Here is a 71,882-nt window from a genome sequence, read left to right as displayed (position 1 = left end):
GCAAAGAACAAAAAAATCCAATTATCCATTCTCACTGGGTGTCTTGGCATTGATCACTTGCATCCTTTACACAAGATTGGTGGAAGATATTTCCTAATAAGCGACGCAGAGTGAAGTGGATAGTATTTTAACTAGGGTCAAGCGAAATATGATCAACCAAGGTAAAATACTTGCACACACATCCAAAAAAAACTTAGTGTTAAACACATGAATACAGCCTCTGAATATAGAGGAAATCATCCAAAAAATTAAGTCAGCATGCGTAGCTTGTTAAGTGTCTTTAATCATCAACCACTCAACCCTAAGCTACCTGAGATCGTGAAATTGGCAACCTTAATACCTTATGCGCTCTATTGCCTCTACACAAATCATTAGAAAAAAATATATCCTATTCCCTGCAGTTTGGAAATGGGAAGTCGTCACTCTTATCTCTTAACATGATGGTAACTCATCACCAAACCATGGTAAGAAATTTTGCAACAAAAGTGATAGATAACAAGTGAATCACCTTGACAAACACCCTAGCTGGATAGAAAAGCAGATGAGAACCCATTTCTACATCCTAAGACAAACTTCCTTCTCTCACAAAAAAAAAAAAACGAAAAAAAAAGACAAACTTCCTTCTTGACTAAAAAATGTAGTAGAAAAACTAAGCACGTCCTTCTTCACCAATTACTCTTTCCCTTTACAATTACTTTTTCATTGGGAATTGAATAAAGGCTCCATAGCATCAGGATATAGAATGAGCAAGAATATCTCTGTGCCATATAAGGCCTCAGTAATAATCTTACTAACGGGCCTATAAACCCTAGACCATAAGGACTCCTTTCTTTGAGATCATGGAAATAGAATACAATTTTAGAAATCTAAAAATGACAAGCTATAAACCCTCCAGCACCCTCAAACCAAGCAAATGTAGAATTAAGAATCAAGTAGTTCAAACTCATCTTCAAGCACTCCAAGCCTTCAAAGATCCTAAGGTACCACTCTTTCCATATACAAGTAACATGTCAAAATAGGTACAACAAAGCCATCTGGCACACCTTCATTTTGCCCTTACCAAAAGCTGCCATGCCAACTAAACATAACATCCTTTCAAAAGTTTCGATTTATGCATAAACCTACAATCTACCCAACCTACTATATTACAACTTCCCAATTCTGAATAAATGAATCCATACAGACTCATGTATCAAATGAGTCCTGATTTTGACTGATCAGCATATGAACCTGACATTGACACCAATAATTGATGTCATGGCAGCAGCATGGTAATAGCACGGAGAGATTGCATCTTGTGATTGATGGCCTGCAGGCACACCAAAAACTAAGCTAACCCAAGATAGGATGCCATCCTACTTGATGAGAGACAAGACAGAATAAATAAAATAAATCATGCCAGAGAGAACAAAGAGAGACACCCAATCACTAGTAAAATCAGAGTAAGAGGACAAAGATGGTTCCAGAGTCATGTCCAAAGAAGATCCTATAACGATATATGGGAAGCTCAAGGTATCTAAAAGGATTAGCCCCTAAAACCTAGAAGCAAATCCTATAATTATGTAAAGTTTTCAATCCAAGAAGCTGTCAGTACCAGAAAGCAGACAAAGAATCTGCAATGGTTTAAAAAGATATTCTCTTAAATATGTTGCATCTGAACCCTAAGTAACATAAAGATCAGAGAGGAGAGTCTCCTACTTATGGACTTGGAGCTTTGCACTTTAAAAGATTCTCCTACCACACTACTCCGAATTCGCTGAAATCATCAATGTTCTCCAAGCTAGAATTTGCTGCCCACTAATGACACCATACTGACTGCTATAAATATCAACCAAACAGGAATGGACAACAGCACAGCTCAAAGCAGTAAGGAGTTTACATGGGTGTGCCCCCTTTTATTGACGCTCTTTCAATAGAGAATCTGTTTGCTTATTAAAAATAAAAAAATGCAGTAAGGAGCTTGCATGGTTCACACAGGGTTCAAAACCTCTTATTACATCGGATGCTGCTCCAACCCTGAAACCTATTTTGTGGTCAAGGAGTTGATCCTTTTTTAAACTATGTTTTTCTTATCAATGTCCAATACAGTTACAAAATTTTTATGGCTAGAATTGTACTAGGTATGACAATAGTAACTTGTGCCTTGCTGGCAAGACAGTCTTGCAGGATGGAGGAGGTGGAAAGAGTGGAGAACCACCCCCCTTCAACTTATTTTGGTGCATTGGAAAGAGTGGAATTGTAGACGGGCAAAATTTAACCTTATACAATTTAACACATACTTAGATTAAGTTAATTATGGACCTAAAAAAGGTCAAATATTCATAATTTACTTAAATTGTGATCAATTAAAAGTCCTCATATGACATAATTTTTCTACTAATAAAATAATTTCATGTGTTGCGTGGCCCAACACAAGAAGAATACAAATTGTCTTCCATTTAAATAAAAGAAATATGTATCCTAACAATTAAAATATAATTATTAGAATAAATAAAATATTATGAATTTTGATAATCGAAATAAATTAATTATTGATTTTCATTAAAAAATAAATCAAACACTACCAAATATAGTCTTCTAAATCTCCTTAAATGTTATTTTCAATTAAAGAATAATATTTCAAAGGGTCAAAACTAGCCAAATGTAACATTCCAAATCTCCCTAAATATTAACTTTAATAAGGAATAATATTCCTAAAGAATCATAAACTACCCCCAAATATGATGTCCCATAAATAAGGCTCATTCCAAATTTCAAGGCACAATTCAAAAGACAATTTACATCATACTTTAAAAGACAATCCAAATACATACGTGCAAAAGAGCTTTTCAAGGGGAATTCAAAGCTCTTCAAATCATCTTTGAATCTTCAAAGCCTCTTCAAAGAAATTTCAATTTTTTTCAAAATGTCTTTGAATTGTCAAGTCAAGGTCTTTAAAACTTCTAAGTTTCAAACTTTCATATCCAAGTCTACAAAAAAACCTTTCCAATCTAAAATCAAATTGTTCAAGCCCTCAGTCAACGTTATTCAAGTCAAGAATCAAGCCACAACAACCCTCAAATCATAACAAGGCCCCAGACCTAACTCAAGTCAAGGCTTAAATAAAGCTTAAGGTTACATCATCAAATCTTTAGCAAACTCTTCATTTGGGATCAAGCTTCTTCAAGCCTCAACTACCAACTAGGAAATGAAGAACCAAACGATAGAATAACGATTGTACTCGCATCATGCTTTAAGTCAATAAATTTCAATTTAACCATAAAATTTTTCTTAAAGAGAAATTTGTGTTATTGGAGAAATCATTGAAGGGTTGGACATGTTTAATTTGAAACACATGCTCAATCTACCTATTAGTGAACTTAGTTAGTTTAAGTTGACAATTTTGTTCCTTACATTCTTGGTTTTGACTCTACATGTTTCCCTACAACGTACTTTCAGGTAAGTTTTATTGAGTTGTTTGAAGTATAATGACTTAGCAAGGAATAAAATAAATGTAGAGTTTTAATTAGGCGAGAAAATTAAACTTATAAAGGGAATTTCAATAAGACTGCTCAAGCGACGTCATCATCGTTCAAGTGCTCATTGCCAAAATTGCTAAATGTCAAAGGTCTTCCAAATTTCTTCAAGTTTCCTAAATCGATTTTCAATTTTAGTAACTGGTGATTTCTAAAATCCACCAAGTCCATTAGGGTTTTCCCTTACAAATCCTATTAGTTGTGCAATTTGTTCTTCTTGCACCCCAGAATATAATGCCATTATTTTTGTGCTAATCAACACTCTCAAAGATATGTATGTTATTCGTTGAGAACATGATAACTGATCACATCCCCTCAAGGTGACAAGAAGCCTACTAAGGATTATGAAAGTGCTCCGTTGCAAACCTGAAGACAAATCAAAAGTGTAGGTATAGGTAGTATAAGTCTTAGGGAAAGTAGTGTCTAATCAAGTAAATCTGTGTACTTGATCTTTCATATTTAGTATATTAGCTCTATGGTCAATTGACCATGTGGTTTTTATTTTCGTAAGTCTCTAGAAGGTTTTATGAGTGATTTTTCATGTAAATCTCATATCCATTGTACGATCAAATGTTCTTTGTTTTTATTTATTAATTACATCCTAATCAAATTTTGGCAAAAATTAAAAGGGCTACCTATTCAACCCTCCCTCCCTCCCTCTCCCTCCCTCTCTCTCTCTCTCTCTCGCTCTCTCTCGCTCTCTCTCTCTCTCTCTAAGTAGTTCTATGATACAAGATCATAAACTTTCATTATCTTTTTTGAGATTTCACCAATATAGCAAGGATGGTCTAAGGCCCTTATGTCCTAGCCTTTGCTTTGCTTTTTCTTTTGCTTATTTGCATGTTCCTTGTATATTATACTAGGGTGAGCCTCCCTTTTTTCACATCTTTTAATGCATTATAACATTTGCCTATCAAAAAATATATGTGCGAAGTAGATTTAGAGAGAGATAATAAAACATGGAATAACATAAGATTAGAGACCACCTATCAAAAAATCATTAGATTGGAAACCATGCAAACCCTTGCTTGTATTGAGTTTGATGATTTGACTACAAATATTGAGAAACTTGTGCCAATTGACAATGATCACCATCACTGACCTGGATGCATGAATTCTATAATCATGCAACAAATGTAATATCAATGAGGTTGAATCAAATGCAAGACATTTTTTGTTCTAAAACATTCTTATTACATTATTATACTGGTAACTCTACTAACTACTGGCAATATCTCCAAAGTAGTTGCATTCTAAGATCAAGAACCAAGGGAAGATGGTGTTGGTTCTATGGTTCTGGAAGAGGATGAAGTTTAAAACTACCCAACCTTAAACCTAGCTTTATATTATTGACCTAGAAGACCCAATCTAAACATAACCTATTCATAAGAGCTCATGCCTGCTCAACTCATCAATCTAATCACAATAAAGACGGGGGACAACTATTATCACTGAACTAATGTGTGTCATTATCATCCAACATGTGGGACAAGATGGCAATGAAGCATGGAAAAAATTGTGGATGCAGCAGAGCTTTTAGCAGAAACAGGGCTAGATTAAAAACTGTATAAATGCTCAATGTGCATGTGTTTGTGTTTTAAATAAAATAAAACAGTAATTGGAATCCCCTCATTGGATTGGTCTCAGATGTTGGGTTCAACAACTAATCCAACCCAATCTGTTAAAATTGGATACAACAAGTCCAAAAAGAAGCAGTTTAATAGATTAGGACAGCAGGTTCAGCTACTAAGTTGTGCCAAGCACATTACTACTTCCAATGGCATTGGAGCAAACTATGAGGGATTATAATAAAAATTAAGGGTTGATGTAATTAACCTTTCCTTGACTCAAAGTAAGAGAGATATTTGATGAAATTTCAAATTAATGGTCGCTAAGTTTATTTAGCCCAAACCTCAAGGGAGGTGAGTGAGATTATCCCTAAAAATTAATTCAAAGATCAACAAAATATAATAAATATAAAGATATTAACTATGAAATTATAGCTTGGATATTTGATGTTCAATTGATAGAAGTAGAAAATAGTCATATCAAGCTAAGTGGGATGATTTTCAGCAAACCGACTTAAATAAGCACCCACTAAGTAGGTGATTCAGATCATAAGGATGGCCTCTCTGTATCAGATCTTTCATCAACAAAGTATCATTTTTTATTTGAGAATGCTAAATCCATCAAAGGTCAGTTACTCACATGCAGGAAGGTTGGATATGTCAGCAGAAACTGCACATGGGATTCCCAAGTTCGAAAGTGCTCCCCTTATGATTCCACACGGAAAGTAGAGATGCATGCTTGTTGCTTGTGCTGCCTTGTTTTCATCCGTAGAAGGATCTTGGGCTGAACCTGTGTTTTCAGGTGATGGATCCACTGACATGCGTGAAAGCCAACGGAACTTATTATCTTGTAATACAAAGGTACCCTACAAGACAAGCATAAGCCACTTCTTCAGACAACAAAACCAAGTTTCAATTCATTTCAAATTCTTGAACTCACTCTGTGGTTTGTCTTTAAGTTGTCTATTTGCTTCTTGAAGAGCTCAGACCAGAAGTCCTTGCAGATAAACTTGATTGCCTCTAGATGATCACTAAACCGGGGCCTCTCCATAGTATATCTAAAAAAAAATACCTTTTTATTATTATGACTACACAAAAAAGAAAAAAGATTAAGAAAAAAGGAAGTCTAAAGATTATGGGGTTATATATATGATCACTCCCTGGATCAAACAAAGTTCTTGCATTGCACCCCTCTTTTAATGTCAAGAAAAATATTTGACAACCAAAAAGAAAGAGCTGGGAATCCACAACCATAGTTTAAAACCAAAACTGGATTGTGGATGCTGATTAATACCCTGGTTTAATGTTAGCTTCATACACTGGTTTTGGCTCACTTTGAGTTCTGCCCCAGGCAGTCATAGCAAGATTGGTCTCATACTAGCCGATTCTCACCTTACAAGAACGAGTTTCATATCTCGTTGTTTCGTTTCAAACCAAAAAAATTTAGGGAACTTTGAGCCTCAGCAGATATTTTCTTCATAAGTGGTCATCAGACAATGAAATTTCAGCGTTGAATTTCTGGACCTACTGCCAATTAAGAAGGTGACATTTTCCCATAACCTACTTTACTGGTTTCTCAATTAAGCAAGAGAAAACTGAAGGCTATTCAGTGGCTAAAACGAAAGTGATTTTCCAATAATTCTAATTTTCAAAAATGGAAACAAGCAACATATTAGAAACTTCTCATTTTTTTTAAATCACTTTCAATTGTTAAAGTTCCTCCTCTTTTCTGTATCTTTTCTTGTTTGTTTTTTTGTTTTTTTCTGTTTCTTCTTATTTCCACAGAAACACCCCAAATTTCCAACTACCAGTAAAAGCAACACTGCTCGGGTGGCACCTAAGATCAGATTCAACACAAATTGCAAAAATTGAGGTGGCCTGGCACAAAATATCCAGATCCAGTGCTTGAAAACCCATAAGTAGAAAATCAGAAATGATAAGAAAAGAATGAAACAGAAGGTGAAGGTATAGGGTTTAGAGAGAGAAAGAGAGAGAGACAGCATACCGTTCGGAGAGCTGGTGGCCGACCTGGTAGCCAATGGCTTCGATTCTACGGGCGGCGAGATCCGGCTTGTCGGCGTAGAAACGGGTGCAATACGAGGACACCATCTCCGTCAATAGACTCTCCACACAGCTCTCTGATACTTCTCTCCCCATCTTCTCCCTACAACTCTCTCCAGAATCAGATGAAATGAGAGGAAATGCTGTTTACTTTTCAGTGGAGGTCGTTATGGTGGGCTGGGCCTGTTGGGCCAACCGAAGGCCCAGGGACTATCGGCCCTTCTGCTAAATAAACCTAGATTTGTGGAAAAGTAAATATTTTTGGGGAAAAAAATTGCAACTTTCTATTCATTTCAACCCATTTGTCAAAGGATTATTTGATTAAAAGGGTTATTGAAAACCAATTTCAGAAATCTAATTCCTTTTTTTTTACATCATTTTGATAAAAATGTCATTATTTTTTTTTCTTGTAAAAATAACTTTCTTTCAAAACATATATATAAATACTTGAAATATTCAATGGTATTTTTGTAAAAAAAAAAAATGAATTATTTTTCAAACAAAAACATGAAAGAGGTTAATTTTTACAAACATAGAGATTATTTCACATCTTTTAACCAATTAATTCTTTGTCTATCAAACTAATACTTTTGTGAACACCAATAACCACGTTATTGTTAATTTTTTTCATTTTGCATCGGAAAACTACTAGTATGAATGTTAATTTCAGGAAATTGATAACTTGGTTTAAAATTGCAAAAACTAATATTGGTTCTAAGTGATTTTGAAAAGTTTAGTTTAAAAGTCCTAGTTGTCAATGTTGGTTTTATTGCATTTCAAATTTTTGGCTTAAAACCATAATTATTAATGTTGATTCTAGTGCATCAAAGAAATTTGGCTAAAAATTATATTTACAAATGTTGATTGTGATGCATTTTGGATAAAATCGATAAATATTAATTCTTATTTCTTTCAAAAAAAAAATGATAAATATTGATTCTTATTTTCTTTCAATTTTACTAGTTTAATTACAAGTGTTTATCAGAGTGTTTTTACGTAAAGTGACTTATAAGGAAGTGTTTTTAGGAGAATTACTTGTCAATTGCTTCTCTAAAAATCACTACAAATGATTTTTAAAATTTTTAAAAGTATTTCTTAAATTTTATCATACATCTAATATTTTTTCAAAAATATTTTTTAGACTTAAAAATGTTTCCTAGAATTACTGTCAAATAGTCTTTTCATGTCATAATCTCATTCCAAGAAAAGATTAGTGTTCTTTTCCTAAAAGCTATGTTTGGTTCCTCGAAATTTTGAACGAAAATGTGAGGGAAAGAAAATAGAGAGGAAAAGTGGAAGGAAAAAAAAAAAGATTTAAAATCAATAAATTATTTTTATATATATTTTTTTACACTCATTTCACTTAATTTCCTCTATTATATAAAGATTAAATAATTTTAAAATGTGTACATTTTTAATTATATTTAATTTTCTTTAAAAAAATTTATGATAAAACCAAATATAAAAAAAAATCATTTTCCTTATCATTTTTTTCTTCCTTTCTTAGTACTTTCTGATAGCCAAACATAGTCGAAATGATTTTAGGTTAAACTCATGATAGTTTCGAACAATTAGGCTAAGGTTTAGATGACTCCAACGATTTAATGTTTTTATGATATTTATATAATATATTATCTTATACAATATATATGTATTTTAAAAAGAAAATTAAATTATATTATATGTATACTTTTTTTCCATTCTTAATTATTATTTAAATTTTGATATATATATTTAATATCGTTGATGCAAGGTCAATTGGAGTCAAATCCTCCCTTCATTGTGCTACTGAGAGTCTCTATCCAGCGTGGCTGAGCAAGCTTCTTCCTTGCACAAAGGATGTCCAGAGAGGTTGTCGAGCACACCCCTCCGAAGCTTAAATCGGGCACAAGGAGGTTAGAACCTTTTTTAGAAGAGAGTGAAAGCTTCTATCTATGTATCTGGATTATGCTTCAGGATAGCTTTTTATAGTGCTCGGGGGAGCACTGTAGTGTCGAGTTGACACTTTGACTTTTACTACAATGATGACTGTCCTGTAGATGACAAGACAATCATTGCAATTTAGGGCGGTTAGAAGGTGTCGCCAGATGGTACGTCATGATGTAGTTGCCCATTGTTTCAACTTACTGAAAGTATGGGACAGTGTGTGACAATCCACTGATGTAGATGTGTGGATGGGAAAAGGTCTCATCAGTCATTCTTATGTTAGATGGAAATCGTAGCAAGGAGGACTTGAAGGTTAGCCGGAAGACGTCGCCCGCCTAAGGAGTCCGGTGCCACTTGCAGCATGTTTGAATGGTCTGAATAGAAAGCTTCGGACACTCTGGCAATTATTCGGGCAGCTCTATGGATATGCCACGTGGACTGCTATGTGGACTGACACGTGAGAAGGCTCCAACAAATATTATAAATGAATTTTAAATTAAAAAACTAAATTGATCTGAAAAATCCAAATTTATCCCAATTAATTCAAACCCAACCGGAGCTTAAAGAAATCAAGTTAAATTGGATTTCACTTATTATTTCTTAATTTGGATTAAAATCGAATTAACCAATCCACGCAAGCATTAAAATTTTGCCTTTTTATATCCACTAATCTACATGAACCTGGTCAGAGATTTTTTCTCTCTTTCTTTTTTCTTTTTGAGGGTAAAAGACAACCTTTTCTTTTATATAAATGCTAACCACACCATGCAGAGAGATCACACTCAGATCCATTAAACTTGGGAAAAAATATTTTTCCTCAACAACTTAATTTATTTCCAAAATGCATTCCAAACACGAGGCTAATTTTGAGGAAAAAAATTATTTGAACAATATTTAGTAAAATTTTGTTTTTGTAAAAATAAAACTTACGAAGTGTTTGGTAAAATTTAATAATTACGGGTTAGTTATTTAAATTGATTTTAAGTTAAAATATACTTAATTTGTTAATTTAAAACTTATTACATAATTCTTATTTTTAAGTATTAAAGTTGTTTAATAAAATTAACTTAAAATTTATTTTAAATAATTAAATTAAAACATTTATCATCATAAATTATAATTAGGGTAAAAAATACTGATATTTATTACTTAAAGTTATTTTTTTATTTTTAAGTCGTACCATTAAATTATTTTACTAAATACACTTAATTTATTTAATGACTTAACATTAAGTTATTAAGTCAATTTAAGTTATTAAGTTGTTTAAAAAATTAAAATTTTAATTTACTTAATTATAAAAATGAATTATAAACGAAGACTTTTTTTTTTCCTCAAAAGTCTTTATCATCTCGTGTATATGCATGATTGTGTCTCATCATTGTCTTTATTTTATTTAATTATTAATTCAAACAATAGTTTTTTTAAAGGACAATTTGAAAAAAATGATATTAAAAATAGATTTATTAGTTATTTTATTTCTAAAAATGCAAACTTATAAACAATCTAAATTGATTTAGATAATTTTTTCTTTAAAAAATAATTATAATTTAATTAAAAATAATAATATTTTAGGATGATACAATTTTTCCTCTTTAAAAAAGTGATAACAGTTTATGTTTCATTCTCATTAATTTACTCAATAAAAAAAAAACTATGCAAATAAAAAAAAAATATCCATTGTTTTAAATTAATTTATTTTTAAATCTTATGGTTTAAGACTTATTCACTTTGTATATCCAATATATATTTATGATTTAATGTGTTTAAGACTTATTTTTACTTCAAATAAATTTATTAATTTTAAGTATGTAGAATTATAAGAATTTAAATATCATATAATTAAAAATTAATAACTATCTAAAGATTACAAAGATTAAAATATATTATAATTAAAACATTAAATAATATTATAAACAAGTATAAAATAAAATAAATTAAATTATTTGTTTTTCATGCTATAAATATATTATAGTTAAAAATAAATAATTAAATTAAATAAGATTTTAACTAGGAAGTGTTTTAAAAACAATATTTGTATAAATTAAAAATCTTTAAATGTTAAATAAGTTATAATTGTATGAACAATTAAATATCTTAGAGTAGGGCCATCGAATTTAATTTAGCTATTTTAATTTATAGAGAATCAGTCCAACTTTATTTGTTAAAGGGTTTATATCATGTTATTTGTGTAATAAATAAGTTGTGTTCATATAAGATATGATTATCGAACGAATTATATTCAGATTGATTAATCCTTTTTGTTTTTTTTATGTTACCATAACACATTCCCTCACAACTCAACTTATTACTAACACTATGATAATAAACCACATATGCCACTAAAATGAGTGTTGAAGAAATTATCTCAAGGTAGGTGTGTAAAGTCATGGATGGTTAGACCTTATTATATAAGCTTTGGGATAGATGTATTCGGAGATGGTCAAGCCCCATTGTGATAGTTAAGCCCCACTATATATAAGTCGCGGTATAAAGAGCCTAAAATTTTAGGTGGTTGAGTCCCAAGATAAATGTAAATGAATATGAAATTAAATCACATAAAACTGATTAACTTGACTTAATAATAAGATGGGATTAATTCCATTTCACTCCTAAGGTTTTGGTGATGTTCACATACCCTTTATTAGTTTGAAATTTCATTAAATAATAAGATGGTCGATGCATACTTTCAAATGAATGAATGTCAAAGGAGCTTTGGGTTAAAAAAACTAATTCAACTTATTATTTTATGAATCTTAGTCGCGTTTGTTTTTTAAACTTTTTGTTAAAAGTAATTTATTTTTAAATTGTAGATGGTTTGTTTTTCATTTTTTGTTAATTTATTATTTATTTTTTAAAATTTTCATTAAATAGAAAAAGTTAAAATATTTTTTTTAAAATGCTATTAAATAACACTTGTATTTTTCTTTATTTTTTTTATACTTAATAAAAATAAAATATTAAAAAATAACTTAATAATTAATACTATTAAACAAGGTTTAGTATTAAGTTTAGTAAAAAAAAAACAAATACCACACATTTCTTACTTAAGTACTATTAATGATAAGACCACTAAAAAAGAGTTTCCATGAAATTTTTTAGTGAGTTTCGAAGGGATGGCAATGGAGCGAGTTTGGGATGAGACACCCTCATCTCAATCACATCTCATTTATTCAAAATAATTCTTATTTCAGTTATATTAATAAAAAAAATTAAATTTCTCATATTTATCTCGTCCACCCATTTAACTTTTTTTTGAAAGATTTTTAAAGAATTATTTTAAAATTTTTTAATTACATTAAAATAAATATATTTTATAAATAATTTAAATATTGTTGTAAAATTATAAAGTGAAAGGAGAAGAAAACAAGAAAAAGAAATTAGAATGTAGGAAGAGAATAGAATTGATTTTCATTAGAAGTATCTCCATTTTAGAGAGAGTCACAAAGAGATATACATCAATATGGATGATCATCCATAAGTTCCCATAATCCGATAAATTCTTATATTTTATAACACTCCCCCTTGGATGATCATAAGAATATGCCTCATTAAAACCTTACTAGGAAAAACCCTATAGGAAAAAACCCTAGTGAAGGAAAAAGAGTACAATATTATTTTGAATTACTATAATTGCCTCGTTAAAAACCTTGCCAGTAAAACCCAATGGGACAAAACCTGGACGAAGGAAAAAAATAGTGCAGTATATCCATATTATCATTCTCCCCCTCATATAAACATGATTATGATTTCTTCAACATTTCAAATGGTAAATCTCTTAATCTTCGTATTCCAAAGTCATAACTTAACTTTTTCAATGTGGTCAAAGGTAACGCCTCTGTGAATAGATCCGCTAGATTATTGCATGATCGAATATGTTGAACATCAATCTCACCTTTCTTTTGGAGCTCATGAGTATAGAAAAATTTATGGAGATATGCGTAGTTTTGTCACCTTTTATGAATCCTCCTTTAATTTGTGCAATACGAGCATCATTATCTTCATGTAACACGGTTGCATTGCCTCTGATGGAAGGTAGTCCACATGTTTCTTGTATATGTTGGATCATTGACCTTAGCCATACACAATCACGACTTGCTTCATGAATTACAAGAATTTCTGAATGATTTGATGATGTGGCCACCATTGTTTGTTTGATAGATCTCCATGAGATAGTAGTACCATTGTAATTAAACACATACCATGTTTGTGACTTACCTTTATATGGATCTAAAAGATATTCTGCATTTTCATATCCAAGCAATTGTTGCTTTGATTCCCTTGCGTAAAATAAACTCATATCAGTAGTTCCACGAAGATAACGCAATATATGTTTGATGTCATTCCAATGTCTTCGAGTTGGAGCAGAACTATATCTTGCTAATAAATCGATATAAAAAGCAATGTTTGGACGTATACAATTGGTAAGATACATAAGTACACCAATAGCACTAAAATATGGTACTTCAGAACCAAGTAATTCTTCATCTTTTTTTGCAAGGATGAAAAGGGTCATTTTTTCACATCAAGTGATCGGACAACCATTGGAGAACTTATAGGATACACTTTATCCATATAAAAACGCTTCAAAACTTTCTTCACATATGTTGATTAATGTACTAAAACTCAATTTGGAAAATGCTCGATCTATAGGTCGAGACAAAATTTTGTTTTTCCAAGATCTTTCATCTCAAATTTTCTTTTTCAAGTAATTTGTTGTTCTTATGAGCTCTTCAGGAGTTCCAACAAGATTTAAGTCATCAACATACACTGCAATAATTGCAAATCCAATTTCTGATTTCTTAATGAAGATGCATGGGCATATAGGATTATTTATATACTCTTTTTTTAGCAAGTATTCGCTAAGGGGATTATACCACATGCGTCCAGATTGCTTGTAACTTGACTGAGTACATGCTTCGAGGCTTTGTATAATTTGCTTCAGACAATTTAAATTCTTCAAGAATTTTCATGTATATATCATTATCCATGGATCTATATAAATATGTTGTAATAACATTCATGAGACGCATATCTAGTCCTTCTAGAACTGCCAAACTAATTAAGAAATGATATGTGATTGCGTCCATGATGGGAGAGAATGTTTCCTCATAGTCAATACCAGGTTCTGCGAGAAACCTTGTGCTACTAATCGCACTTTATATCTTATGATATCATTATTCTCATTGTGTTTTCGTACAAATACCCATTTGTACTCAACAGGCTTTACATCTTCAGGTGTTTGGACTACAGGTCCAAAAACTTATCATTTTATTAATGAGTTTAACTTTGCCTGTATAACTTCTTTCCATTTTGGCCAATCATTTTTATGTTGGCATTCTTCCACATGTCGTGGTTCAAGATCTTTATCATTTCTTATGGAAGCCACTTGGAAAGTGAAAATAATATTATTTTGATCATATTTTTCTCCCGTATATACATAACTTATTGAGATCTCACAATTTTCAAGTACCTGTGCCTCTTCGGGAGCTTCTCGTTCAATATGTGCCTCTTCAGGGGCTTTCTACACTATTTGTGCCTCTTTTAGGGCTATAGATTTATCAATTTTAAACTGATCAATTATTTTTTATGGCCTCTTTTAGAGTGCCAAGTTTTTATTGGGTTCTTCTCTTTCGGGGAGTTACATCCTTTGAGCCGACAAATCTATCACGCTTCAAACGTATCTTAGATTAATTTGTTAATTATCCTACAAGGACATCAATCTGTGCTGAAGTATTTACAGTCAGGATATATGAATTTGTCACTTTCTTTGTATCAATGAATGCATTTGGTAATTGATTTGCAAGATTTTGCAAATGAATGATCCTTTGAACTTTTAGTTCACATTGATTTGTGCGAGGATCAAGATGAGTCAAAGTCAATGCATTCCAAATAATTTCACGTCGTTCTTCTGGAATTGGCTCTTCTCCCCCTAACGGAGAGAAAATTGTTTCATTAAAATGATAATTTACACAACATGTCATTTTATCTTCAAAGTGTATAGGTAGACTAGTCACTAAATAAAAACTTTTGGTCTTATAATGTACATCCATATGACCTTTTACCCTAGGGGACCAAGTTGGTCTTACAAGATTCTTCTGGATCTAGTATCGTATAAAATGTCATTCACATGGAATCAAATACTACTAGTGACATGGTATAAGCTCTTCCGGAGCCTTTAATCAGGTTTTTATCACCTGATATAATATTAACATTGTTTTTCATCAATGTTGTGCAATTAATGAGACAAGAGTTTCATCAAAGTAACAAGTCATAAAACATTGTCATAAAGACCACGTCTTCATAGAGTTGAATAAATATTATCATAGAGAAAGAGTTAAAATCAATGAAAAAATATTAGTCATTGATGATGACTTAATAAGTTGTATAAAAGCAATGAGAGCATATATAACACAATAAAATAAACATGAAAAGATAATTTAAAGTTATATATTTCTTAATTAATAATCTCACACATTTGATTTTGTAAGTGTGGAACATTTATACATGAAATAATGAGGAAGTATTTCAATAATCAAACTAATTGTAGTGATAGATCAATAATTTTATTCAAAATATTATTATGATTTGAATCAATGTGCAAAAATTAATTCATAAATCAAAATTTCAAGAGAACATATCATGATTTAAAGCATCTTGTTCTCCCAAAACTTTAATTGAAATACTACAAATCCATCTGAACATATATGTAAAGATATAACATAATATATTGAGAACAATAGTTGAACCTATTGTAATTTCAAAATTATTTTTGGATAATGAAATTATTGCATTAATAAAAATACCATATGTGGTAACATGCAATAACATATATTATTTTATATAACTCAAAATTTTTGAATCATAAAAACATATCTTAAAGAAAATTGACATACAAAATCAATTTATTAATCATATGACCAAGTCGTATATTTCACATGTATCCAAAGAATCTCAATTTTCTAAATCAAAAGATTATTGTGTATTAAACAACTAGAATAAAAAAAATATTCCAAACTATCACCTCTAATATAAAAATATCATGCAATTCAAAATTCCACATCTATATGTAAAATTTTATACTAATAACAATATAACTTCTAATAATAGAAATTTATAAAAACTATCAAACACTTACCTGTATGACTTGATATACAAAATATTAATCTTTTGATAATATGTAAATATTATCTATATGCTTGTTATCATAGCTTCAGGCTATAACATATTTCATTATAACTTTTGGTTATATAGATTTCATAAAGTTGTAAAAAATTGTTAGTTAACAATATTGTTCTCTATAGCTTCTAGTTATAAGAAAGTACATAGTAACAACTTTGGCATAACCTTTTATTAGCACAAAGAATATTAATTTTCTCATTTTTCATAACTTCGGGTTATGAATAATAATATTTATATAACTTTTGGTTGTATAACAAAATTATGTATCTTCTAGGTACATAGTTGTTCATTAACAATTTTGTTTTGTATAACTTCTGGTTATACAAAAGAATTAGAAATTGTATGCATAGTTTCAGGCTATGAAACAATTGTTCATAAAATTGTTTTCCATAATTCCTATTGTAAAAAATAAGTGAGTACGAAATAAAAATAAAAAACCAATATTTTTCATAACTTTGAGTTATGATTATTTTGTCAAAACAATAAAATATTCAAATTTGTACATAGTTTCATGCTATGAACTATTTATGTATAACTTCTAGTTATACAATATAATTAAAAAAAATTAAAAGTTAATATCTTTCATAATTTCAAGCCAAGATTATTTTGTTAGAACAAAAAAATATTTAAATTTGTACAGAACTTCAGACTATGAACTGTTTTTTTATATAAATTTGTGCATAACTTTAAGCTATGAACTATTCATTATGTAGATTTGTGCATAACTTCAAGCTATAAACTTTCGTTATATAGATTTATACATAGCTTCAAGCTATGAACATTTATTTATTTATTTTATAGCTTCTAGCTATATAATATTGTTTGGCATAACATTCAGCTATATCGTATAATTAAAAATAAATAATTAAGGATCATATACATAACTTCTAGTCATGTATCTGTAATTCTGTAATTTTTTCCATAACTTCTGGTTATAGGAATTACACATATTTTTCATAACTTCTGATTATTAATTTACCCCATAATTTATAATTTACTTCATAATTTCTGGTTATAGGGATTATACATATTTATGTATTCAAATAAAATAAATGAAAATAGAGATCAAAGGATAATAAAATAGAAAATAATGATATAAGTTTATCATATACCTTTTATTGAGAAAGAAAGAGAAAATCTTTCTATTTTATTAACATGTTGTAAAATTATAAAGTGAAAGGAGAAGAAAACAAGAAAGAGAAATTAGAATGTAGAAAGAGAATAAAATTGATTTTCATTAGAGGTATCTCCTTTTTATAGGGAGTCACAAAGAGATATACATCAATATGGATGATCATCCACAAGTTCTTATAATCCGATAAATTCTCATATTTTGTAACAAATATTATATTTTATATAACTTATTTTATTAGAAAGTATTTATTATTATTATTATTATTATTATTATATATTAAAATTTAAAAATAAAAATTAAATTAAATTAATTTTCAAATTTAATTTTATATACAATCGAGGCAGAACGGTTACAACAAGGTAATACCCAAACCTATCCCAGGTTTTAAAAAAAATTTCAAACTCATTTATTTAAATTTCAAATCCATTCTATGAGGGGATGGGTGGGATGGCAGGGTTGGCACCGGAAACACAACCATTTTCCATGGTTCATCACTAAATTATTGCACCTTATAAGAAAAAACTCACAATATTTAAATTTAAAAATTTCTTTTCCATAATAAGACTCCTTGTACATCAATCAGTCTTACATCCCAAACCCATATTTGTAATTTTGTACTACCAATTATTATAATAATAATAATAATAATAATAATATAAAGCCTAGCTAAATGAAGAAAACGACTCCAGTTTCAATTATTGTCTCTTACAAGTTACAACATCAAAGCATCCATTCCTTTAAATAGATTGGGATGATGATGACAATGTCCATCATAAATTTCCAAATTAATAATAATAATCTATAAGTAAAAAAAATAGTGATTATGATACCCATCATCAATTTCTTTATTTCCTTTTGGGAAAAACACCTAAAAGACAATATTTTATGTGTTAGTTGTTCCTGTTGGGATTGAGCCTTATGGACCCTCCATGATTGGGGCTTAGTACATCCAAAGAGATAGCCAAAAGCCCAAAACCGTAACCCCTCGATCACACAAATTATTTATTTGTTTCACTAAAAGAGGCGTTCCAAGAATTGAACCTAGGACCAAAACCCTTAAAGTCCATCAGGATTGACATTTAGGTGGACCTTAAGGGTTTTGGTCCTAGGTTCAATTCCTATGAACGCCTTCTTTATTGGAATAAATAAACAATTGGTGTGATTGAGAGGTTACGGTTCTGGACCTCTGACTTTCCCATCAGATGTGCTAAGCGCCAACCATGAAGGGTCCATAAGGCTCAATCCCAATAGTTTCATGTCCTCCAAATGAAGGAGTAGTTTAGTAAAGGGTGTGGGTCCTATGAGATGAACACCCATCACATAAATAATAAATCAACCAAAGAAAATTCTGCCATAAGGGTTGGAGTTGGACCCCTTGGAAACAGCTCTGACCAGAGGACATTATTCCTCTGCATATATGTTAAGAACAGGTCAAATCAATGAGCAAAATGCATCCAAGTATTTTGAAGAACATATTGTTTTTTTTTCCATAAAATAATGCACTGCACTCAAAGCAACCACCAAAACCATGTGCCACAGCCAAACCGGCTCCAAATCTTTTCCATCTTTTAATCATGTTTTCATGTTTCAGATCTGTGATAGAAGATATTCAATTTTAAAAATAAAATTTAGAATAATTATAAACCTAAAATAAATTTTAAAAATTAGGATAAAATATATAAGAGTAAATTCATAATAATTATAAGAAGTGTTTAATCGGGACAATTATAATTTAAAGCTAGCTAAAATAAATAATGAATTTAAGATCTACATATTTAGTATAATTGATGCTAAAAATATGAAATTTGAAAAGCAAAACTACCCTTAAAGGAAATTATGAAAAGTGAATGTTCTCGTGAGTCCATTTTTTGAATTTTTCGACTTTTATATATTCTTTTTCTTTTTCTTTACTCTTGCTTTTTTTTTTTTAATCTCAAAATGTCACATTTATTTCACCTTTTTAATTTCTTTTTTAAAAATATTTTAATATTTTTTTATTTCTCTTTTTATTAAAAATATTTATAAAAAAAAAAGCACAATAGATGTATTAATAGACTTTTAGTCATATCTTTTTAATTTTTAATTTTTCTAATTTAATTTAATTTTTATATTTTATAATTGAATAAGTTAAATTTGATGTAAAAACAAATATTTTCTATCATTTAAATTTATTTATAATTTTATTTTTATTTTTCTATTTTATTTTATTATTAATAATATAATCTTTTACTAATGTTGTTGAAAGTAATTAATAAAATTTCATTAAAATTTAATATTAATAATAGAATTTTTTAAATATAATTTTTATATATTTGAAAGAGAGCAATAACTATTTTTTTTAATATTTTTTTGCATATATTTTAGAATTTTCATATAATATATATTGTTATTATATGAAATAAAAAATCATGTTGAAATCATTTTAAAAATAATTTTTATATTTTCATTTTAAATTGTATTTTGAAAAATATTTTAAAATTAAGATTTTACTTTGCACGTAGGTTTAATTTATTATTTTAAATATTTTAATATAACATAATCTGAATAAATTTATTTAAAAGTATGGATTTACCTCATATACTTAAAATATATATTTCCTAAAACCGTAAAGGTTTGGTTGATGGGGATGAATCCATATAAACATGATATTTTAAATTATATGAGATATAGTATATTATATTTCTATTTATATTTTAAAATAAATAAAAATAAAATAAAATATCATATTATTCTTAATATTTAAAATAAAATTTTTATCACATTCTAATATTTTTTTATCCAAAAAAATATAAAATTTCTCTTGTGTTTAACAATATTTATAATTAAAATATTTAAGCTTTGTAAATAAAAATTTTATCTTATATTATTCAATATATAAAAATAATTTATATATATACAAATTAAACAATACATGTATTAATATTATTTTATAATATATATTATAAATATTTTTAATCATAAATTTAATTTTATAATAAAAAATTATTTTACAAAATAAGCAATATAAAGAAAAAAAATTTGACAAAAAAATAAATTCATATTTGGTTGAATATGATAAGTGATAGAGATAATTAATCGTATTCCATAAGTAACAGAAATACTGATGGTAATTTCGTTTTAAATAGAAAGTTCCGAGTGATTTCGGAAATGTAGAAAAGCTTTCCAACTTTAGCTTTATTAATGACACGACCGTGACTCCCATCAGTGTCTCATGACTCATGAGTCATGACTCATGACTCATGGCAACTCATGAGGCTTGCGTTCATACTCTGTTCCACTACAATGACATTGACCGGTCCAACTTTGCCATGTCATCATTAAAATAATAATAATAATGGACATTATAAATATGATCTTATATTACAAAATTGAACTTCAAGTTTCAAAATGAAAAAAATAATTTTTTATATGAAAATACACTTCATCAAATCTTTTTATACTCACTTCACATCAAAGGGCTCTTTATGTAATAAAAATTTCAAAATATGGAGATTATTTTTTTTAAAAGGGAAAATATTTTGATCTTTTGAAATAAATATTTCAATAATTTACCTTTGTTATTTTTATTTTATTTTCTTCACCACAATTGCTCTGATTTCTCATTTATAGAGTATTCCCATAAATTACTAAGGAAATTAAAGAAGTAATAAAAAAAATTGTTTTCTTGTATTTAGTTTCACCAAGGAAAATATAAAAGAAAATGAAATATAATTTAAATTTATTAAATTCTTTATATTTTTTTTAATTATTTAATTTTTATATAATAAAGGGATATAAGTAAAATGAGTATGAAGAAACATACAAAAATAATTTATTAAATTTAAACTTTTTTTTTTTTTCTGTTTTCTTTCATTCACGTTTCCCTCAAATTTATGGGAATCAAACATAATTTTAAAATACTAATATTCAATTTTTAAAAATTTATAAATAAAATAAAGACGAAATATACTACTTAACTATTGTTAGATTCTAAGGATATATTTGGTTTTTAAATATATCTGGTTCTTCAAAAATTTGAAGGAAAATAGAGAGGAAGAAAATAAAAAGGAAAAGTGGAAGGAAAAAAAAAGTGACGGAAACTAAAAAATAGATTTAAAATAAATAAATTATTTTATATGTTATTTCAAACTCATTTAACTTATTTTTCCTCTTCTATATAAAAATAAAATAATTTAAAAATATATAAATTTCTAATTAATTTTAATTATATTCAATTTTAAAATTTTTTTCATGTTGAAACCAAACCTAAGAAAAATTATTTTTCTTAATATTTTTTTTTCATTTCTTTGGTACTTTTTGAAAACCAAACATATCCAAAAAGTTTAAAGGAAAATGCAAAGGAAAGAAAAAGTCAAGGAAAATAAAAAATAGATTTAGGTTATGTTTGGCTCTCAAAAATTTTGAGGGAAAATGTTAGGGAAAGAAAATATAAAGAAAAAATATAAATAAAAAACAAAAGAAAATAAAAAAGATTAAAACTCAATAAATTATTTTTGTTTGTTATTTAATATTTATTTTAACTTAGCAATATAAAGATTAAATAATTTTAAAATGGATAAATTTTTAATTAGTTTTAATTATATTTTATTTTTATTATTATTTTTTATATGACAAACAAATAGAAGGAAAGAAAATGGAGAGGAAAATTAGAAGGAAAGAAAAAGTGAAAGAAAATAAAAAATTAATTTAAATTTAATAAATTACTTTTATACGTTACTTATTTTTCTCTATTATGACAAGATTAAATAATTTAAAAATATATAAATTTCAAATTAATTATAATTATATTTAATTTAAGTTTATATTTTTTTATTGTAAAATCAAACATGAGAAATCAATTTTCCTTTTAATATTTTTTTTTCCTTAAGCTATGTTTAGTTTTCGGAAAGTATTGGGAAAAGAAAAAAAATGATTTTCTCATATTTAGTTTTTTATGAATTAAAATTATAAAAGAAAGTTAAATATAATTAAAATTATTAAAGAGATTTGTATATTTTTAACATTATTTAATTTTTATATAGAAAATTAAAATAAATAAAAAATATTTAAAGTAGTATATAAAAATAATTTATTTACTCTAAATCTATTTTTTATTTTTCTTTATTTTTTCATTTTACTTTTAATCTCTTTTTTTTCCCTCACATTTTCCTTCAAACTTATCGGGAACCAATTATAATCTTAATTTTTTTTTGGGAATCAAATATAATTTAAACATTTTTTTTCCTTAGTACTTTATAAAATTCTAACATAACCTTAAAGTTAATAAATTATTTTTATATATTACATTAAACTTTTTTTTTCAATTATATGACTTTTCTATATAAAGATTAAATAATTTAAAAATATATAATTTTTTTTGTAATTTTAATTATATTTATTTATTTATTTTTTATAGTAAAATCAAATATGATAAAATTATTTTTTTTTAATATTTTTCTTTCTTTTTTTAGTGTTGTCCGAACCAAACATAGCCTAATATTAGAAGGCCAAGGAAAAGTTGCTATAAAAATTTCAATTTATTTAGTTTTTCAAATTATATTTATTTAAAGACATAAAAAAGACAAGTTGTAATACATATGAAAGTTATTTTTCCAAATAACCCTACTTAAAATTATGTGACAAAACAAACAAGGCATAGTATTATCATTTTCAAAACATGCATGTGTTGAAAATACGTCATGTAAATCAATCATTGATGGCTTGAAGGTATTATCACAAGAGACGTATCTAAATAAGTATTGTGGCATTTTCTCATTAAATGATGGTTGATTTTTCCATCCACCACGTGCTAAATTTTGATTGGTTCAAAATATAGCTTCTATCACATTAGATAACACCCCAACGCAAGGACAGGTGGCCCACAACTTCAGGGTGTGCTAAGATACATTTGATCCCACAATAAACCCATGGTCCCTACGGCCTGATGTGGAGTGGGGTGTTTAGTTAAAAAATAAATGGTGGTAATCCAACATTACCCTCTCATTCTGGTCTATACACGTCGTACCTTATCAGCTTCTTCCCCGCACCGCACGGCTTTGTCTCTCTCCATCGGTGATCCGTCTATCTGGAAATAGTTTTCTCGCCTGTTTCAGCCATTTTCTTTCACTTTCTAGAATTTTCATACCGTAGAATTTAAACCTCTGCGAATTATAAAAAGGGAAAAAAAAAAATCCATTTCCTCCGCACACGCACTCTCTCGTTTCAGAGTTTTCACTTTCTCTGTTCACGAGCCAAATCTCAGCGAAATTTTATCACTATTTCTTCACGCTTCTCTCTGTCAAAGGATCTCCGCAGAATTTCTCACAAATTTTCCATTTTCTCTCTCCTTCCAGAGTTTTTTCATCTTCCAAAATCGGAGCAAAGTTCTGTCTCACTCTCGAGATTTTTTTATTCAAGTCTCCTCTAAAAAGAATCTCTTCAAGATTTTCTCTTCAACTTATTTAATATCTCATGTTATAATTGTCCTCGTATTTGCACATTTGGATCGAAAATCAGCGCTGAGTATTTGTAATTCGGTGAGAAATTTGAAACAGAGGTTGATTTCTGAATCTCTGTTCGATTTCTCCTTCTATCTCAGAAATTTTGGAAGACAATTGGTGGCTTTCGAGGATGGCGTATTCCGTCGTTTGCCTTCCAGGTGAAGCGTTGGTGAGTTTTATATGTTCTATTTGGTTTCTGAGAAAACGAGAAGTGATTGAAGAGAAGAAAGGTTATTGAAGTAAAAAAATTTTTATGCTGTTTCAGTTTTGAAAATGAAAGTTATTTTCAAGTTTTTGAATTAAAAATTGTTTTATGCTGCTTTGGTTTTGAAATGAAAGTTACTTCGCTTTCATTTTCTCGAGGGCCGTAAGAATCAACTTGTTTTGGTTTTTTTGCATAGTTGACCTGAAATGTGTTTTCAGAGTTTTAGAAATTCCTCCTTCATTTTGCATCAAAACGAATTCCTTATTTTATGAGGTTTCTTGCCCTCCTTTTAGTAGCTGAGAATATTGAGGAAAGAAAAAGAAAAGAAAAATTAAAATTTTCCAAAATGAAAATAATAAAAGATCTGCTCAATGAAAATTTTCCACGATTGGAACTTGAATTCATACTTCTGGTTTAAAAAAAAACAGAGCTTATTCATACTTTAATTGATCTGACTTCTATTTATAAAGTTTTCAAAAAAGAAAAGAGAAAGAACGGCTTCTAACAATGTACTGAGAAAGTTGAGAAAAAGAAAAGAACAAATTTTGAATCTCATGTTCTGTTTGTTTTTAGTGTTTCAAAGATGTTCTACTTGCCTAAACTGACCAATTAGCCCTTTTATTATTTATTTATTATTATTATTATTTGCAACTTCTTACCAATGGAGCAAAGCTTTACCCTCCAATTGATTCAAAGGAAAATGAGGAGAATAAAAGACACTGATTTATTGGAACCTTGTGTTTTATATAATGTTTATCTCTCCTCAACCAGGTGAGTTGAGTGAAGGTTTTTTATTTCCTAATACTGACTAATGAAAAAATGGGAGGCATAAATATTTTATTTCTTTTCTCTCCTGTCTTATATGAGAAAATCAAATAAAGGATAATATTTTCATTTGTAAGTTTTCAGTTAGAAGCATTTTAAATTTCAAAAATTGAATTTATGATGAAATTAGCTTTATCTTTGCCTAATTACCTGAATTTCACGTGCATGCTGGTTGGTTTTTGCAGAACTCGTGTGCTTTCTGAGCATTGGAGATTCCTCAGATGGACAGTTCAGAGACATAGATTCTGTAGCTTGCGTGAATAAAGTGATTTGAATTATCAGTAATTGGCAGCTTGGGTGTAGTATATCTGGATATGATGGCTTCCCAGTTTGGTTCAATGTTGACAAGGTTGGGTAATCTATCCACTTCTGATCATGCGTCTGTGGTGTCCATCAATCTATTTGTGGCACTCCTTTGTGGTTGCATTGTGATTGGTCATCTTCTTGAGGAGAACCGGTGGGTGAATGAGTCAATCACTGCCCTTGTGATTGTGAGTCTCTGATCTTATTTTACACTGTGCGCTAAAAAACTCTGGTCAAGACAAGAATATAAAAGAATGCTTATATTTTATTTAAGGATAACAAAGAACTCACCTCAGTCAAGTCTTTGCTATTGTGAATTTTCATTCTTTCCTTTTGCTTGGTTGGTTGAGAGAGTGAGGAAAAGAAATGAAGGAAATTTGAATTTCATGTTCTGTTTTCTTTTGGTTCTTGATAAATGAAGGACTCTCCTCAACTGATTTGTTAGGCTTAGGCGAGTGGAGGTTGTTGTTTTCTCAGGTCTTGAGCAATGAAAATTTATTTTAGATTCAAAATATTAAATTATTTTCATTTCCTACCTCTTCTAGCAACCAAATGGGGATGTCATGTTATTGCACTGTGAAAAAGTTAAAATTTGTTTGTGAGTAAAATATTTCCTCTAAGTCTTATGACAGCAGATTATAGTTGTCTTTATATGGATTGATGGCAGGGTGTGTGTACTGGAGTTGTTATTTTGCTGACAAGTGGGGGAAGAAGCTCACATCTTCTGGTCTTCAGTGAAGATCTTTTCTTTATATATCTTCTTCCGCCCATTATATTTAATGCTGGGTAAGTCTAGCATTCCCATTTAATCTCTTGGAAGAATGATTTATTTAATGCTGGTCTTCAGTGAAGTTTTTATAGTTCTTACTAGTACTCTTGAATGATTTATTATACTTGTTCTTAAACCGCATTGTTCAGTTAATATGCTTTATGGCACATGAGTCTTCTTGAATCCAGAATTTATCACTAGGTTTACTGCTATTTGGCCATCAACTTTGAATATTTTGGATTAGGCTATGGTCTTTGATTGTTGTCCTTTATAAATTTCTTTTGTGTAAAGTATAAACCACAAAATCAACCTTGGTTGCCTACTGAAGGTCTATTCTATCTGGATCCAGAATCAATTCATAAACCCTCTTGCACTTTCTTTAACCATGAGAACCCCTTATTATTATCTATACTGAAAATTCCACCTCCCAAAATTTGTTCTCCCCACCACCCTTTATAATCTAAGGTATGAAAAAAGTTTTGTTATTCGGTTTAACCATGTTAAATTTGATTAATAGTTTGGTTGTATGGAAAGCTAAATTTTGTTATTGTTGGGGAAAGAGCTAGGGAGATTCCAGGTTTAGTTCCATGTACTAAAAAAACATTACAGATAAAAAATGTTTATTTTGTTCCAAGCAAATAATTCAATAGTTAGAAATTTGGATTAGATATGGATATGTATATCTAATGTAGCTGAGTTTTACAAATCCAAGATTTAATATACTGGTATGGGAACCTGCTAGAAGGTGTAAATCTAGGATATTGCATTTTTGCCTAAGATTTTTGATAAGCACAAAATGCATATATATTAAAAAGCGCCAAAAGAATGCACCAAAGTACACGGTATGTATACAAATAACACCTAAAAACACAATGAACAAGAGAGAATACAAAAAAACACCCTCTCTTAACAAGAACCCAATCACCCTACAAAATCGAATAAAGACATAGAACCTATCTTTATGTACATCTTCACTCATGTAAACAAATTTCTAAGAAAGGAGTTCTTAAAATATTGATTCAAATCCTCATTATCAAACAACCTTTGATTCCTTTCTTTCCATATAATTCAAAAGATAAACAAAGGAGCTACTCTCCAAACCTTCTAGTGTCTTTTACCCATAAGGGGACCATGCCATCCTAGGAGAGCTTCCTTAATAGTAGCAGCTCACAACCATTGGATACCGAAAAGAATAAATAGCAATTGCCAAAGAACAATAATTTGATTAGAAACACTTGCATTTTGAACTGATTAATTCAATAGGTTGACAAGATAATATGATTTTCAATTAATCCTGAAGTTTTCAACAATATGTGAAACTGTTATACTGAAAATTTAACCATGTACTCTACTGAGTTCTGTATCACTGAAAGATATCCAAAGTTCAGAAGATAGCCCTGCTTTCAGACATCTCTTTGTTGCCTATGTTGTAGTTTTGACCAAAACAACTAAGTAATATAATGAAGGCAAATTTTAAGGTGGATGACATGCTGAACTTTTGCTTTTAATATTCTGTAATTCTATATTCCATATATGTATTCCATTCATCTAAGTTTTCTTTTACACTTGAAATTCAGCACGGTTAGAATTCACTCATATTTCTACTTGTGAGCAGAACACCATCACTTCTTGCTAAAGTACTGATGTGTTCTTTTTTATTCACATTTTAAGCTGTAACATTTCTTTCTGGTAATCTGCTGTTTCAAATGATACCCTACTCATATATATGGATTTTCAATATTTCTGAAATTCTTCTCTGAGTCCTTTTTCTGTGCCAGGTTTCAGGTGAAAAAGAAGCAATTTTTTCGGAACTTTATCACTATCATGCTGTTTGGTGCGGTTGGAACACTAATATCTTGTGGCATAATAACATCAGGTATGTCTAACCACCTCATACTGTTGTTGTTGTTGTGATATATGCAAGTCCCTGGAGTAGTTTGCAGATTCATGGTAAAATCACTAATAGAAAAGACTGAAAAGGATTAAAGAATGAAATGCAGGATATAATAGGAGAAAGTTTAGAAATCTAACATTTTGAGACACTTGGTTGGAGTTTGTCAATTGCTGGAACTGATAATAATAATTGCAACTCTAGAATGTGTTCAATGGTGGAACCTCGTGCTTGAAACAAAAAATATTGGACCTTAAGCACTACAAATTTTTATCAGAAGTGGGAAAAAAAAAAAAAAAATACTATTATTAGATGAATCATGTCTTTTCAGTGGTACTGGCCCAAAAAATAGAGAATGAGTCTGTTATAATTAATAAGGTGATAAACCATTAGTTTTGGCCTTAAATTTCGCATTCCTAAGCTCTATACACTAGATATAAGGTGCTTATAGAGGTCCTGTTGCTTTGTAGCATAAGTTGGTAAACCTGACATAAGTAGAGTTATAGGAAAAATCTTTATAGATTTAGAGCCATGATTAAATATTTACTTTAAGGAATACATATTACTATGAAGCTCAACCATTCATTGGCTGTCTGTGCTGAGCACTCATAATTTTTAGTTCATTTCATGAATCTTTTTGGTCTAACTCGTCCTGATACAGTGGTTTTAGCTACTTATCTAGATATTCGGTAGTCATATGTAGGAGGAAGTTATCACTTGTCTTTCTTGTTTTGAGGATAGACAATGGGATGTATGTAGATCAGCAGTTTATTTTAACTAAATTTACATCTCAGAAATAACCTGGACTACAATAACATAGAGCTATGAATCTGTTTTGTGTGTTCAAATCACCTCTAGGTCTGTAATTATAGAGAGAAGGGTAATCACCTCTAGACCGTAATAAGTTTCTTTTGCAGTAAGCTTCTTTGGTTATTTAATATGTATATGTATATATTGATATAATTTTGTAAGGAGCTCACAATGAATTTTTTGAGGTTGCTAGATGGTCATTGGTATCGGTAACCATCATGTTTGGATTGGTTCTAAGTAAATGGAAAATTTTTTAGCATCATCTGAACATGATTGTAATTCTCTTTTGATTGACACAGGTGTTATGCAATTCTTTAGTAAATTGGATATTGGTTCCTTCGATATAGGAGATTATCTAGGTATTACCTGATCTTATTATTTTGTTTCACTAAGATTTTCAGTTTCCCAATTTGAGCTATTATTGTTTTTTCCACCTTTTCTTTAGCCATTGGTGCGATATTTTCAGCAACAGATTCTGTTTGCACGTTGCAGGTATGGTGCATTACAAAGTTACAGCAGCCAGACAACAATGGTACCAATAGTTGTGAAACTAAACCTCTTCCTTCTGATGATGCAGGTGCTTAACCAGGATGAGACGCCTTTACTTTATAGCCTGGTCTTTGGGGAGGGGGTTGTAAATGATGCAGCATCAGTTGTTCTTTTCAATGCAATCCAGAGCTTTGATCTCACCCACACCAATCTTAGGATTGCATTGCAGTTTATTGGCAACTTTTTTTATTTATTTTTTACAAGCACTATGCTAGGAGTCGTAGTGAGTCTCTCTCTCTCTCTCTCTCTCTCTCTCTCTTGATCTCAATCTTTCACACAACTCAAACACACTTTTTTTTTAATATGTACAAGCTAGGAATAAATTATGCAATCTGTTTGCCTTTGCAGGCTGGGTTGCTCAGTGCTTACATTATCAAAACTTTGTATTTTGGCAGGTATGTTACTTTCATGATCAATGTCATTTGAATCATATATCAACTTGCTTTCCTGCTTTATGTACTCTGTTTTGTATAATTTGATGTGACCTGATCTAAATATGATATTGATGAGGCATAATTTGGCAGGTATGTTACAGTCATAGCCTGGAAGAGTGATTGGCTTGGTCTTTTCTTTTTATGGTCCAATCATAAAATTAAATGTTCAATGATGTCATAGGATAGTGTAAAGAAGGACTATAGGTATACCTAATCAGTTAAAATTTGCTCAAATTTGATATATTGGGAGACACTTTAGACATTAGTTCTGTTGAAGGTCAATTGACAATTTGTTTTATTGTATTTTATTAGTAGGTTATCAAAACATTTCATGTCACCATATGGTGTGATGATAAACATTTCATGTCACTATATGGTGTGATGATAATACTGTCAGTGGAAGGATTTGGCATTGAATGGACTCAAGTGAAGTGGTTATGGACTCAAGTGGAGTTTCGAAAGGTGGAAAGTGCTGGTTTGCCATAGAATCTAAGACGTTCGAAATCTCCATTGAAGTGGTCCGAGGTAAACTGAGAGGAACTATTTTGGAGAGGAGTAAAGGCTTTTCCTCTTGGATAAGATTTGGTGAAAAGAGCTTAAGTCTACTGTTGGAAGGTGTGGAAGCTTGGTGTAGAGGAGAGTCAAATTCGGGGCGTTTAAAAGTTTGGGAAGAAGGAGGAAGAAAATTTAGGCTGAATTGTCATTCTAATGAGGCTGGGAGGTTTTTACTCTGCACGGTCAAAGATGTGGAAGCTAAGAAGTTATGTCTTGTTTTTCTAGAAGGAAATGGCTTAGTAAGGGATTGGTTTATGTTGGCTAAGAAGTTAAGGGCTCTTGGGGTCTCCATTCCAGTTGTGAGGAATAGCTTCCAGTTTGATCCAACCGCTAGCAAGGTGGGGAGTAGTGTCAAAGGTTTAGAGAATGAGTCAGGTTCGTTTGCAAAAGTAGTGAAAAGAAAGACAGGAGAGTCAGGGGATTCTTTAAGGGTGCACCTAGGGGAACAGGAACTGCTGTGCAGGGAGGAGCAGCTAGGGCGTTGTCTGATGGGCTGTTTTGGTGGTAGTCCTGAGTCCATTCCTCTACTGCCTTCTTTGAAGAGATGGGCGTTTGAAAGTTGATTGCTTAAGGGGGATTTAAGAATTTCCAAGCTGGGTGGGGCCCTTGTGTTATTTGAGTTTCAAAACAAATGGGAAGCTGATATGGTGCTTTTAAGAGGGAGCAAACGATTCAAGAATAGAGATTTTCTCTTGCAAAAGTGGGGACCGGAAGTGGGGTGCACTTGGAAAGAGAGCCTTGCTAAGGAAGTTTAGGTGAGGGTTGTAGGACTTCCTCATCATCTTTGGAGTAGGGAGGTTTTTAAGAGAATTGGAGAGTGTTGTGGGGGGTTTGTAGTTGTGGATGAGGAAACTGCTTTCTTCTCCCAGCTGCAGTGGGCTCGGATTTTGGTCAAAGTTTCGGAGAAGAAATGGCCAGGGTCTCTGCAGGTGGAGGTTGGTAATTCTAGTTGGGAGCTTAGCTTGTGGTGGGAAGCTTCACCGCGGGTGATGCAGGCTGAGTCAAGCTCCTGGTTGCAGATGAGAAAAGGATGTGAGGTTAGGGATGAAGGTGGGGGAGTTTCACGAGCTGAAGCTAGAGTACGGGAGTCTCAATTTGAATTTCAAAACAGGGGGTCAGATGTGCAGGTGGCGTGTGGCAGTGGACTGAGGATTGCTGACGGTGTAAAGGGCAGGCCGACAATAACACCTGCAGCGGGCTCCTCAGCGAGTGGGCCTGGGCCCAAGTCTGGTTGTTGGGTGTCTTCAAAAGGCGCAAGTGGGCCGGTTTTAAATGGAGCAATGGGTTGGGCCGAGGGCCTTTCTTCCCTAAGCCTTGCGGTTTCGGGCTGGGGAAAGGTGTCAAAGGAGCCTTTTGGGCCTTGGAATCCTGAGGCCCATCCGAGTCCTTTTGGGGGGCCCGTCCCTTCTAGGGCTCCCTCTGAGTTTGTCGGGAATAACGCGGGGTTGGAGCAGGAGCTACTGGCAGTGGGAGACGCCGACGGCAAGGTTTCGTCTCTTGGCCGTCTGAAGCTCACCGATGAAGCGCTTTTGGATGAAGCATCTAGGTACCTCCTTCACCTCAAACTCCCTATTCTCTCTTTGGGGCTTGGGGTTTCTTCTCCTTCTACTCCATTCTTGGGGCCCAATGTTGCTGTGATGGGGAACGAGGGGGTTTCCAGTGGGATGCTTAGGGCAGCGAAAGGAGCAAGGAGTAGGGCTCCTTTGCGTGAAGAGAGGTTGGAAGTCTTTTCGGCCCGCGAAGGGTGGAACTTGTCTCCGCGGGCTACGGGTGGCGGTGCAAAGGGTCTGAGCTAGCTATGTTCCATTTGGAGTGGATTTAGAAAGTCCATTAGTGGAGACGATGGCCCTTCAGCTGGATGAGGGGGAAGGAGAGGAAGGATGGAGTTCTAGCTGCCTTGCAAAGTTCAGTCGTTGTCTGGATATGCTGACAGAAGGGTTTGAGGAGGAAATTTTGTACCTTTTGAGGATAATGACGGGGAGAATTGAACAAAAGAGTCAGGACAGGAAGTATAGAAAGACGAAGTCTTTGGCTTCAAAACCCAGTAGGGAATTAAAGAAGCTGGAGTGGACGGTAAGCTATAAAAGAGCTAGAGTGGCTACTAATGCAGGCAAGTTTGGAGGGGCTTCTGGATTGAGGTGCAAATAAAGATAAGGATTTTATAATGGAATGTCAGAGGGGCAAACGATAGTGATAAGAGAAAAGTCATTAAGTCTGTCATAAAATCCAATAAAGTGGAAGTAGTGTGCCTACAGGAAACTGAAATTAAGGAAATGAGAAAGGGGCTTGTTCGCAGTCTTGGGGTGGGAAGACATCTTGACTAGAGAGCAATCAATTCTAGGGGGGCAGCTAGAGGTGTTCCGGTGTTTTGGGACAATAGAGTGGTTGAATTGTTGGAGGTGGAAGAAGGGATGTTTACAGTATCTTGTTAGTTTAAGAATTGTGTGGATGGGCTGAAGTGGGTGTTCACTGGAGTTTATGGGCCGGTGTGCAGTAAGGATAGAGAGGATTTCTAGGAGGAGCTCGGGTCAATAAAAGGGTTATGGAGAGATCCCTAGTGTGTGGGGAGAGATTTCAATATGGTCAAATACCCAGAAGAGCGTAGTAGGAGGGGTGGGCTTTTTGCGTCAATGAGGAGATTTACAGAAGTGGTGAAGGATTTGGAGTTAAGGGACTATTCTTTACAAGGGGGTCCTTTTACATGGCGAGGCGAGTTAAATAACCAGTCCCAGTGTAGGCTTGACAGGTTCTTAGTGACAGATGAATGGGACAGTATGTTCAATGGGGCCGTGCAGGGGATCCTTGCTAGACCAGTCTCTAATCATTTTCCCATCCTCCTAGAAGGTGGAGGTTTGAAGAGGGGTCCATCACCGTTCAGATTTGAGAACATGTGGCTGGAGGAAAAGGGGTTCATGGATCAGATGAAGAGGTGGTGGGGGAGTTTATCTTTTACTTGGTCTTTCAGCTTTGTTCTAGATGCAAAACTAAGAGCCTTTAAAGATATTTTAAAGATCTGGAATAAAGAAGTTTTTGGTTTAATTGATATTAAGAAGAGTGAAGCTCTTAGTCAGGTGGAGTACTGGGATGAATTGGAAAAACATTCAACTCTGAGTCTGGAGGATTGTGAAGCAAGGAAGCAGGCTAAGGAGGCTTATAAGACTTGGGTGTTGAGAGAAGAAATTTCTTGGAGACAAAAGTCTAGGGAACTGTGATTGAAGGAGGGGGACAATAACACCAGATTCTTTCATATGATGGCAAATGTGCATAGCAGAAGAAATTGGTTGTCCAAGTTGAAAGTGGATGACTGTTAGCATACCGAAGAAGGGGGGTGGCGTCCTGGTGTTGAGGGGCTGTCTCTCATGAGGTTAGCTAGCAATGAGGTTGTGGGGTTGGAGATTCCTTTTGCGGAAGGAGAGGTGTTTGCAGCACTTTCAGATCTAGGCAAGGATAAAGCCCCCGGTCCAGATGGCTTTACCATGACTTTTTGGTTGTTTTGTTGAGACGTAGTGAAGATTGAGATAATGGGTTTTTTCAAGGAATTCCAAGAGGGGCGGATTTGTTAAATCTTTGAATGCAACTTTCTTAGTCTTAGTTCTAAAGAAGGGAGATGCAGAAGATCTGAAAGATTTCAGACCTATCAGCCTTGTAGGCAGCCTCTACAAGTTGTTGGCCAATAAAATTAAAAAGGTGATGGGGAAAGTGATTTCGGAGTCCCAAAATGCCTTTGTGGAGGGTAGACAGATTTTGGATGTAGTTTTGATTGCAAACGAGGCTGTAGATTCAAGGTTGAAAGACAATGTTGTATGGGTGTTATGCAAGTTGGATATAGAGAAGGCTTATGATCATGTTAGTTGGAGCTTTTTGTTGGCGGTTCTTAAAAAGATGGGTTTTGGGGAAAGATGGATAAAGTGGATAGATTGGTGCATCTTCACTGTGAAATTCTCTGTTTTAATTAATGGTTCTCCATCCGGTTTTTTTCAAAGCTCGAGAGGGTTGAGACAAGGAGATCCCCTCTCCCCTTACTTGTTTGTGATAGCCATGGAAGTATTTAGTAGTATGTTGAGAAGGGCTATTAGTGGGGGCTTCTTATTTGGGTGGAGGATGAGAGATAGGAGTGGTGAGGGGTTTCAAATCTCGCATTTGTTATTTGCGGATGACATGTTGGTTTTTTGTGAGGAGTCTTTAGATCAGATGACTTATCTAAGTTGGCTTCTCATGTGGTTTGAGGCGTGTTCAGGGTTGAAGATCAACTTAGAGAAGAGTGAGCTGATCTCGGTGGGAAGGGTGCATGATATAGAGGGATTGGCCTTGGAGTTGGGTTGTAAAGTGGGTGGGCTTCCTTCTTGTTATCTAGGATTGCCTTTAGGGGCACCTTTCAATTCATTGGCTGTGTGGGATGGGGTTGAAGAGCGTTTTCGTAAAAGGCTTGCAATGTGGAAGAGGCAGTATATATCTAAAGGGGGGAGACTCACCCTAATCAGAAGCACTCTTTCTAGCATGCCTATTTACTTTATGTCTCTGTTCTATTTGCCAAGAAAAGTGAAGTTGAGATTGGAGAAGATTCAGAGGGATTTTTCTGTGGGGTGAAGGAGCTCTCATCCAAAAACCTCACCTTGTCAGATGAAACTTGGTTTGCTTGGAAAAAAAGAAAGGTGGGCTGGGTGTGAGAAATTTAGCTTTGATGAATAGTGCTCTTTTGTGCAAGTGGAATTGGAGGTATGCTAATGAGAGAGAGGCGTTGTGGAGGCGTGTAATTAGCCTCAAGTATGGCGAAGAGGATGGGGGATGGCATACTCGGGATGTAATTGGGAGAAACGGTGTTGGGCTTTGGAAAGCAATCAAGAAGAAGTGGTGGCTGTTAGATTGTAGGTTAGCTTACCATGTGGGTAATGGGCAAAGAGTGAGATTTTGGAAAGACAAGTGGTGCGGAGATGGACCACTTTGTGAGTCCTTCTCCTCTTTTTTCTCCATTTCCATGTCTAAAAATGCTTGGGTTTCGGAGATTTGGAACCCCGTTGGAGATGGGGATGGTTGGATTCCTCTTTTTGCAAGGGCGTTTAATGATTGAGAGATCGATTTGGTGGAACGTTTGTTGCAGAAGATCCATGCCTTCAGGGTTCAAAGGGAGGAGGAAGATAGAGTGATCTGGACCGCTTCAAATGATGGTGCTTTCTCAGTTAAGTTTCTTTATTCTATGTTGGAGCAGGGAGGTTCTTCTATGTTCCCTAGCGAAAGAATTTGGAACGTAAGAGTGCCTCCAAAGATAGCTTTCTTTGCTTGGGAGGCTTCCTGGGGTAAAGTCTTAACTTTGGAGCAACTTCAAAGGAGGGGGTTCTCTTTGGCAAACAGGTGCTTTCTTTGTCTATCCGAAGCAAAAACGGTGGATCATCTCTTACTTCATTATGTTAAGACGCAGGTCCTGTGGAACCTTCTTTTCTCCCTTTTTGGTGTATCTTGGACTCTTTCGTGTACAGTGAAGGCAACCCTTCTTAGATGGAATGGAGTGTTTGTGGGGAAAAGGCGCAAGAGGGCTTGGCAAATGGCTCCTTTATGTATATTTTGGTCAGTCTAGAAGGAGAGAAATAGACTAGCTTTTGGGAATGAGGAACTCTCACTTCAAAGGTTGAAATATTATTTTGTATGTAATCTTTGGTCTTGGGTCAGGGTTTCCTTAGTAGAGAGCCCTTCTTCTCTTGTAAGTTTTTTAGACTGGATAGACTCTTAGTAAGGGAAGGCGATGTGTATACTCCCTGTATACTTCGAGGGCACTGGTTTTTTGGCGTTTCCTCTTTTTGATTAATATACTTACTTTTTACTTATAAAAAAAAATAATACTGTTAGTGCAAATAATATGTATGATGTTTTCTTATTTATAAAAATTGTTTCCTTTTAAGATTGATATTACTGGTTGAAAAAATTGGTTAAGAGCTTCTGATAAAATTGATTGGACCAATATCTGTTGTTTTCTATGGTTTCTCCTGACCCAGATGAGAATACTGGCCTATTCTCCTAAAACCTTGTCATATCATTGGTTTGATTCAGCTTTCGCTATTGTTGAGTGTAACAATCTTTTTCTGGCAAGTAATACTTAATATAACAATTTATGGACCTTTCAACAAGAAAGAATTTCTTTCTTCTTTGTTTTTATGTTGTATCTGAATTTGTTCAGTCTACATTACATGAAAATTTTCCTACTGAAATTCCAGGTCTGTGCTCTATAATATCATAGGCTTCTCCTACAAGCTTTTGAAATTGATCATAGAGATGGTAATTGAGTCAGGGAAGCGTAATGTATCTGTATGAAATGGGGATGCCATTGGCACACCATTATTGAAAAGAGATTTCATTGCATTTGGCCTGATGAAATTAAAAAATTCTGTTATTTGAGTCCCCAATTTTATTTTATGATAAAACCTCAGATCATGTAGGAATACATATAATAATACGAGAATAATCATACTAAAGACAAAATACACTAACAGAATTTCTGACAAAATCCAGGCACTCTACTGATCGGGAGGTTGCCCTTATGATGCTTATGGCATACCTTTCCTACATACTTGCTGAAGTAAGATTTCTTTTAACTTCTTGGGCACTTCCCTGGCCCCTGTTGTCTATTGGCATTGAGTGCTCTATTTAGATTCAACAGTAGATATATCAATCATTTAAAGTCTTTCCATTGTTAGTAACTTTGGTTGTCCTGCAGCTATTCTATTTGAGTGGCATTCTCACGGTATTTTTCTGTGGGATTGTAATGTCCCATTACACGTGGCACAATGTTACAGAGAGTTCAAGAGTCACTACCAAGTATGTATTTTCCTGAAAGCAATTGGAACATTTTTTGGTCAGGATTTATATTTTTATTTCAAAAAATAGGTCATTACTGGCTGTATGCCTGTTTTAATTTCTGTCTATAAAATTTCCACAGGCATGCTTTTGCAACCTTGTCATTTGTAGCTGAGATTTTCATCTTCCTTTATGTTGGTATGGATGCCTTGGACATTGAGAAATGGAGATTTGTGAGCAAAACGTATGTTCTTACTATCTGCAGAAGCATAGTTTATCTATTTATAAAACCCCTCAATTTGGAAACAGATTATATGCATATGTATTTTTTTTTCTTTTGCACAACTTGAACATTATTCTCACTTGTTAACCCCATAATTGATATTTCGGCAGTCCTGGAACATCAGTTGCTGTGAGTTCGATACTGATAGGTTTGGTTCTGGTTGGAAGAGCAGCTTTTGTTTTTCCCCTATCCTTTTTATCCAACTTAGCCAAGAAGACCCCAACTGAAAAAATCACTTTCAGGCAGCAAGTGGGTGTTTCCTTTTTTCCTTGATGTTTGGAGTTCATCATTCTAACTTACCAATTGAATTAGCAAATCTTATCAACATTTTTCATTGTGTAGGTTATAATATGGTGGGCTGGTCTCATGAGGGGTGCTGTGTCTGTGGCCCTTGCTTATAATCAGGTAAAATATGGATGATGTTTTGTTCTGTGGGGCTAATAAGACGATCACCATAGGTTTCAAGAAAAATTATTGGTCGATTTACGAGTTATAAATTGTAAGAGGAGAAATGTATTTGTGGATGGTGAGATAGATTCGTGCAATTTCAAAAGGGCAGGAGAGGTTTTATTAATTTAAAAAAAAGGATATAATTCCTTATGGCGTTACAATATATGCAGTTTGCAAGGTCGGGACATACTCAATTGCGATCAAATGCAATCATGATCACCAGCACCATAACAGTTGTTCTTTTCAGCACAGTGGTAAGTTCTCCTGCCTGCATCACAAAATACTGCTTATACTAGACTTTGGTGGTTTCTCTTGGGCATTAGAAAGATTTATATTTCCATCATTTTGAATTCAGAGCACAAAATATTATATAGACTCGCTCTTTGAGTTAGAGCTTACATGTTTAAGCACCAGATTGCGTGAAAATGGAGGGTAAAGTTAAGGCTTTTGATGGTATTTTTCAGCACAGTGGTATTTGGTTTAATGACTCAACCTCTTATAAGATTCTTGCTTCCTCATTCAAAAAACACAACCAGCATGGTATATTCAGACTCATCAACTCCAAAATCGTTTGCGGTGCCACTTCTTGAGAGCGCACAGAACTCTGATGCTGATATGGGTGGCCATGGTTTCCCACGCCCTAGTAGCCTTCGCATGCTCCTGACAACCCCATCTCGCAGTGTTCATCACTACTGGCGCAAGTTTGATGATGCCATTATGCGTCCAATGTTTGGTGGGCGGGGTTTCGTCCCATTCGTTCCTGGCTCACCAACTGAAAGGTCTGCCCCTCAGTAACAGTGAGGAAAGAGCCACAAAAATACAAGCCTACATGCACTCTGAAAAAGTCCAAATATGTAAGTCTGCTTGGAACCTGTGCTAGTGTTGCTTTCTGTGAGCTTTTGGTGTGGCTGATGAGAATGCGTTTGTATCATATTTTGCCATTATATCTTTCATGTATTATATACAAATAGCTTATTTCATTGGCCCCTAGTGTCATCTACTGAGGGGTTGCCCAATAAATTGATTGATCCGGTCTTAGTATCAATAGAAACTTCTCGGGTTTTAGTAGGAATTTAGTGTAATATTTTTCTAGTAACTGTTTATATTTTGAGGATTAATAATCGAACACCACCTTTACTTTTGGGTTCTGCTTCACATTTTGAATTTTGGGGTAGGTTTGAACTGTGAAGATGGATATTGATACTGAAGAGCCATGGTTTTACCCCAACTCATTAAAGTTCATTTCTGTATACACTGATCAAATGTGAGGGAAATGATTAACGAATGAGCTGTAAGATCATTTGTTAACTGCTCTGCTCATATCGAATTATTACAGCCTCTACCATTTAAGCTCTAGCATTACAGTGGAAGTTGAACGCTATTTTTAATGGCTGCCCTTCAATTTTGTAAAGCTAGTTTTCTGTTCTATGATTCCGCTGAGATCTGTTAAAGGAAAGCATTTTTGGACTTTTACGGTACATTTGGCCATGTTGTCTTAAACTTGTTTTTAAGTTAAAAGGAAAAAAAAAACCGTTTTTTTAGTGTTTTAGAAAAATAAGTGTGTTTAATGAATTATTTTTAAAAGTAAAAAACAAAATATTTGTTTGGACAAGTTTTTAAAAATAATCTTTTTGTTTTGGTTCCGTAAAAGCATTGTAAATTTAATTTATATAATATAAATTAAATTTGATTCATGTCTTGTTAAAAATGAAAATATTTTATGATTATAAATTAATTAAAACATAAATAGTTTTTATTAAAACATGAATAATAATATTATAATAGTCATAAATGATTTTTTTTTTTATAAAAAAATATATATTATTTTAATATATGTTAGAAACATATTAACATATTCATAATTTTTTTTTTAACATGAGTCAAAAATTTTTATATGGTACGAATTAATAATATAGTATTCTATAACATTTTGATTTAATATACAATTAATTAAATCAATTTTTTGAGTTCAAAATTATTCTTAAAAGTTTAAAAATTTATTAAATGATTTAAATTGTTGATTATTTCTAAATTTATAATTTATTTTAAATTATTAAACTTGTTAATGAATTCAACATATTAAGCTTTGTTTAATTTGAAACTTATTTGCTTTGATTAAAAAAAATTAAAAATAATGATTCTATATAAAGGAGAAACAATATAGTATTTTTAAACTAATTTTTGTCTAAAAAATTATAGTATTAATTGAATTATTATTAAAGTTTTGAGTTTTTTTTTTAAATTATTAAATTTATTAACGAATTCAACGCATTAAATCTGTCACAGTGAAAAAAAATAAAAAAATAAAGATTTTATGTAAAAGATAAATAATAAAATTACTTTAAACCAATTTTTGTCCATAAATTTATAATATTAATTGATTCACTATTTGAATTTTAAATTATTTAAAAAATTATTAGACTTATTAATAAATCCAAAATCCAACCGATTAAATCTTATTTAATTTGAAATTCATTTGCTTAGTAAATAAAAATAAAAAATATAATGATCCTATGAAAACGATAACTAACAAAGTTGGTTTAGAACAATTGTTGTTCATAAATATATAATATTAATTGATTCATTATTTAAATTTTAAATTATTTTTAATAATCATTAGACTCATTCATAAATCAACATATTAAATCTTGCTTAATTTAAAATTTATTTACCTAATAAAAAATTTGTAAAAATATGATTATACATGTAATAAAGAAACTAACCCAGACATAAGTTTCATAACTTTTGTATTAAAAAAATCAATTTTTTATTTTTAAATTACTTTTAAAATTAATTAATTTTATATATCAATACAGTTTGATTTGAAATGTATTTACTTAATGAAATATTTTAAAGAAATTATAAAAAATCAGAAAAGTATTATATTTAGAGATTTTTTTTTTTTGTATAAGCCCTCCATGGCCAAGTAAAACTCTGTAGAAGTTTAAACAAGAGGCAATCTAAGGTGGATGCTGCTGAGGTGGTAAACCATAGCCACCAACATAGGTCACTGGCCTGTAACCAAGTGGCAATGGCACATTACCAGAGTAATGAGGGACAGGCCAATTGGGGTTTGCATTAGCTGCCATGCCTGCAGGTGTTCCAGCCAAATTAAACTGTCTTGTGCCCAGATTTGCAACAGCACCCGGGTGGGTTGTGGTCAGACCGAACTGCCCAGTGCTCCAACTTGCTCCAAAACTCGATCCATACTGCTGAGCTGGTGGGATCATATATTGGTTGACAGGATTGAAATTAGTCAATCCATAGTGTCCAGCCGATAAGCTCATATGTGGGTTAGTGCGAGCGGAGCCTGCCAAACCATAATATCCAGGTGGTGCAGTTAAGTATGGCGCCGCTTGACTAGTCAACAAGCTGGCCTGCTGGAAATGGTATGATTGCATAGACGTAATAGAGGAGGAAGTACCAAAATGACCCTTTGGGGCAGCTCCTGCTAAAACAGCTGTCTGGCGGCGTTTATTTCCACTCTGCTGATTCGATTGAGCTTCCAGTGCCACAGCACTCCGCTTTTTTCCTGTCTGTTGTTGAGGCTGAGCCTTGGAGGCAGATGCAGGGCCAGTTGCTGGAGAGGAGGGGGCAGGGGATGGAGTGGGGTCAGTGGCAGCACCAATAGCTTCATTCTCTCTTTTTAGCCTTTTGAGCTCTCCAATGTTTCTGCGCAGGGGCTCAAGCTGGAATTGGGCTTCAAGCTTGTATTTAGAGATGCACTTTGCTACAGCTCTCAGAGCAGCCAATTCTTTGCTTGCAGCCTCTTTCTATGGGGAAATTTAATGAATGCCGTATGCAAAGGATGGCAGTTCGCTCTTAAACATAGGAAGTCACTCATGGAATCATGAACAAGAGGCGTACATACCTGTGCTTCAAGTGAGAGCTTTCCCTTCTTGAGAATTTTTTTAACTGCCTTCTTGGTAAGCCTCAGATGAGCTTTGATCAGGTGTACTGGTGGAAACAACTTGACAAGCTCAAATTCGTAAATAAATTTCATGGCCTGAATTTGCCTCCCCTTCGTGATAAGTTTTTGGATGAATTCTGTACAATTGGAGCATATAGTTCAGATATCATCACACTGGCATAGCAATATAGAAAGCAACCAAAAATAACTTTTCAACACCTCTATTCATCAATACACACAAGGAAAATGCACATCTTATATGGGGCTGCTAAAAATAGTAAGAAGCAAATATGAGATCAACAGTAAACTAGATCATTAATCAAGCAAAACTCATAATAAATAAGAGCGGGATTCACATCAAGGACATAGTTAACAGAACTCTCTTCCTGGACAAACATTGCAACCACTAGGAAAGCTAGTCTCTGAAATTAATAGGAAATTATTTCTATTTCCTAGGATATCTTTCAGATACCTGATGAAAATTATTGAACATAATTATCCATGGAAAATGTTTCATCAATCTTAAAATCTCTCCAAAACATCTAAGTTTCCATGTAGCTTGAAAAAAAAAAAGAAAAAAAGAGGGATGAAAGTCTAGGAGAGGAGTTCATGCGTCTTCATTAGACTGCATATCATAGTGGTTGTAATAGTATCTCATGTGTCATTTTGTTAAAAGCATCAACTAGCATTATGTGAACAAGGCTGGTTTATCCAGCATGTTTCCTGTAGAGTGTCATCCAACATATGGTAGGAGCCACTTTTCATGTATTTGAAAAGTGTAGATCGTTTGTGCTGCAGGCACAACAGTAATTCAAGTGGCTTTTCTAATTTTATTTTCATTTTGTACTTTTTCCAAACATTAGATCCAGTCTTAAATTGAAGTTCTGAATAGACTAGTGAGTCTATACGATACTCAAGGCAGACCTTAATTTTTAGATTCTTTGTATTGTATTTCCAGTATTTCATATTTGTTTTGAATATTCTGGCATTAGGCTTTTCGATCTTCTTCAAACAGTTCTTTTGATGCACTACCATTTGTATGTGTATGAGGTCATGGTGCAATAAAAAAACTGAGGAAAATGAAATGAAATGGATAATTCAGATTAGTTTCATTGAATCATAGGAGAAATGGGCTATATACACACTGTGCTAGGCAACCATAGATCTTAGTATTGTAGAATACACAATTATAACATCCAGCCCTTCTTGAGGTTCACAATTCATGCAAAGAAAGCCACTTTTAAGAAGGAAAATGAAACCAAATTTCCAATCCTGGAGTCACCTGCCTGTTCCACATCCAAAGAATGAAATAAAGAATTCAATGAAAAAACACATTCTTGCACCTCCCAAACCACTGAACCCAACCTCCACGCGTGGCAAAAACCCATACAACCTACCTAGGAATAAACCTCATCTTTGGCTTCCAGTCTTATACTGTCCTCTAAAATCCCAGATTCAAATGCTTTCTTTCCTCCACTTTCAACATACGTAATAAGACATTTAGCCTCCTTTTCAAAGACAATAGAAGGGGGGTCAGGAAAATCCATCCATAAGTTAAAACCTCTGCACCAAGCACCATGCAGTAAAAGCATGAAACTGTCATCCCAAACATGGAAATATTTAACTTTCACCTTGTTGCCAAACCAATCCTCACCCAGGCTTCCATACTTCTAGACAAGAAGACATCTTCATAAACTATCTTGTCCACTGTATTTCTCAAGAATCATTTCCTAAGAGTGCTTTATTCATGATCTGCAACTTTCTAAAACCCAAGCCCCAAACCTTTTGGGATGCACACAGAATTGCACTCCACTAGATTATACTTGAATACCTTCCCCATACATATATTTCTTTGAATCTTCTCAAACTTCCTAGCCACAGTCTCAGGTATGGTCAAACAGAGAAAACATCAGGAACCTAAAAAGACTACTGCTGCCATCTGCATAACCTCACTCTTTACAAACTTACCTTCAACTGAGACCCAATGCACCATCTGCATACAGAAACTGACACAGCAGCACTGACAAAACAAACCATTTTCCCTTAGGCTAAAATCCATCAAAGAATCATTGTTCCATAGCCTTGGAGATGAGGCTCCTAAAAACCTCCATGCTAAGATTGACAAGAATGGAAACCATGGATCACCCTAACTGATGCCTTTGAGGACAACAATGACTAACACTTGATAGGACTTCCTTACACTACAAGCCAAAATTATTCTCTTTTTGATTGGCAAAAAAAGAGAACATACTTAAGGTGCCTTAAAAGAGCACAACAAAGTACACATGATGTATACAGTATGTGGCAAAATGCCAAACACAGAAAGAGAACAAAAAACAACCTCCCTCTCCTTACTTTAAAGTACAACTAATCTACAAAGCTTGTCATGAACATTAGTTGGTGATCAATGTACATCTTAACCCATTCCAACAAGCAAAAGAATTAATTGCTTGATCCAACAACTCGGCATCCTCAAAGGACCTCTTGTTTCTTTCCTTCCAAAGGTCCAAAACCAACATAAAGGAGTGACCCTCCAAGTTTTCTTTTGCTTCTTCCCCACAATAGAATTGTGCTAGCATAAAAGATTTTCTCTAACCATGGAGTGCATCACCCATGTCACATTAAACAAAGAGAAGACCAATTGCCACAACATACTTGCTTTGGCACAATGAATGAGTAAATGATCAACTGATTCTTCTTCCTATTTATACATGCAGCATTTGTTCGAGATTATCCAACCCCTCCTTTTGAGTTTTGAGTTGGTCAATCGTTAGAATCTTTCCCAAAAAGGCTTCCCCCACCCCCCCAAAAAAAAAAAAAACGAACACTATCTTCATAGGCACCCAAGGATTCCAAATTATATTGGTTGGAAAGAGGCCCCTTTCTACTCTAGGGTAAGGATGCGTAGAGGGATTTAACTGAGAAAATGTCACTCTTGTTTTCCTTCCAACAAGAGAGAGAAAGACGATCCCCTTGCCTCAAACCTTGGGAACTCTGAAAAAAACTAGAAGGGGATTCATTGACTAGAACTAAGAATCCTACCGTGGTTATGCACCATTTAATCCATCTAACCCACATGTCGCCATATCCTATGAATCAACATCGAGATTTAGAAATCCCAATTTATGGTTATAAGTCTTCTCAATATCTATTTTGCAAATGACCCCACTGTTAGAACTCTTAAGCCTCAAATTAATAGTTTCATTGGTAATAAGTACCACATCCAAAACTTTAGCAAAGAGCTTGCACAATACCCTTACCAAGTTGATAGATCTAAAATCTTTCAACTCTTCTACCCCACCTTTTTTTGGAATAAGGACTAAGAAAGTTGCATTTAAACTTCTTTGGAAGGTAGTGTAAAGGTACCATGATCAAAGAACTCTGGAAAAAAAAAAAACAAAAAAACCCCATGCCTCATCTTTGACAATATCTCGACGAGCTTGCCAAAAAGCCATAGAGAAACTATCTGGTACTAGGGTCATTTCCCCATATAACTTATATAGGGCAGCAAACACCTCCTCCTCTAGAAAAGGCTCATCCAAGCTCTTCAACTAGTCAATCCCTAAAGATATGATATTCATACCACTATTTCTAAACCTCTAATCCCCTAATTTGAAGCCATAGAAACCCCATTCTTTAACTCAACCTCCTCAATTAGCCAAACACCATTTACTTTAACTTTGGTCAAGAAATTTTTCCTATAACACACATTGGCCATTTTGTGAAAAAAAAAAAAAAAACCCTTGTTATTTTTGTCCCCATCTCTTAACCAAATTTCTCTTTATTTCACCTCCACATAGTCTTTTCCATTGAAGCCCACTTGCTAAACTCCTCCACCGTCACCCTTTTGGCCTCAACCACCATAATAAAAAAGATATGCTTGTCTCTCCTTAGAATCCAAAAGACCAATTCGGTTTAAAGCCTCCAGCTTTCTAGTAGAGACATTCCCAAATATCTCTTTGTTCTACAGCTTTAGGTCTTGCTTAAGTGTCTTCAGCTTCTCTGCCAGAATGTGGCTAAAGGACCCACTCACAGTATACCCGCCCACTAACTCCTAATGAGATCTTTAAACCCTTCTACTTTGAGCAAATATTATTCTATCCTTCCCAAAAACACCATAATCATGGTAGGCACACTAAGAAACTGCAATGTACACAAACAAGCCTTCTAGATATCTAGCCTACATAGAGAAATCACATTATACACAAACTAGCCCTGTACATATCTAGCTTACAGAGAACCCAAGGATTGGTGACTAAGATTCCATCCCCTCAAAGGTTACCAAAAACGATAGAGAGAGGTAATGAATTCCATGACCAAAACAATAAAGGGAGCAACAAAACATTTTTCATCTTGATAATTGAGGACTCCATCCCCTCAAAGGTTCTTGAATTTATTTCCTTCCAAGTAACACCAAGCCAAGCAAAGAGGAACCACCGTATGACCAAAAAACAGTAAAGGGAGTAACATAACCTCTTTTAGCTTGGTAATTAAGATTCCATCCCCTCAAAGGTTCTCAAATTTTTTTCCTTCGGAGTACACAAAGCCAAGCAAAGAGGAATTGCTCTTCACTGCTTTCTCCTATTGTTCTTGATATACTATTATTCTAACTTAGAAAGAAAACCATAACCATAAAGCCTATGAAACCGGGGAATGAATTGACAGGTGTTTAGTGGTTCCTCCTTCCTGTTGTATAAGTAACCAACCGATCAAGCTCCAACTTCCCAACTTAAGACTGCCCATAGTCAATATTTTTTTCCCTAAATTACTATTTCAAAGAAAGCCATTTTTAGACAGGAAATAGATCTCCAAAACCTCTTAAGCATTCAACCTTCACCTTCTTCTCCTTCATCTCAAGTTTGCCAAAAATCTCTCTATTCCATCCGTTCATTTCTTATTCAAGAGCAGATTTTTGGAGAAGTGAACTAGGCTATCTAATAATATACCAAAAGTACCATCATCCACCTTGTCCAAGAACTTTTTCTAAGCCCATACTTTTAGACACGGACCTTGCCCAAGCCAAAACCCCTTGTAATACAAAAGATGGACCTATGAGGAATGATTACACCCCATCATCACAGAAAATGCCTTCCACTTGCAGGGGAAGGAGGAAAATACCTAACTTAGACAAACTTGATCCTCTTCATAGTTGGACCATGTGAACTACTACATCCCATTGGCATAACCAATGAGCTAATTCAAGGAGGACACAAAAAAATAAAAAATAAAAAGGCAGAAGAACATGCTATACTCATAACACTTTTAATGGCATGTATGATAATGACAACTCCAGCATGTCCAGAGATTCTCATCCATAAAAGCGCCCTGTTACTTACAAGGAAGTAAAGGCATAAACAAATGCTAAGGTATTACTCCTCCCCATGCATGAAGGATGGAGAAGGTCACCTCCTATAGATCGTGAAGGTGACTCTTTAGAGCCTTCATGGACTCAGGCCCATGGATGGAGTGGGTGTCTAAAAACACCCTTATGAGGATAATATCTAGCTATATCTCCCCCAAAGGATGGAGTGATGTAAACTGAGACCTCACATGACTAGTGTCAACTCACCTCCCCCCTTCATAGGTATTGTGTTAACCTAATCTCTAGTAGGGGCTGATGTCAACTTGACCTGTCCATGGTGGACCAGTGGTTGCACGGAGGTGACTCCTAGAAAGGTGTTCAACTGACCTCCCTTAGAAACATGATATTTGCATGATTCCTCCCTTCTCTTTGTGTGAGTGGTATTGATATGCACCTCCTTCTATGTGAATCCCATTCCTCAAAATTTTCCCCATTCCATGATCTCTCCATTGAATGCCCACGCTTATACAACTACTTGGGTCAGAAGTATATCTAGGAAGGTCCTACATGAACTTGGTGCATGATGATCCGTGTTCTAAAGGCGCAAGATATGCAATCAACAAACTTAATTTATTACATGGAGAGATAAATAAGATTAATTTCCCAAAACTGAAGACGAAAATAAATGTTATATAATATATAACATGGGCTTGTCTTATTTCATTCGCTTCCTACCATTTCATGGCAACTAATCAGAAGTTTATAACAAAACATGCAGACAACAACATTAACCATTCAGTGCATGTGCATATGCATATACAACATACATATAGAAATTCATGGAAACCCAACTCTACCAAAACTCACCAGGCATCTTCTCCTCAAGCTCAAGAACCCGACACAACTCTGGTGCCCGATCCCGCACTGCAACAACCTCAAAAAGCTCCAAAAGATCATCTCTATCAAATTCCCCCACCAACCCATATATCCCCAAAATCTCCAAAAACCCCATTACTTCCCCCATACTCTCCATCCTCATCTTCTCCTTCCACTCCACCGCCAACCGCCTTGCCTTCTCCCTCACCTCACCGTCGACCTTCGGCGGAATACTAACTAACTGAACCAACTGCTCCAACAACAGCACGCAATGCCTAACGACACTCTCCTCAAAATCACCCTCACCGTTCTTCAAGAGCAGCAGAATCGCATCCAAAACTAGGGTAGCTGGACTTGGCGATGATCGAAGGGCGTCGGAAACTTGGCTACGAATGGAATTGGGTCGTTTGTGGCTAAAGAGATTGATGAGAGTGGACGGATTCGATTCAATTTGCTGCAATTGAGATTGGAGTGTCTCGAGGCGGTTTCGGATTGAGGAATGGAGAGAGGAGAAGTGGGCGTCGAGGTCGGACCACTGGAGAGTGAAGGAGGCGACAGAGGAGGCGTTGGATTTTAGGGTTTCGAAGGCTTGTTGGAGGGCTTCCTTCTTCGATTCGGCGAGTTTGAGGTCCGCTATGATCTTCTCCAGTTTCGACATTGTTGGAGAAACCCCAGCCCTACCCTAGGAGGCAAGAAGAAGAAGAGATTGGCGCATAAAACGCTGCGTTTTGGCGGGACTCCGCCGATTTCATGTTCGAATCCATGTCTTGTTTTGCTTTGGCCTCCGTCTGCCCTAATTCTAACAAATTTTTTAAATCAATTTTTGAAAAACGTTAAAATTTATATATATGATGTGATTAGAGTATCTCAAAAATATAAATTGAAGAATTTGCTCAATAAAAAATACTAACTTTTAAAGAGAAAAATAATAAGCATAAATTCATAGTGGAAGTCGGAAAAATTCTTTTGAGTTCCAATTTTCAATGGTTGTACAAAAGTGAAAGGTTCCCGATTTATTTCACATATTTACAAATATTTTTTTATAATATTTTATTTTCAATTATTCTTCATATTTATATAAAAAATAGTCAAAATATATTCTTATAAAACACCTTATTTTCAAAACAAGTTTTTAGAAAACTGTTTTAAGTCAAAAAATAAAAATAAAAAAATTATCAAAACATGTTTTCAATAATTTTCATTTGTAAGAGTAGAAAACATTTTTTAAGAAAACAAAAGTTCCAGACAAGCGCAAAGTACATGCTCTTTTATATCATATTATATACCTTTTTTCCTTCTAAAAACCAAGTTGCATTATAATTATGAAAATTGAAAAATATCAATGATAATCAAAACAATAAAATAAATAAAAAAGGTAATTGCCTCAATATATTTGGGTGGGGTTCTAAGGCCATGTTTGGATTGATTTTTAAAAAACGATAAACTATTTTTTAAAACCCAGAAAGTGTTTCTTAATAAATAATCCAAACATGCAGAGGAATAGGAATGGAATCCAATTCTCATTCTCTAGTACGCGATCGAAATATGACTTGAAAACTCATTCCCTTTATTCATATACGGTAAAAGGGTGGGCTATTGTAGAAGAACATAAGCTTGCTACAAATGGGTTTCTTCTCCTATCCCATTTTCCCTGATGAAAACAAAATGACCACTTTTAAGAGACCAACAGTATGAGATATTGCCTACCCAACTCATTCATATATGTTTCCTTTTTTAGTTCTCATAACATCATATTTCTCAGGCCATCCTTCAGCATATCTTAAAACCTTCTGCATATACACACAAAAATATTTATGATCCTGGTGAGGATTGGCTACACTAAACAAACTTTCCCTCCATGCTATTTTGCATATTAGGTTAAGAGGAGACCGACTACATTTCTGATTACTTACAAATCTTCTGTGGTCGTCTCTGCTTATGGCTTCGTTTCATACTGGTTGTTCCTATTCAAGAGTGACAAAGGTATCCAAGCATGATACTGACCAGTGCCACCATACATACAAATAGAAGAGGAAATCCCGCCTGAGCTCTCCTTCCACTTCTCTTGCTTTGAAACACTGCCTGTCAAAAAGAACATGCCCATGTTTTAAAACCAAAACCAAAACCAAAATAACTTATGTGCAGCAATAACTAAAAAATGAGTTAAAACAGAAAAATAAAAGGACTTGTGAAGGGACAAGTGGCATCTGCAGAAGATTTCCCCCCCCCCCCTCCTTTAAACATGTAGCTGCATTCAATTAAATATACATAGCTTGAATCGGAGATTAATTTAAAGACAGATTTTAGAGTTCACATGGCAATTAAGAAACAATTTACAAAATAATGAAAGATCACTACTGAAGTGATTGCTTCTTTACAAAATCCCAACCTCATGCTTTACAAAATCCCAATAGTACTGCCAAAGTCATATGAACCCATCAGGCATGGGAGCTTTATCCCTACTCAAGGAAGACAAGGCAGAAAACACTTCTTCCTCTGAGAAAGAAGCTTCCAAGCTCCTTGAGTCCACGTTTTCTAAGAAAGTGAAAGGCATTCTACTGATGCTAGGCTTCTGGTCCCTCACCTTCATTGATTTTGCAAACCACTCTTCAATATATGCATCCTCAAAGCCAAACCCCAATCACTCTAACGCTAGCCATGTAATCTCTCCTTCTGCTGGCATTGGCCATTTTATGAAAATAGCCAGTGTTCTTACTCCACTCCCTTAACCACAGCCCTCATGACTTCCGCCCCTAAAAACTACATCTACATATATATATATATATATATATATATATCTTTTCTTCCTTCTCTCTAAATATTCTTAAATTTTTTCTTTTTTAATTATAATAATCTGCTAAGAAAGTTGAAAATAAAAAATAAAAATAATATTAAATCAATCAAAACTACAGTCTCATATTCAAAGCAAAGTAGGGGTATTCGACAAGAATCTCACACCCACACCCATTTCATCTCTTGTTGACAAGTGTATGCTAAGTGAAATTGGAGAGTTAGGGTACAGCAGACTAGAGGTAATTTAAGAAACATATCGTTAGGGTTTATGGCAGTGATTCTGGACATGATAACAAAAAATAATAAAAACAAAAAAGATGCAGTTAAAGGAGTTACTAGTTCTTGTTGTAGATTCTCCCTCTCTTGAATGGTTAACCTCCTCTCTTCTGTTAGCTTTGAAATGGTAACTTCAGCCTGCAAAGGAAGAAGACGAAACTTGATGATCACATCCCTGGCACATGAGGGAGTGGAAATGCAACCATGAGACATTGTTGCAGACATCCACATCACTAAGGTAAGTGAGAAATTCAAGTGCAAGATCAGGCATCCCATGAAGTATGAGTCCTCCAAAACAGATTTATAATCACAGATGGTTCTCAAAAATTAGAACATGCTTTTTATGGTATTAGGAAGTGCAGTGCACATGTAATCATTGTGAATACCATGGGAAACAAAATACCATCTGAGTGGAACAACTGAATTTCCATGGCATGTGGTTCATTTGTTTAGGCCTACATAAATTCAACTCAAGAAAGCCTTAATCCAAACTTCTGCATGCTTAGTTCTAAATAGAAAATCGCAACACTATTTTAATCAATAGAGGAAAGTTTTAATCTTATGGAACACTGAGAGATACTTGCATGTCTAAGCCCAATTGCATATAAAACTTTCTTTTTCTATTTTTGACAAGCATATGAAAAAAAATACATATACTAAAATAAAGAAGAATATATAGAAAGAAATATAGCAAAGGCACACTACAACACACAAGAAGTAAACAGAAAAAAAATAAGAAAAAAGAAAACAAGAAAAAAAAAGGTCTTGGAACCAAACCTCTTCAGCTATGAACCTAAGTAATTAACAAATTCAACACACGGAGAAGCCTCTGCTATACCATTCCTTACATGATCCCAACAAATTATACACAAAAAAAAAAAAAAAAAAAGGTTTTTGAACGCTTGCCCACAATGCTCCACATTTATCAAATGCCCTCTAAATTCTCTCCTGCCAAATTGTCTAAAATAAACACAAAGGGGACCCATTCCAACTTATCAACATCAACCTTATAGAGGAGTGGATCACCCACCGAATCCTAAACACAAAGACCAGATGTCACAACATTCTTGTAGAGATTCAATGTAAGACAATGTGATCAACATACTCCACAAAGAAGACCAAATGTCACAACATTCTTGTAGAGTTGCAGTGTAAGAGAATGTGACCATTCCCTTTTACACATAAAACATTTGTTCCCCAAAGACAAAGATCTCCTTCTCAATTGATCTAACGTCAAAATCCTTCCCCATGTAGGTTCCCGTACAAAAAACCCCACTCTTGTTGGGAACCCTTGGGCTCCAAACAAAAACTGGGAAAGGATTTGACAAAGAACTTACTACTCTTAGTATCCATCACCTCCTCATTTCCTCACTACTTGCTCTTTGAATTTCTGCAGGAAAACCTCCACTGTCCCTAACTCCCAGTCGTGGAACTATCTTGAAAAACACAGGCTCTAAAGTCCCCTCTCCCCAACCTGCTCCCAAGCATCTACTACCCACATATTTTTGAACTGGCTATGCAAATAAGGTGGGAAAGAGTATCTCAATAGTAAATCTTCACACCACCTGTCCAATTAGAATCTTACTCTCCTGCCATCCCCAACAATAAAGTAGGCTCTACTTATAAAAATCTCTCAATTTTTTCTTATTGCCTTCCACATTCCTAAGTCAAATCTTCCCTTGACACACTAGAGCACCAACCACCCATTTCTTCCCTAAACTTCCCTATGATAGCACCCTTTCAGAAATACTCTCTTTTTTAAGCAAATCTCTAACACCACCCACCCAAAAGAGTGATATTGAGAACTAAAAGATTTTCTATGTCAACACCCCTTCCTTTCTTGGTCAGACACACCATGGACCATATAAGCAAATGGAGTTTTCTTTCAAGAGCTCTGTCCTCTTCCTCCCTCTCCTTCCCCTTTTTAGGCAAATATTATCTCTTCCACAATGTCAACCTCTTCTAAAACCTCTCATCTACCACGTCCCACATAGCAACCAATTTGAAAGAGGTGCCTAAAGAAAGCCCAAATAAGTGGAAGGAAGTTCCCCCACCAGGCATCCCAAGGTAGATGCGAGCTCCTCTACCATCCCAACTAGGATTAGCTCACTCTTTTCCATATTAATTTTTATCTCATTACCAAAAACAGTTCCTCCTCTGAGAAAGGATTCTCCAAGGTCCTTGAATCTGCATTTTCAAAAGAAGTGAAAGATATTCCGCTGATGCTAGGCCTCCAGCCCTTACCTCTGTTACTAAACCATGAAAGGCATTTGCAACCCCTTCTTTTATATTTGCATCCTTAGAAACCCAAATCCCATTCACTCTAATGCTAACCATGTAATTCCTTCTTTGATGGGCATTGACCATTATATAAAAATAGTTAACATTCTTACCCCCCCTCCCTTAACCACAGCTCTCGTGACTTCTACCTCCAAGAGATTTCATCCTTGATAGCCCATTTATTATTCTATTCCACAACTAGCCTTTTTGCTTCAATCTCTTCTACACTAAGGATAGATTCCCTCTCCCTAGAACCCCATAATCCAATTTGATTCAAGGCCTCTGCTTTCCTAAACAAGGCACTCCCAAACACCTGTTTGTTCCAAAATTTGAGATCCTCTTTCAACACTTCTAATTTCCAAGCCAACACATAATGAATGATCATAATAAAGGATCCTTTCATACTATAGCCTCCACCAACCTTTAATCTACTCTCTAAAGCCCTCTACTCCTTGCCACATATTTTCAAATCTAAAGAGAGATTTTCCCTTCCTCATCCTTTGTCCATCTAACAAGATTGGGGTGTGATCAAAGATCAACTTAGGCAAACACTCTAAAGAAGTCTATAAAAATGACTACCCAAAAATTGATTATTCAAACCGCTATACTAGGCGTATGGCCCTCCAAATACATCACACAAATTCAGCTTCTCAATAATGTTTGCACAATGCCTCATGGTTGAGGAGTGCTTGGGACAATCCTCTTTTCCCTTAGAATATGACCATACTAAAGTCCCAGCAAACGCACCAGGATCATCCCACAACTCTCCAATGCCAACCAATTCTGCCCACAAGTCCTCTCTCTCCCTCCTAAGAGCAAGCCCATACACCTTAGTAAGAATTCATGCAAAATCATCCTAGCAACTCTTGAAACGGCAAGAAACAGAATTTTTTTTTTTTTTGATAAGTAAAGAGAAGTATATTAAATAGAAAGAGGAGACACCAAACTAGTGCCCTCTAGGTATACAGGAGTATACAAAAGCAGCCCGCAAGCTCTAAACCAAGGAAGCGGGAAGAAACCCCTACCCTTAACTAGAGCCTAGCCACTCAAAAAAGCTAACAAGAGAACGAGGGCTCAAAACTATAAACACCCTAACCCAAGACCACAGATTACATACAAAAGAATGTTTCAGCCTTTGGAGTGACAGCACCTCATTCCCAAAAGCCAACAAATTTCTTTCCTTCCAAACTGACCAAAATATACATAAGGGGGCCATTTGCCACGCCTTTTTACGGATTTTCCCCACAAACGCTCCATGTCATCCAAGGAGAGTTTCCTTAACTGTACCAGAGAGAACCCACGCCACACCAAAGAGAGAAAAAAGAAGATTCCACAATGCCCGTGTCTTAACACAATGAAGTAAAAGGTGATCCACCGTTTCTGCTTCAGAAAGACAAAGAAAACACCTATTTGCCAAAGAGTAACCCCTCTTCTGGAGTTGGTCCAAAGTTAAGATTTTGCCCCAAGAAGCTTCCCAAGCGAAGAAAGCTACCTTAGGAGGCACATACACTCTCCAAATACCAACATAAGGGAACAGAGCAGAACCTCCGGGCTCCAGAATAGAATATAGCGACTTGACTGAGAAATCACCACTTCTAGATGTTGTCCAAACCACCTTATCCTCGTCCTCCCTTTGCACCCTAAAGGCTTGGATTTTTAGCATAAACTGCTCCACCATTTCAATTTCCCAATCATTAAGTGCCCTTGAGAAAAGAGGGGTCAACCATTCCCTACAACATCTGGGTTCCACACTTCCGATACCCAAGCATCTTTAGCCAGGGAAATGGCAAATAGAGAAGGGAAGGACTCGCAAAAAGGCTCATCTCCGCACCACTTATCCTTCCAGAATCTCACTCTCCTACCATTACGCATGCGGTAGGCTAAACTGCTATACATACCCAACCACTCCTTTCTAATAGCTTTCCAAAGCCCTACACCATGCCTTCCACTTACAACCCGAGTACACCAACCCCCCTCCTCTACACCATATTTGTGACTGATTGCTTGCTTCCACAAAGCCTCACTTTCAATGGCAAAACGCCAATTCCACTTACCCAAGAGAGCTTTATTCATCAAAGCTAAGTTTCTCACCCCCAAACCACCTTTCTTTCTTTCCAGACAAACCAAGTTCCACCTAACAAGATGAGGCCTCTGTTCAAGAGCACCTCCCCCCCATAGGAAGTCCCTCTGAATCTTCTCCAACCTCAGCCTTACGTTTCTTGGCAAAAGGAAAAGAGACATGAAGTAAACCGGCAAACTAGATAGAGTGCTCCGAATTAGGGTGAGTCTTCCCCCCCCCCTTTGGAAATATACTGTCTCTTCCACATGGCCAACCTTTTCCTAAACCTCTCTTCAACACTATCCCATACCACCTCTGATTTGAAGGGTGCCCCCAAAGGCAAACCCAAATAACTGGAAGGTAGACCACCCACCTTACAACCCAACTCCAAAGCCAAATCCTCTATATCATTCACCCTCCCCACCGGAATAAGCTCACTCTTCTCTAAGTTAACTTTCAACCCTGAGCAAGCCGCAAACCACATGAGAAGTCAGCTTAGATTCGTCAACTGATCTTAAGACTCCTCACAAAACACCAAGGTGTCATCCGCAAAAAGCAAATGAGATATCAGAATCCCTTCTCCACCCCTGCCTCTAACCGTCCATCCTGATAAAAAAACCCCCACTAATGGCCCTTCTCATTAAGCAACTAAACACCTCCATAACTATCACAAACAGATAGGGGATAGGGGGTCTCCTTGTCTCAAACCCCTTGAACTTTGGAAAAATCCGGAAGGAGAACCATTTATAAGAACAAAGTATCTTACAGTAGAAATACACCACTCTATCCACTTAATCCATCTCTCCCCAAAGCCCATTTTCTTTAGCACAGCCAACAAGAACTTCCAACAGACGTGATCATCGGCCTTCTCTATATCCAACTTGCACATCACACCCCCTTGATTGCTTTTCAATCTGGAATCCACAACCTCATTTGCAATCAAAACTGCATCAAGAATTTGTCTACCCTCCATAAAAGCAATTTAGGGTTCCGAAATCACTTTTCCCATTACCTTCTTGATTCTATTTGCCAACACCTTGGCCAACAACTTGTAAAGGCTTCCCATAAGGCTAATCGGTCTGAAATCTTTCAAATCTTCTGCACCTCCCTTCTTAGGGACTAAAACCAAGAAGGTTGCATTTAGAGATTTTACAAATCTGCCCCTTTCATGGAATTCTCTAAAAAAAGCCCATAATTTCAACCTTCACCACATCCCACCCAAAAAGCCAAAACGCCAATTGTAAAGCCATCCGGCCCCGGGGTTTTGTCTTTGCCTAGATCCGTTAGAGCTGCAAACACCTCTTCCTCCGAGAAAGGATTCTCCAACCCCTCAACCTCACTGTTATCTAACCCCATAAAAGAGATCCCGTCGACACTAGGGCGCCACCCCTCTTCTTCTGAGTACAGCTCTTGAAACGCCCCCACCACACTATTTTTTAAATTTTTTTTCCTCTGAATGCCAACAGCCATTAACTTTCAACTTGGACAGCCAGTTTCTTCTACCATGAGCATTCGCCATCCTATGAAAAAATCTGGTATTATTGTCCCCCTCCTTCAGCCACAACTCCCTAGACTTCTGCCTCCAAAAAATCTCTTCCTTCATCACCCAAGACTTGTAGGACTCCCTTGCTCCATTTCTTGCTTCACATTCTTCCATATTTAAAGTTGCATATTTCTCTTTTTCATCCCAATACTCAACCTGCTTAAGAGCTTCACCCTTTTTAGCCTCAACTAACCCAAACTCTTCTTTATTCCAAATCTTTAGAATATTTTTAAGGGCCCTCAATTTAGCATCTAAAACGTAGCTGGATGTCCCTGTAAATTTTAAACTCCCCCACCACGTCTTCATCTTGTCTTTGAAACCCTCCTACTCCAACCACATATTCTCAAATCTGAAAGGGGAAGGTCCCCTCTTCAACCATCCTCCTTCTAGGATGACCGGGAAGTGATCCGAGACAGGTCTGGGGAGAATACCCTGCACAGCCCCATTGAACAGATTATCCCAGTTATCCGTCACTAAGAACCTATCCAGCCTAGACTGGACCTGGTTATTCAATCCTCCTCTCCAAGTAAACGGGCCCCCCATCAAATGATAATCCCTCAGCTCCAAATCCTCTTAACACTTCTGAGAATCTCCTCATTGAAGCAGTAAGCCCACCTCCCCTACTGCGCTCCTCTGGAAACCTTACCAAATTGAAATCCCCTCGCACACACCAAGGGTCAATCCATAACCCTTTAACTGACCCAAGTTCCTCCCAGAACTCCTCTCTATCTCTTCTGCATAGCGGCCCATACACTCCAGTGAACACCCACACTACACCATCCACACAATTTTTGAACCGGCACGAAATTGAGAAAACCCCTTCTTCCCAGCCCACCAACTCCACCAGTCTATTGTCCCAGAACACCAAAAATACCCACAGCTGTACCCCTAGAATTAACTGCTCTCCACTCTATATTTCTTCCCACCCCTAAACTTCGAACAAGCCCCGTAGTCATTTCTTTAATTTTAGTTTCCTGTAAACAAACCACGTCCACTCTTTGGGATTTAATTATTGACTTGATAATCCTCCTTTTATCCCTATCATTAGCCCCTCTAACATTCCACGACAAAATTCTTATCTTCATTTACACCCTGATCCTGAAGCCCCTCCAAAAATACCCACGCTGGAACCCATTTTGCCTTTTTGTAGCTAACAGTCCACTCCAACTTCTTGAGTTCCCTACTGGATTTTGAAGATTTTAAACTCGTCTTCCTAGTCACCCCTTCCTTACCCTTTTGCTCAATTCTCCCCTTCATTCTCCTTAAGAAGTATAAGATTTCCTCTTTGAAGCCTTCCGTCGGCATCCCCAAGCAGCGACTGAACATCGCAAGGCTGCTTGAACTCCACCCTTCCTCACTTCTCCCTTCTTCTATCTGACAAGCACTCCTTTTCTCAAAAGGTCTCGTAAAGTCCTCCCCAACTGGTACAAGAGCTAACCCATTCCCTTTCTCAGCGTCACCCGAGTCCCAAGAATGTTCACTCCAGTCTCCGAAAGCTGACGCGGCTTTGTTCCTCCCCACACTTGGCTCAAAACGACCCAACTCCCCTTTCGCTCCATAATCCAACCCCTTTGATACCCCTACAGCCTCGGCGTGGCCCTAGAAAGAAGAAGAAGAAGAGGATCCCCGAAGCCCCAAAGCAGAAGAAGAAATAGGACCAGCGTAATACTTGGAAGCCTCCTCCATCAGAGCCTCGTCGGTGACCTTCCAACGACGCGGCATTAACTCCATGGCGACTTCAACTTCAATAGCCAAGAGCTCCGCTTCTATCCCCCCTACACCCTCTGCGGGAGCAAACGGAGCCCTAGCCGAGGAGGGACGCTCCAAAAATCCCGTGCCAGAAGTGGGCTTAGGAGCCCCCCCCTCCCAGTCCGCCTCTTCAAGGCTGACAAACAATGGGCCTTTGGCCCAAACCACTTCACCACTTAAGCCCAAGCAGCCATTCCCTTTTAAAGCCTTCCCCTTTTCTTTTCTGGGCCCAAACCCATTGTTAGAAGAGCCCAAATCAGTTGCAACAGGCCTCCTACCCTCTGCCACCACTGCAGCTGCCGCCTCCCTTTGCCTTCTGCCACACACAACCTGCTCCCCTGTCCCTCGAGACTGCAAATCACTTTGAAAATTTTGAACCTCTCGCACGCTACCACTGGCACGTGTATCACCCCCTCCCTCATCCCTGACATCCCGCCTCTCCTCTTTGAACTAGGCTGACCTTACTACTACCTCCGAGAACCATGGAGGATTTTCCCATTAGAGACTCACCGTCCAACAAAAATTCCCGGCTGCCACCTGCAACGTTCCCAGTCTAAACTTCCCAGGAGCTCTCACCAAAATACGAGCCCACTGCAACTCGGAGAAGAAAGCGGTTTCCTCATCCACAGCTATGAATCCCCCGCAACTCTCTCCTATACTCTTGAACACTTCTCTACTCCGAAGGTGAAGTGGTAGTCCAACGACTTTCACCCACACTTCCTTAAGGTGGCTCCCATTTCTACAACACCCCACTTCAGGTCCCCATTTCTGCAGGAAAAACTCTCTCATCTGAAGACATCTACTACCCCTTAAGAGCACCAAGTTCACTTCCACTTTATCTTCAAATTCGAACAACACTAGGGCTCCACCCAAACTGGAGATTTTTAAACCTCCCTTGAGAGACCACCTTTCATATGCCCACTCCTTCAATAAGGACAAAGACGGAACGGCCTCAACACTATCACCAAAGCATCCTACCAGGCAATGACTAAGTTGTTCTTCCCTACTGAGCAGGTCACGCTCCCCAACATGCACCCACAAAGCTTCCTTTAATTCCCCTGTCTCCTTTCTCGCGGCTTCTGGAGAAACTCCTTTCCCTTTCTCTTTTCCTTTGACTTTATAACCATCCTTTACAGAGTTGGAGGTACCTAGATCACCTTTGCTCATGGCTAGATTAGAAATTCCAAGGGCTCTTAGCTTCTGAGCCAGTAGAAACCACCCTCTTACTAAGCCTTTACCTTTTGGGAATACTAGACAAAACCTCTTTGCTTCCAAGTCCCTCACCGAGCATAGAAAATACCTACCGGCATTATTTGAACGACACTCCAGCCTATATTTTCTTCCTCCTTCTTCCCAAACTTTAAGGCGCCTCGAGCTTGACTCTCCTCTGCACCAGTCTTCCACCCCTTCCAACAGAAAACTGAAGCTCTTTTCACCAAATTTTATCCAAGAAGAGAAGCCTTTGCTCCTTTCCAGAATAACCCCTCTCGGTTTGCCTCGAATCTCTTCAATGGAGATTTCGAACGTCTTTGATTCCACTGCAAACCAACTCTTACCCCCCTTCGAAACTCCTCTCCCCTCCGAGAAAGCAGCCATCCGCACTCTGTGCCACCCTGTGTGTCTAACTTACTATTGGTTTGATTCCATAGTTAGAATAGTTTGGCAGATATTATGAAGTTGTGTCCTAAAATACATGGATAAGAATCAGGGAATTGCAATAACTAGCAAAAGAGGAATTGTGTAGGATTCAGACCCATGAAAGCTCAACAAAAAGCACACCGGAACTCTTCCACCGAAATCAGAAAATCACCAAAATGGCTTTCACGGCAAGAAACAGAATATGGCACCTACCTCGATCTCTATCAAATCTAGAACTCTATTGCCCCATAAAAAAGTACCCAACCAGTTGTTCCCTTGATTTTCAACCCTTTCAAATCTAAGAATCTACCCACTCCAAGGGTGGTCCTTAATAGCCAAATGGTCATCCGCTGCACTTGGCTTCTTGTAAGTAAACCAAGTCAACCCTCTGAGACCTGATTAAGGGTTCAAAAACTTTATGCTCCTCCCATCATTTGCCTCTCTTTCATTCCAAGATAGAACCCTTAGCTTCAGTAGCAAATAGGCATTAACTCCCACCCATTCTTTCCACTCCTCTCCTTCTTTGAAACTTCATTACAGTTGATAGAGCAAGACAACTTCCTTAGCTCTCTTTCTACTCTCGACAAGGGAATCATCCTCTTCAATTCCTTAGGACAAAGTCTCTAGGCCTCCTATCCTCCATCTTCTTCAGCAAGGATAATATCTCATTTTCAAACCATTGACAAGCATACCTAAGAACTTGTTGAACATCACCTGTTTCTTAACATATCATTTAGTCGTTGAATTCCCCCATCTCCAAGCCTACAATAGAATTCCCCCATGTCAACACCACCTCCTCGAACCCCTTGGGCTGCTCACAACATTTTCTAGGAACTCTACCAAACTACCATCATGAGAAATCATCTGCAATGGTCCCTTGACAGAGCTCACAAGCCCCTTTGAAGACACATTCAAAAGAATCTTGCCACCATCAACCCTCCCTGAACTCCCCATTGCAATCAGCCCACCCAAAGAAGGAGGAGAAAGCTCCCACGCCTCAAATAAACAGGAGAAAGAAACAAACCTAGAAACCTCACCGCCTTAGCTAAAAGAGTTTCTTCTCTATGCCCAATGCCACCTCAAACCCAAACACCAACTGCACCAAACAAATGTTCCCCTCCAAACACCAACTATCTATTGCCCACCTCTTCAGAGAAGGAGCATCTAAAAAATCATCCCATCTTCCCACTAGACAAAGCCGAAGGGCTTCCGATTTCCTACTCACTTCTGCTTCCACTGTTTGAATCCATACAACATCACCCACCTTTATCTGAGAAGAACAAATTATTTCAGCGTAGGACTTACCAGAAACTGGGGTTGATGGACCACCCACCACAGCTGAAGAATTCCCCTCAAGAGGAGAACCGACCACACTATGATTGAGAACAACACTAAGGCTTCTTGACTTCCTAGCCAGAGTTTTCCATCACCCTGAAAACCCCCGCCCTTTTGGAAAGACCAAGGAAAAATGTCTCACCTCCACTGAACTGACAGAACACAATACGAAGCATCCTGCAACATTGCTACAAAGCTCCAGCTCATAGCTCCTTCCCCCTTCTCGACACCATTCCTCCAGACCTTCATGCAAAGTCACCAAACTCCCTTCTCTGAACCTTATCCCACTGAAGAAACCTCTACTCTGATCTAGGGGCTTGCCTACCACTCTCCCTTCCAGCACCTCAACCAAGATTTCAAAGGATTTTGCTTCAACTCCAAGCCAATCTTTACCTCCTTCCATCTAGAAACTAGGCTTCAAGGCATCTCATCCTAGTTAATTTTAAACATGCAAATAATGCTCTTGAAAATTCAGCTGTTGTTGCTTGGCCAGAATATAAAACATATTTGTGAATATGAGCCAAAAATGGAGAACAATGACAAATATGTATACAATCAGGGATCAAATAGACCCACCAACATGCTGCCCCAAACGGCCTCCACCCAAAAAAAAAAGAAAAAAGAAAAAACAGCCCATGCCACCCATCCACAACCACACTTAATGGCAAGAAGTGACACTAGATAAACTCTTGAAACTGTTGCATGAGAAAACTAAAGAAATCCAGCTTTTGCAATTTAACAGGCAGGTAAACAGGAAGGCCAGATCATACCATAAATTAAGTTGGAAAACAGTCATTTTGCTTCACCCCCCAAAAAAAGAGAAAAGAAAAAAGGACTAACCTCACTTAGCTTTGACTCAAGTTGATTTAGTTTTGACTTCATCTCCTCTATATCTTTAACCAATTTCAGTTCCTCCACATCCTTTGCTTGCTTTGATTCCATGTCATCTACCATTTGAGCCACTTGGGCTGCTGTCTTGAATTCCTCATCCACCTTTTGGGCCATTGGCTTCAATTCCTCGGTATCCACCTTTTGAGCCACTGGCTTTAATTCCTTGTCATCAACCAGTTTAGCTGCCGGTTTTAATTCCTCATCAACCAGTTCGGCTGCTGGTTTTAATTCCTCATCAACCATTTCAGACTCCTCATCCTTAGCAACCTAAACAAAAGAAAATGTAGAAAAAACAATGGATCATATTTCTAAAAGCAAATATGTTGGGCTTTGCATTATTGGACTTCAAACTCTGTGAAACAATTACTCATAATAAAACCAGATTTAGCATCCTAGAATGTGATCTTTTCCACTATCTCACAGAACCAAAAAAAAACAGGGAGAGAACAAAACCCTTGTTGAATAACACAATTGGAACAAAATTGAGCCCCAATATACTCATATTTACATATTATATATTGTAGATCAAAGCATAAAACTATCTTGTAGATTAACTAACAGCTTCTTACAAGCTCCAAAAATCTACCTTGAACAATAACTAATGACCCCTTACAACACCAGGAGCCAATAAATGTGTGTGTGTGTGTGTGTGTGTGTGTGTGTGTGTGTGTGTGTGTGTGTGTGATGGAGAGAGAGAGAGAGAAGAATGTCTCTTACTACGTGATGTGGGGCAACAATCTCGACTCTACTTAGTACTTCATCCTTTGGCAGTGAAGCTTCATAAACTGGAACCTGCGTCAATGCTCCATTGATCGGTGATAGCACTGGTGAATTGGGTGGGCTGATCAAGATCACTCTCAACTTATTCTCTTCAATGTATTTTCCACTGTCTTTGGAAAACTGCCAAACAAATCATGAGAAACGGAGATAAGAGAATCAAGGTCAACTGTGGCTACAATTGCTTACCATGCCAGGTGTAATGTCCTCATCGCTTGTCCCAGCGGGAACAATTGTGCTTTGAACTAAGAACTTGTCTTTGCAAATCATGTCAGGAGGGGCGGACCGTTGAGCTTGCATTGTGACTACATTAACACCGAAGGAAAAAGATAACAACAGTAACAGCAGCAGCAGCAACAACTACAAGCAAAACCCTTTCTTGTCTCTCTAAGCATCTATACATACATAAGACGTATGTGTGTATGTATTTGTGTGTCTCAACTTGCATGTGTGAGTGTTTGTAGATAGGGAAAAAAATGGTGTATCAGATGTACTACTATATTTAAGTTGGTTCTGTTGCCTCAATTCATGATTCTGGAAATTAATTCAAAAGGCAACACAACCGATTATACAGTGCATTAGAATTAATTGTTTTCCAGAAGTGCTAATATATTTGTTTGAAGAGTTCTAAATTGATACATCCAAGTAGCAACAGGCACCTCTTTCTGATTCCTAGCAGTAGTGGCACAAAATCTTATTCATAATGCACCATGCATACTTCAATCTCTGATCACTCTAAAATCAAAGAATGCACATTTTCCTGATGCTATCTACCCCTCATTAACTCATTTACCAGCATCATTGATGAAGGGAATTATCATCACCCATTCCCTTCTTGGGTGTGGAACTTCCAGCATAATAGGTTAACGATGCCTCTTCTCCTGCAATTTGATGTTTGTCACCTATGGACCATATGATAGGTTTGCAGTTTGACCCACTGGCTTACAGATTTCTATTGAGGATGTTCTTGCTGTCTTATTGCCAAGATGAATTCTCTTGGACCTTAATGGACAACCATTTCAGATTACACACATAATTTTGATCGCATTCTACCCAAAAGAAAACAATCCAATTTTCTTATAGTTCTCATCATTTCTAATCCAAATCCATGCACTTGATCTTTTTTTTCCTTTTTTATCAGTAAAAGTTATTTTTAATGCCTTTAAAATCCTTCCATGCACTTCTTGATTAATCAGGCAACTTTTCTGCACATTATTCTCCAAGGATCAAACTATCTTCTTTATCTTTACTTCAGTTAATCATTTACTGGGTCTGATTATAGATCCTCAAATGAATCATATCTTGATTCAACTACTTTATCCCTTCTTTCAACAGGCTAATATTTTAACAGACAGCCAGTTCAAAAAAGGAGGGAAATTAATTGGTTGTCCTAGTATTTTAACCCCATTTAACTCAAAATCCCCGTTAACTGGAGACAAACCGAAACCTAAAACAAAAAAATGTATGGCCGTTCAAATCTCACATCCATAAACAAAAAGGAAATGTAATTGCTCAAATGTCAATGAACGTACCTGTAAAATCACATGTTGAATTTGGCTTAAGAACGCCTGTGTTAGGTCTCACACAGTATTTCTTTGGGGAGGTGGTTTTAACCTGCCAATATCATGCTTAATTATATCTGAAGTTGCATCTTAACAAATGAAAATTGTCACTACTAATACTTCTGCAAAAACATAAACAGTTCCCACCTTGTAAGCGACATGGTGATAGGTGTTATTGACCAGTCGAATAGAACATGAGCTTTGCTTCTTCACTTCAACTATTAAGATTTAACCAAAAAAAAGGAAAAAAGAAAAACAAAAGGCATAAAATATATCAGTCCAGAAAATTAAAATAAAAACTATTTGAGTGTCTTTTGGGATACACTTCCTGCTTTTAGTCTTCAAAATCAGAAACTTCAAGATAAAAGTAGAATATCTTGTACAATAAGTATAAATTTATCTTATATCTTTAGAAGTCACTTCCAGATTTTTAAAAATTTGAGGTGGTAAAACTTTTTGATACCTTAATTTTTTTGAACAGTTTTTAAAACTATTACTTTTCCAAGGTAAGCAAGCAAAAGTTCTCGTATCTTAAATAAAAGTTACTACCGTTTTTTATTTTAAAAACAGAAAATAAGAAGTTTATCCAAATGGACACTAAGTAATAATATTATCTGAATTCAATTGCTAATATCCTCCACAAGCCAAGCCCAACCAGTTGTAGGGAAAAAAAAAAAAACAAAAACAAAAACAGGAAAATATATAACCAAAAAATAAGCATATAGGAAAAATTTAACATCTAATTTGCAAGATAATAGAAATTAGTTCCCATTTGCTTGGTAGCCATACCGAGGATACAATAGAAAGGAAAATAAACAATTTTTGAACTTTATTTGCCATTGTACTATTGAACAAAAGAGAAAATGTATCACTTTGATGCTGTTTGTTGAAAATCAAACACCAGTTATGCAATTCACTGCATTCAACACGTTCAAAAAATGGAAGAGAACACTATGATCGTATATCAGGGATCAAGAACATTAATGAAATATAACCCATGTTTGAATCATGTACTCACATGTGAATTTGAGTTCTCGAGGTTGAATGTCCACAAGTTCTGAATACATGATTCTCTCTCAGCATCCAAAGCTAGCTGTATTAACCTGCAATCTCAATAAAAGAGAAACAAAACCCATTTTTAAAATCTCCAAAGCAACCTCGCCATCAACAAAAACCTCTGTTTGGCTGCTGATAAAATATAGGCAAAAAAAAAAATCAAAATTTGGGTCCCAGACTTTTCCCTATGTGGGATCCGTGTAGGAAAAAAACCTCCGCACACGAGCCTAATGCGACTCTTTCCCACAAAATGTGATGTTTGATTGCCGAGAAAATACATGAAGACACAAAAACTTTTGAGCCCCAGCTTCCCATTATTTGGGACCCATGGACAGGAAAACCTACAGAGAAGAGACTGATGCAACTACCATCCACAAAATGCTCTGTTTGTACGCTGAAGAAGTACAGGGAAAAGAAAGAAATCGAAATTTTGAGTCCCACACTTACATTATCCGGGACCCACCGACAAGAAAACCTCCACGGACGAGCCTAATTCAAGCTTTCTCAATTCAACCCCATTCAAATTTTAAAATTCAAAATTCAAAACTCCAAATTTTCTTCCATTTTCTTGACAACCAAACAGAAAATACCGAGTTCCACAACCCCAAATGTTCAAGCCCGCATCCCACAGTCAGCACCAGCTCATCCTCACACCCATTTCCAAACCCAGATCGCACGACATCACAAAACGACAACACGGGCCACGAAACGACTTCGTTCGGAATGAGAAAAACTGAAAAAGGTAGAAGTGCTTACACTGTGGCCCAGTGGGGCTTGGCGACGAAACGCAGGTAGGAATAGAATGAATGGCGTGTATGGGGCGATGAATTTAAGGTGGGTTCTGAAAAGTCCAAGTCTTGGTTCGATCAATAGACTGAGAAACCCTAGAAGAAATTCTAGAGAGAGAAAGAGAGAAGCAGGTTTTGGGGGGCAGTGAAACGCTGCGTTTTAAGGAATCAGAGCGGAGAGGAGTGACGTCCAAGTCGAGAGATCGAGAGAAAGATAAGGGATTGGGGCGGTAGGTGTGTCTGCAGGGGGCAGTTGTACCGGCCGTTTTAGCCTGTTGCTTTCACCTGGGTCGGCTCCGCTCCGCTCCGCTCCGCCGTTTGGCACATATTCTAACAAAAATAGATTAAAAAGGAAGGTTCCCCTTAATCATAGTCCAATAAATACACTACTTAGTTTTTCTAGATTTTGCTTAAAATCATATCTTATTTTAAAATGAAGTAAATTTGAAAAATATTCGAACTAACCCGATTGAATTTTCTTATTTACATAAAGTTTAACGGATTGATCCGATCTAACCTAAATTCAATCTTTGAACGGATTTGGACAATTATTTTTAATATTTCGATTAGGATTGAGTTAGGTTTTTCCAATCCGAACTCAATTTTTTTTATTGGATTTGAGTTAAAGTTCAAACCACCCAAGCATAATTTTAACTCGATTTAATTTTTTTTATAATATTTATAATACAACTTATCCTATATAATAATATTTATTTATTTTATTTTAAAAAATATATCAAATTATATTATATCACATGTTCTTCATTATTTGTAGAAAATGTATAAATTTATGTTTATTCTTTTGTTGCTATCTTAAAATTTTGTTTTATTTTTAATTTAAATTTTCATATAAATACATTAAAATAATATTATAGATAGATTTTTAATTATTCAACCCAATCAACCTCAATCTAATTTGCAAAACACTAACTCAAAACAAGCTTAAAAAATTGAGTGGGGTGTGCCACGATTATAGTTAGGATTGAGTTGAGTTCACATTAATTATTTTTTACTTCAAGTTAGATTCAGGTTAGTCATTAATCCGACCAACTCATTCAAATTGCAGCCTTATATCTTATTTTGAAAATAAGCAAATTTGAAAAAAAAAATTATAAATATACTAAGTACTTAAATTGAATATGTTTTATTTTTCTAAGTAAGGGAATTCTAATTTTTTTATAAAAAATAAGAAACAAAAACATTAGTAATAATTATATAATTATAAATAAAGAAATTGCATTGGTCTCCCATTTTTACCGGTCGGTCGGGAATGGATATTATTGATTTAATAAAGAAGAATTAATACGAGTGAGTTATAAGTCTTAATTTTGTTAATATCTTTATTTTAAAATCTTTTTTTTAAGCTTAAAATAAATACAAATTACTTTTGAAAATAAAACGGTTTCTTGAATAAATAAAGATAATAATATTAATAAATAAATAAAGGTCATGGTACAAATACAATAAATGAATAGAGACAAATGACGTGACATGACTTTGTAATTTGTAATTTTGTGATTGGTAGTGCTCTCGCCATACATGCAGCTCTCTCTTTCTTATATTATGATGCTACCATTTTTTATTTGTCTATTCCCACAACGCTACCAACTATATATTTATTTTTTAAATGTATTTCCAATATTGCCAAAAATAGCTGGATTTTCATTATCTAAAAGGATCATCCCAACCCTATTTCACTTTTTGTCTTTCATTTCTTTGTCATATATTTTGTACTTCCAGGGGAAAAAAAAAAAAAAACAAAGATTTTATTAGGAGGTAGCTTGGCATATTTAACAAAAATGAAATATTGAGAATTAAAATTCTTTTAATATAATTATGAGAAATACTTTGTTCGCTAAATTGTCAAGTCAACCTACTTACAATTCATTTAATAGTAATTTTAAAAAACTTTTTTAGTTTAATATTGATTTTAAAAACTATTTTTAACTTAAAAAATAGTTTTTTTTAATTAAAAGTTTATTTGACAATAATTTTAGAAAATACTTTTAATATTTGAAAAGTTTTTATCATTAAGTATTAAAAAAATTAAAAATATTTTTTAAAATAGCTGTTAAAGACACTTTAAATGATTGGTAAATTTTAAGAAATACTTTTAAAATTTTTAAAAATTACTTATAGTATTAAAAAAACTATTTATAATGATTTTTTGAAAAACACTTAATATGTGATTTTCTTCAAAACATTTTTATTAAAAACATTGTTAAATGCACTCTTAGTTTAAAAAATATTTGAAAAAAAATTTGATGTTCAATATAATTTAAAAACACTTTTAAAATTTTGAAAAATCAATTGTAGTGTTTCCTATAAAAACATTTATGAATAATTCTCTTAAAAACATTTTCACTAAAAACTTTTCAAATAAAAATACTATCAAATACACTTTTATAGAAATAGATTAGTAATATTTATCATAAAATTATTTATATCATGATTCATGAGTTTATTTTATAAAACAATTCTTTATAATGTTATCACCAAATGAAAAAAATACTTATACTATGATTCATGAGTTTATTTTATAAAATAATTGTTTATATTGTTATCCCAAAAAAAATCATAATTCACAATTTTTTTTATGACAACAACATTTATTTGATTTTGAAATAAACTATAATTATTATGACTCCATTTAATAATATTTTTAAATTTAAAAACTATTTTTAAGAAAAGTAAAACTTAAGATAACATTAGAAAGCAATTTAAAAAAAAAAACAAAAAATAAATCGGATTACAATCCATAATTTTATTTTATGATAGTTACATTTATTCGATTGTGATATAAGTCCATTTAACAATGTTTTTAAAAAATACTTCTAAAATAAAAAGTGTTTTAAAAAATAATCAATTCTAAAATAAAATTTAAAAATTACTTATAATATTTTTTTTGAAAGGTGGTTTTCCCAAACTACCCAAAAAAAAAACCGCTTCCACGAGACAAGCCATCAAAATGAGACAAACCATCAAAGAGTGGGAAATTTGAATTTTAAAATGGCAAAGCTTATCCTTGCTTTTTAAACTTTTCACAAGAAATATTTGGAAATTGCAAAAGTATTGGAAGGATTGCATACTTTAGACTGCGAAACGGATCTAAGTGTAGCAGAGATTGAGTTATGGATTTGTGTGCCCTAGGCCCCTACCAAATTCAATATCTTTTTTCTGTCAACTTTCTACCTGTACCCCATTATTTTTACCATATGCTCTTACCACTTTCACCTTTTCATTAAATTGCCCTTTTCAATATGGTACAAAACAAACCGAAAGGGAAAAGAAAAGAATGGAAAACATTAGTTACTGTGATCAATTTTTCAATGTCCCAAGCCAAAGGCTACTTTTTATGAACAACTTTTGTCACATCATTGTAAAGTTAATTATTTTACTTTTGCTTGTTTTCACTTGAAGCCACACCCCTTTGGTTGGTTATCTTTTTTTTTCTTTTCATTTTTTTAATATTTTAAAAAAATATTATTGTATGGGGTGTGATAAAAAAATGTTACATTTATTCTTAACAAAGTATTTCTTGACCAAAGAAATTAAAGATTTGTCAAAGAAAGGAAGCCTTTGAAAGGAGAGTGGGGTAGGATTCAATGTTGGGTTGTCGAAGGTAATAGGAAAAGGGTGTGATATTTTTTATAAAATAAAGTTTGTGTCATGGTTGTGTGAGCTATGAAAGGAGGGTAAAATTTTGAAATGATATATTATATGGTTAATTAATTCCGATGGTTTCTTGCCGTTTGTTCTATGTTGTAATTACTAATTAGCGAATGTGGAATAGTTTGGAGAGGGGGGGTTTTAAACTCCTTACTTTTCAAGAAAGTTATATGATTGTATTTGGGGTTGTGTTAGATGTATTTTTAAGTGAATTAAAAGAGAAGAAAGAGATAAGATGTTTGGGTGAATTTAAAGAGTGAAACTTTTTAGATAAAGTCGATTGATTTTGATTGAAAATAAGAAGATTGAAACATTTCCTAATATATGTAACTTGCGATACATTACTTCTAATAAAAAGTACGGTTTTCACTTACTATGGGGAGGGGGACCTTAGACCAACAATCGAGGAAAAAATGAATATGGTCCTATGGGCAAATAGATGCTACCTTTTAGTAAAGGGAGGAATAATTAATTGACCTAATCCACTTTCATTGCACTAAAAATAGGATTTTGTACTAGCTAGAGTTATTTTTATTTGATATAGAACGTTGTAGTTCTTTTTTAACTAGAGAAACCTTTCTAAATTAGCATAGTCTTTTATATAAAGAAAAATTTGAAGAAAAAATGGAGAGTTACTCATTTGTATTTATTTTAGATCGTTTGGAAGATGAAAATAGAAAGTCATTTGAGTATATGAAACTTATGAATCAAGCCCTCAATCCTTATTTTTGTATACTTCTCGAATGAATTGAAAGGTTCATAGTTGAGATGTCATTAACTATGGTAAATTTTGTTAATATACTATTAATATTTTCTCATTGTGTTTGCCAATAAAACAAATCTTAAAAAAAAAAAAAAAAAGCAGCCTTATAAAAGGAAAAGTCATTAGTTAATATGTTGTAAAAGTAGGATAGGAGCGATCAAATAGAAAATGCTATGTAAATCTAATTGTTTATTTATTTATTTATTTTTAGGATAGTGTATAAAAACACTGTTATCATCTGCATTTCAATCTTTATTTCAAAAAATTTAAATAAGAAACATGAAATTTTTTAGAATAATTTTGAAAATGATAGTTTCAGGCCAAAGTTTTTATTTTTATTTTTTTTAAATGTCCAAAATCATTAATTTCACTAGTGTGTTTAAGACTTTTAAAAATTAATCCAAAACATATTGTCATTAGCATTTCTACGAATAATCTTGAAAATCATGACAAATATTGTGATTTTTAAACTTATTTTTAGAAAATATTAAAAATATTTTGTTAATATCTAGAGTTGAATTTCTAAAATTAATTTATACTTCCCCGTTCCTACTTAGAACTCAACAGAGAGTCCCAATAATTTCATCCTTTCTAAAAAAATTTAACTATAAGTTGGTCTTAAATTTGATATAAAAATGAAAGTCCATTGGACCATATTTTTTTAGATTTGTTTTTTAAAATTATTTTTTATTTTTTAACTTAAAAATAGTTTTTAAAAATAAATTTCTCAAAATATAATCAAACAGACTCATAATTTCTTTTTTGTTATTAAAAATCGGTGAAAACAATTCCTACTTAATTTTTTAAAAATTGTTATTTTTTTTACTTTATTTTTAAAAATTGTTTTTAGAAAACAACTTACAAACAATATTAAAAATTTTAAAACAATTTT

The 71,882-nt window shown here is 34.5% G+C and overlaps 4 protein-coding genes across 8 annotated transcripts in view; 1 reads left to right on the top strand and 3 right to left on the bottom strand.

Moving 5' to 3' along the window:
* The window catches only part of LOC117929589 (trafficking protein particle complex subunit 6B), a 7,703-nt gene extending 428 nt beyond the window's left edge, over positions 1 to 7,275 (bottom strand). The window contains exons 1-3 of the mRNA XM_034849916.1: positions 7,089 to 7,275; positions 6,024 to 6,141; positions 5,724 to 5,949 (exon numbers count right to left, since the gene is read on the bottom strand). Of these exons, the coding sequence (XP_034705807.1) occupies positions 5,724 to 5,949; positions 6,024 to 6,141; positions 7,089 to 7,240 (496 nt within the window). The 5' untranslated portion in view covers positions 7,241 to 7,275. The remainder of the gene's footprint in view (positions 1 to 5,723; positions 5,950 to 6,023; positions 6,142 to 7,088) is intronic.
* Positions 7,276 to 23,388: 16,113 nt separating this feature from the next.
* On the top strand, positions 23,389 to 38,871 carry LOC117930076 (sodium/hydrogen exchanger 2-like). 2 transcript variants are annotated; one of them, XM_034850522.1, is made up of 15 exons: positions 23,389 to 24,032; positions 25,079 to 25,384; positions 25,864 to 25,982; positions 27,744 to 27,841; positions 28,966 to 29,025; positions 29,112 to 29,158; positions 29,244 to 29,438; positions 29,564 to 29,610; positions 36,706 to 36,772; positions 36,911 to 37,011; positions 37,133 to 37,234; positions 37,384 to 37,522; positions 37,616 to 37,678; positions 37,894 to 37,963; positions 38,181 to 38,871. In XM_034850522.1, the coding sequence occupies exons 2-15, from the start codon at positions 25,208 to 25,210 to the stop codon at positions 38,516 to 38,518; spliced, it is 1,623 nt and encodes a 540-aa protein (XP_034706413.1). In that variant the 5' UTR covers positions 23,389 to 24,032; positions 25,079 to 25,207; the 3' UTR covers positions 38,519 to 38,871. The 2 variants fall into 2 exon arrangements, with proteins under 2 accessions (XP_034706413.1, XP_034706412.1); XM_034850521.1 differs by having other exon boundaries at positions 23,390 to 24,032; positions 37,894 to 37,977; positions 38,195 to 38,871.
* A 1,737-nt stretch (positions 38,872 to 40,608) lies between these two features.
* Positions 40,609 to 48,597, bottom strand: LOC117929535 (inactive FRIGIDA-like protein 2). 2 transcript variants are annotated; one of them, XM_034849846.1, is made up of 4 exons: positions 47,803 to 48,597; positions 41,595 to 41,770; positions 41,148 to 41,496; positions 40,609 to 41,033 (listed from the first exon to the last, which is right to left on the bottom strand). In XM_034849846.1, exons 1-4 carry the CDS (start codon positions 48,467 to 48,469, stop codon positions 40,684 to 40,686), a joined length of 1,542 nt encoding a protein of 513 aa, XP_034705737.1. In that variant the 5' UTR covers positions 48,470 to 48,597; the 3' UTR covers positions 40,609 to 40,683. The 2 variants fall into 2 exon arrangements, with proteins under 2 accessions (XP_034705737.1, XP_034705736.1); XM_034849845.1 differs by having other exon boundaries at positions 40,609 to 41,496; positions 47,803 to 48,596.
* Positions 48,598 to 49,357: 760 nt separating this feature from the next.
* On the bottom strand, positions 49,358 to 66,827 carry LOC117930340 (vesicle-associated protein 2-2). 3 transcript variants are annotated; one of them, XM_034850951.1, is made up of 9 exons: positions 66,527 to 66,827; positions 65,733 to 65,824; positions 64,862 to 64,932; positions 64,685 to 64,766; positions 63,342 to 63,457; positions 63,093 to 63,275; positions 62,325 to 62,642; positions 50,941 to 51,018; positions 49,358 to 49,893 (listed from the first exon to the last, which is right to left on the bottom strand). In XM_034850951.1, the coding sequence occupies exons 2-9, from the start codon at positions 65,779 to 65,781 to the stop codon at positions 49,780 to 49,782; spliced, it is 1,011 nt and encodes a 336-aa protein (XP_034706842.1). In that variant the 5' UTR covers positions 65,782 to 65,824; positions 66,527 to 66,827; the 3' UTR covers positions 49,358 to 49,779. The 3 variants fall into 3 exon arrangements, with proteins under 3 accessions (XP_034706842.1, XP_034706841.1, XP_034706843.1); XM_034850950.1 differs by having other exon boundaries at positions 65,733 to 65,817; XM_034850952.1 differs by lacking the exon at positions 66,527 to 66,827 and adding an exon at positions 66,218 to 66,506 and having other exon boundaries at positions 65,733 to 65,817.
* Positions 66,828 to 71,882: the final 5,055 nt, after the last annotated feature.

This window comes from Vitis riparia, chromosome 14 (genome assembly GCF_004353265.1).
Source record: "Vitis riparia cultivar Riparia Gloire de Montpellier isolate 1030 chromosome 14, EGFV_Vit.rip_1.0, whole genome shotgun sequence".
Lineage (NCBI taxonomy): Eukaryota > Viridiplantae > Streptophyta > Magnoliopsida > Vitales > Vitaceae > Vitis > Vitis riparia.
Note: the sequence above shows the minus strand (reverse complement) of the source record. Positions and strands in the feature narration are given on the sequence as shown.

What these genes read in the sequence shown, in the direction of transcription:
- LOC117930076 (XM_034850522.1), top strand. Translation starts at nt 25,208, where the DNA reads ATGATGGCTTCCCAGTTTGGTTCAATGTTGACAAGGTTGGGTAATCTA. An exon ending in CCCATTATATTTAATGCTGG is followed by an intron (nt 25,983 to 27,743) that starts GTAAGTCTAGCA and finishes TTTCTGTGCCAG; the next exon opens with GTTTCAGGTGAAAAAGAAGC. An exon ending in GCACTATGCTAGGAGTCGTA is followed by an intron (nt 29,439 to 29,563) that starts GTGAGTCTCTCT and finishes TTGCCTTTGCAG; the next exon opens with GCTGGGTTGCTCAGTGCTTA.
- LOC117929535 (XM_034849845.1), bottom strand. Translation starts at nt 48,469, where the DNA reads ATGTCGAAACTGGAGAAGATCATAGCGGACCTCAAACTCGCCGAATCG. An exon ending in GCTTGAGGAGAAGATGCCTG is followed by an intron (nt 41,771 to 47,802) that starts GTGAGTTTTGGT and finishes CCAATTGTACAG; the next exon opens with AATTCATCCAAAAACTTATC. An exon ending in AGCTCTCACTTGAAGCACAG is followed by an intron (nt 41,497 to 41,594) that starts GTATGTACGCCT and finishes ATTTCCCCATAG; the next exon opens with AAAGAGGCTGCAAGCAAAGA.
- LOC117930340 (XM_034850951.1), bottom strand. Translation starts at nt 65,781, where the DNA reads ATGTATTCAGAACTTGTGGACATTCAACCTCGAGAACTCAAATTCACA. An exon ending in TTGAGTCAAAGCTAAGTGAG is followed by an intron (nt 51,019 to 62,324) that starts GTTAGTCCTTTT and finishes CTTCCTTTGCAG; the next exon opens with GCTGAAGTTACCATTTCAAA. An exon ending in AGAATCTACAACAAGAACTA is followed by an intron (nt 49,894 to 50,940) that starts GTAACTCCTTTA and finishes TCTTTTTGACAG; the next exon opens with GCAGTGTTTCAAAGCAAGAG.